The 60,948-nt window shown below is 40.2% G+C and overlaps 2 protein-coding genes across 7 annotated transcripts in view; both read left to right on the forward strand.

Moving 5' to 3' along the window:
* LOC104034190 (carbonyl reductase [NADPH] 1) overlaps positions 1-3,313 on the forward strand; it is a 7,055-nt gene extending 3,742 nt beyond the window's left edge. The window contains exons 2-3 of the mRNA XM_009487113.2: positions 160-267; positions 2,074-3,313. Coding sequence (XP_009485388.1) covers positions 160-267; positions 2,074-2,510 — 545 coding nt within the window. The 3' untranslated portion in view covers positions 2,511-3,313. The remainder of the gene's footprint in view (positions 1-159; positions 268-2,073) is intronic.
* Positions 3,314-10,091: 6,778 nt separating this feature from the next.
* DOP1B (DOP1 leucine zipper like protein B) lies at positions 10,092-60,742 on the forward strand. 6 transcript variants are annotated; one of them, XM_075722629.1, is made up of 37 exons: positions 10,092-10,126; positions 13,014-13,188; positions 22,803-22,984; positions 23,073-23,243; positions 25,676-25,865; positions 26,724-26,822; positions 27,534-27,657; positions 28,386-28,486; positions 28,929-29,043; positions 30,195-30,315; positions 30,814-30,933; positions 31,522-31,627; positions 32,102-32,293; positions 33,165-33,858; positions 35,404-35,675; positions 36,501-36,653; positions 37,694-37,794; positions 38,479-38,669; positions 40,403-42,017; positions 42,654-42,765; positions 43,383-43,571; positions 44,217-44,342; positions 44,960-45,094; positions 45,767-45,822; positions 46,663-46,767; positions 46,854-46,920; positions 48,265-48,406; positions 48,801-48,883; positions 49,143-49,252; positions 55,226-55,372; positions 55,795-55,856; positions 56,786-56,914; positions 57,414-57,550; positions 57,892-57,947; positions 58,432-58,581; positions 59,066-59,195; positions 59,896-60,742. In XM_075722629.1, exons 2-37 carry the CDS (start codon positions 13,051-13,053, stop codon positions 60,151-60,153), a joined length of 6,879 nt encoding a protein of 2,292 aa, XP_075578744.1. In that variant the 5' UTR covers positions 10,092-10,126; positions 13,014-13,050; the 3' UTR covers positions 60,154-60,742. The 6 variants fall into 6 exon arrangements, 5 of the variants coding, with proteins under 5 accessions (XP_075578744.1, XP_075578752.1, XP_075578759.1 ...); XM_075722637.1 differs by having other exon boundaries at positions 35,407-35,675; XM_075722644.1 differs by lacking the exons at positions 45,767-45,822; positions 46,663-46,767; positions 46,854-46,920.
* The last annotated feature ends 206 nt before the right edge of the window (positions 60,743-60,948 follow it).

Raw genomic sequence — 60,948 nt, forward strand, 5'->3', positions numbered from 1 at the left:
TATGCCTGTTTCCTAACTGTCAAAAACCCCCAAGTTACTAAGCTAAACTTTTTGGGTTTGGTAGTTGAGTAACTTCCTTTCAAACAGTACTACAATTCTGATTTTTTTTTTAAATTTTTTTCTTTTTCCCCCTCCCTTGCTACATCCTCTCATGAAAAGTTCGTGACACAACTCCATTTGCAGTCCAAGCAGAGGTTACACTGAAGACAAACTTTTTTGGCACCAGGAATGTTTGCACAGAACTGTTGCCTCTTGTGAAGCCTTATGGTAAGTGTAACATAGCAAGTAGAGAAATAGTTTTATAGTATAGCCCCATTAAATGGGAAAATCCTGTCCTGTCTCAGAAGCACACTGCCCCATAGCAAGAGGAGTGCACCTTGCAGTACTGTAGGCAAGAGAACAGATGGCCTTTCATGACACCCAGAATGTCTCTGCTGTGTAATTTACATCGACTTTCAAGCTAGTCACATTCTTCTGTTATGGATTGAAGTGGAATTCTCATGGTGCCCTCAAGAAGACATGAAGAATTTACCCATGTTCTGTCCATGATATCTGCCTACATAAATTGTTATTGCTTGAAAAAGGACCTTTTGATGATAGAACTAGGATAAGGAAGTACCTAAAAACAGTGTTTCAGCTGAGTTTGATGTCACATGCCTGTTCTTGCTACTGCTGAAGAAACCTTCTCAGTAAGCTGTTGGTCTGTCTCTAAATCCCAGCCTTTGCTGTATTTGCAAGTTTCTAGTGATACAGTTATAAATGGCACTTGAAGATGTACTTTAAGTTACTGCGATTTGGTGATGTTAGGAGGAACTGGAAGAAAACACTTTACCAAAAATGGTAAATAGAATGGACCAGGATCAAAGAAGATAGATGCATCAATAATAAAGAGGTGTTAGCAATGTACAAATAATCTGTACTCATTGGATAACTGTCCTGCACAGAATGCTCCTGTTCTCGAAACCTGGGAGCACTGGAAGTGCCCTGGAATGCTACTGACATATTACGGATGATTTGAAAGGAGGGTATTTGGATCTAATACCCACATCAAATTTAAGGGTTTGTTTTTTAAATACAATTCTTTTCAAGACTGGTGATCATTAGATATTTTCATGGATATTTGAATAAGTGCTTGCTGCTATGAATGAAATGTTGTCCATACCAATGTTTAAATACATCTGGATTTCTAAGAGAAAAGAAGTCCAGTAGCTGAGAGAGAAGTTAGGAACTGTTAGTCCCTAGGGAGGAAGGAAAGGATAGAGTAAATTAATTTGGGGGCCTGGTAGGGGAGAGAGTAAATGGTGCCAAAATTGCAATTTAGTCCTCTTGTACTAAGGGTGAAGGACAAATGTGTTAACATAGTCATTAACTATGGATTAATTTCTGTGGCTTTTAAGATCTAAATTCTCATGTTCATACCCTAGTTCATCACGTGAATGGCTGTGAACAAGCAAGAAAGAGGGGAAACAGTGTAACATAATTTTGGGGAAGATGAGTGAATTACTGATTCAGTGACTCATTCCTCTGTACTGAAGTGTTGGGAGATAAATAGCTTACTGTAGTTTTGCATGCTGGGGTTTGTAAATCTTCAGGTATTCTGTAAACAAGTTGATGGTCTCACTCCATTAAGAACTAGATTGCTTTTGTTGAATTCTGTATTATTCTGGCTTTTGAGGTATGTTCTTACGGCACTTTACTCAAGCTGTTGCAGAAGTGAGAATGTTTTTGACCAGAACTTTGAGAATAAAGTCAGGCTGCCGTTACTGAGAAAGCTACTTGCTGCTATGAATATGCCTACAGATTGTAACAGACTATTTCCTGGAAGAACACCTGAAGTTCAACAGAGAGCTTTTGCAGGTTCACACCTTAAATTACCCTCGTAATGGAATTCACTAGAAACACTTGACATTGAGTTAACTGTGATCTTCCAGAAGCTCTGCAAAATAGCCCACACAAAATGTTTTACAGGTATTCACCTAAGCAGTGAATACATAAATGTAGAGCAAGCCCACTTCAGTGTCTGGGTTTGTTTAATGTGTGTAAAAGTAATCAGTCTTTATTCTCTTTTACCAGGTAGAGTAGTGAATGTCTCTAGTATGGTAAGTAGCTCAGCTCTGGGAGGCTGCAGCCGAGAACTACAGCAAAAGTTTCGCAGCGACACGATCACTGAGGATGAGTTAGTGGAACTCATGACCAAATTTGTGGAAGATACCAAGAAAAGTGTGCATGAGAAAGAGGGTTGGCCAAATACTGCCTATGGTGTATCCAAAATTGGTGTCACAGTCTTGTCCAGGATTCAAGCCCGGATGTTAAATGAGAAAAGAAAAGGTGACCACATCCTTCTCAATGCCTGCTGTCCTGGATGGGTGAGAACAGACATGGCAGGTCCTAAAGCCACTAAATCGCCAGATGAAGGGGCTGTGACCCCAGTTTATTTGGCCCTCTTGCCTTCTGATGCTGATGGTCCTCATGGCCAGTTTGTTAGTGAAAAAACTGTTCGACCCTGGTGAGCTTGTGTATGTGGACCCGTGCAAGTGGTAATATGGCTGTGGATTAGCCTGTGCCCTGGTAGGGCATTTACCCCGAGCATCTCATCCTGTCCACAGCAGCAGCAGGGTCCTTTATCATTACAATGAGGGTTAGAGTTAAGAGTAATCCTCTGGGATTAAGTCTACACTAGTATGCTTCCCAGCAGTCTTCACTAGCCTGCTCACAGCATTGACTGTGTAGCCCAGAATCTGATTTGTGAGCGTTCCAGCCCAGATGATACAGGCTAATTTGGTGTTGCCCTAATGTAGAGGTGCCTGACCTTGTTTACCTGAATTTACTCATAATTAAATCCTTGCCAGCCCTTCTCCCACTCCCCTGGCCAGATCTCTGATGTGCAGTTGGGATGAGGAAGCAGATGCCTTACACTTTCTCAGCATAATAGATTCTTCTAGGGACCATAGTTGCTTCTTGCAGGGTTTCTTAAAGGGGGAGGGGGTTGTTCAGAGGTCTACAGTCTGACCAGTTTGGGGGGAGGCTAAGACTGGAACAGAATCACTGCTGTATAGAGATTCCTTATTATCAGTACAAAATGGAATTAGGTAAAAATAAAAAGAGCAGTGACATACCATTAATAGAACTTAATCAGTTGGCTTTATTAATATGCCTGTCAATAAATGATGACTTAATGATTTGTATTCATCCAACTGGCTTATTCTGATACTAAAAATCTATAATGTTTGAAAATACACTTATATTTTCTGCAGCTAAGTTTGTAACTGGAATGTGTGATGTCTGGACTATATTAAGAGAAGAATAAACTGCAGAACTGACATAGCAAACTATTCCTTAGGTCTTCCAGTTCATTTATTGCACAGCCAGAAGTTCCCTTATTAAAAAGCTGGATTAAGTGCTCTCCATGTAAGGTTTACAGTTCATTTTCTCTACTACAATACTGTTACAGGGTAGGACTGAAATACATAATTATCACGGTAACCAAAACAAGTCCTCCAAGCAAAATCACAGGTAGAGGAAGTGGTGACATGGAGAGCACCGAATTTGTTTTCCCATTTAAAATGTTGGATATTGCATTTCAAACGCTTCATCTTGATAGGTTGCCATCGCACTTCAAGCTGTAGAGGTGGAGCCATTTGGCAGCAGAGGCAGCCTCCGGGTAGGGCAGGGCAGCTGGGGCAGCCCCCGGCTGTGGGGCAGCCCGCTGCAGGGGGCTGGAGCGAGGTGGGGTTTGGTCAGCCCCAGGCTGTGACCCTGCAGCTCCTTCTCCACCGTGTCCTGCCAGCCAGCCCAGCAGCTGTGGTGGGGGCTCCAGGGCCCTGCCCCGTCTTCCATGGGGCAAGGTGCACAGGGTGCTGTGCTCTGCAGGGGAGGCTGCTGCCCTCTTCCTCTTGCTGTGGGAAGCTGAAGGAGCTGGAAACAATTGCCTATAAACCTGTCATTAGTAATGACAAACCAGCAGTGGACATGTTAATTCTTAATCAGGAGTCAGCAAGACAATGCCAAAGTGGCTTAGCCAACTGGGCTTTACATTGGCTTCCCCAATACAGTTTGTGTTCAGGGAAGCCTTGGATCAAAAGACCTTGGACATAAATAATACGTGTGGTTTTGGTAATCACTTATCAGCACAGAACAAAGGTGTGATTATTAGTTGGTCTTTTAAGGATACAGTAGCTATTGTTTTTATGAAGAGAGAAGTTATTGCCAAATGCGTCATGCCCCAGAGCTCATTGAAGAGCAGGATGAGCGCTGCCCTGAAAGTTCTCATGTTAATCTATTCTCAGTGAAGGAAAAAAATCAGAGACCTTTAGTTTAAGGGCAACAGATCAGTTACCAAATCCCTATATTAGTTTTTAATGCATTTTATGTACTACTGACTGACTGCCTACAGTACGATAGCTCCAAAAGCCATCCAGTTGCTGTATTAACTTAGGACTATCATTCTGATGTGCAACAGAAAGAACCACTGGTTGTTTATGTTCTTCTGGTTGTGCTAACAGTATCTCAGCAAAATAAAACATGGCTGTTCTGATTTAGTAATAATTTGTGCACAGCTTTAAGAGATGTAATCCAGCAGTGGAGAATCATACCTAGTTCTTCGTACGTGAAATGCTTCTTGAGTCATTAACTTTCAAAAGTTGTGTGCCCTTCCGGTTGGCATGAACAAACTCTCCAAACAAACCTTGACCCAGCTTTCATCTGGTTTGTGCAAAGACCAGACTGTAGTAGATCCGCATACCGTAGCTGGATAGTATCCATTGTTAAATACGAATTAGTTTCTAAGTATCCTGTATGCTCTATAAAGCTCCTTCTTAAGTCTAACTCAGGATCTGGGTTTGGTTTTTACATTCAAGCCAAACAAATTATAAGTTTGAAAGTTTTACAACACATGTTTCAAACTCTTACATTAAACCCTTTCACAGTGCTTGTTTGTTGTTAAACATACCCTATTTCAGGGTAAGGAAGCAAAGTGGAAGATGATGGCAAAATAGTCATCTTCGGAAATGTCATTTCTTGTGGTGAAATGGATTATGATACGGACAGTTTCTTCTGGTATGAAGAGAAAGAACAGAGGACAGATCTTTCCACAACCTTTGCAGCTGTGGCACGGTGCTCGAGGACGGAAAATCAGCTGTGTGGATACAACCTCAGCTGTAGGAGGTAGAAACAAGAGGCAGAAAATACTGGCTGTTCACAGGACCAGTCAGAGTCGGGAAGGAGCTGAGGCAGGAGAAGCACATCCCCCGGTGACGCTGGTGGGGGGGCTGTGTCCTGGGAACAGAGCTGGGACCCCACGGGGCAGGCTGCCGGGGAGGGCTGTTTGCTGAGAGCAGAGGCAGAGGACAGGCTGTACAGCGTGTGTGGCAGGCTGGGTCTTTGGACAGGGCTTGCATTGTTCAACCAAAATGTCTTTAAATGTCTTTTTTTTTTTTTTTTTTTTTTTTTTTTTTTTTTTAAGGTGCCTCCCTGCTTCTCTCCCATGTCCATTGTGTCTGAGGTATTTTGTTGCTTTCAGATTCTGGCAGGCTCGCTGAGTGGTTATTGTGTAAAGTTCAAGGGTTAGGAAAGGGATGAAATAATAATGACCTGTTGTACTGTATAAAACTTTTACGCGTGATTTACTGTTTTTCTTTTTACAGCATGTCACTACCATTTTTACTTTGCAATTTATTAGCCAAAGAAAATGCCTGGCAATGCAGTAGCTGTGGTGACATGGGACAATACAGGAACTGGATCTGCAATTGTGAGAGCTCAGTGGCGGCAGTTTCTTGGGGATGCCACAGCTTGTGCAGGATGCAGTCAGGCAGCGGTGGCAAAACTTTGGGAGCGGAAGCTGTACCTCCTGCCACGACAGCTGGGTATCAACAGTGTGCAAGGCCTCTGGGGCTTTCTGAAGGAGAAGCTACAGACATCCCAGTGTGCTGGTTAACAGTGCAGCCATCACGTTCAAAGGCTGTAGTAGGCCGGCGTTCGGCAGAGCTTTGCTTTGGAAAGCCTGTGATCTGAAGGTATGAGGGCAATCAGTAAGGAGACTGGTCTGCTCGAAACCTTTTTGAATCTAAAGGGAATTACAACCAGGTCATTTCTATCTGGATCCCCTGCAATGCTGATAACTATAGTGTGGGCCAGGCTTTTGTAGCCATTATGGCTCCAATGCTGTGTAGCACAGCGTGTTTGGTTTTCAAAGCTGCACCTTAGACATGCCTAGAGAGCTTGAGGTCAGTTTACCTAAAATGATGAAGAGAATATACCTAGCTTAACATGTTGTTTCCTTAAATTTTCCATTTAAGTGTTTTCCTATATAAATAATGAAGATGGCAAGAACTCTTCTTGAGAATTCATGTATGTCCACAGATAATTTTAATTGAACCCATCTCTTACAGTAGTATAACCCAACATGTAGGCAGTGTCCTGACTTTGAATGCTGTGGCGTTCCTCTCAGCCTAAAAATGTGTCAAGAAAATTTAGATTATATATGCGCCCAGTATTACTTAAATCAGAATATAATTCAAACTCCAGTCTCATGTTGGTATAGGGATGTTTTTAGCTTTTTAATCTCAAATCATGAAAAAAGAGAAGGAACAATAATGATGTTTTACAATGGATATTCTTCAGTTTTTGGTTTTGTTCTGTGAAGACTTCATTTTGGAGCTGACAATAAAGGAAACCGCCAGCTGGACAAAGTTCTGGTCTTGGAGGCCAGTTTTCGTCATCTATAGATCTCTTCACAAGGTTAGCTATTCATGTTGTTCATCTGAATGAACAATACTCAACTTCACATTTCCCAGTTTGGGTTGTTGTCTTGTCTTTGGACCCTGCTCACTGATATAGAGTTGTGGTTGCTCAGCACTCTTAAAATCCTACCCTGTCTCACTTCAGGTACATACCCACATACTCAGACACCCTGATCTGATGGGTATTGTCTGTTTGTTTGATTGGAGTTATACAGTATTTAGAGGACATATGGCATGGCAGCAGTGGCTCCAGTGGTGTTTTATTTGTGAATGTATTGGTTTAGACTCTGCTAAGGAGATAAAATACTGAAAGCAAGTAACTTGTTAAACTTCCCTCAGTAAATAATAGAAATGCTATATAGTTTCATGGTAGGAATTTCATATTTTAAATTGCAAGGGATATTTCTAAAAAAAAAAATTCAACAAAAAAAATCTGACAGGTGATATACAATTGGAGTAGACTTTTCCAGTACGAACCAAACAGATTGATGTCAACGTCATGTGGAAGTTAATGTGAATGTTCATTAGATTGAAGTGCAGCCTGGCTGTCTCCAGAAGTGATTACATCAGTAAATCTATTACTTGATCTGATCCCAAGGGCCAGGATTTAGCACAGGCAGCACTGCCATGGTGTATATAACAAACTGATTTATAGCCTTTCCTGAAAAGAAGTCTTGAATAGTTAGTACGATAGGCATGCTTTGAGTTAGCATAACCTCCGATACAAAAAAACAGCATTCGGAGTTATTTTTCAAATGATTTGTAAGCACAAGAGCAGAGGGAGTGGATTGGTCTGGAGGGTGGTTGGTTTTGGTGCGTGTTCTGATCAAAGCTTCCCAGCAGGCTGAGCACTTCCGTGGCCTCTCCAGGTGCCTGCCAGCAGCTGACTGGATACGGCAGCTGTTCCCTCAGCAGGAGCCCAGGAAGATCTCTCTCCTCTGTCTGACAGCCTGGTTCTTTGAAATTCCAGAAGACCTCTGTCTTGTGGTAGAACTGGTAAATGGGTTCAAAAGTTAGGTGGAAATCAGAATGAAATGAATACAGTTAAGCACCCACATACAACTGGTGCAGTCAAAGGACACAGATTTGCGAGAAAAAGAACTTCTAAAGAGATGGCAAACCCTCAGAAACTGATTTTAAAATATCCTAAGTAACATGCTGTATTTTAGGACATAAATGTCATGTGTTAAGGACATCATCAAAAAGACAAGTTCTTTGCTCAGTTGGGCAGGTATTCAGAAGCACTGACCTTCATTTCCAAGTACCTTAGTTCTTGGAACTTAGTTCTTGCAGCTACGCTGCCTTAGAAAAAGATGAAAGTTACAAAACCTAAAATTTAGAAATTTAAACTTAAATTGGTGGCATTGCAGTTTAGAAAGATAAGCCATGTTGATGCCCACAGTACTGAATATATCTACTGTCATGTATACCTAAGGAAAAATGTCTATTCAAACGATCAAGCCAGTTTATTGTATTAGGAGGAAGCCCGATCTGAATTTAGAACCTGATTGACTGTGTGCTCTAAGACCACCCCATTTCTGAAGATTTGTCTTTTAAAATGATGACAGATCTGTAATAAAGCTGTAAGTCACTGCAAAACATTTTAATATTTTGTCACACAAATTTCCCATGCACGTTACACATTTCTCTGACATTACCCAGCCTCTCAGGCATCCACACTGACCTCGGTGCCGCGGGCGGATGCTGACTTCCCAAATGGATGGAATGTGCAAGAGCCACGTGGGCTGTGTGAAGGCTTGTGAACAACTGCTAAGATTTTATAGTGAGACAGCACGTCCTGAAGCTAGCCAGCAGTGCTTTTTGGGACCCAGTCCAGCTTTTGGAGATATACACAACTGGGGAGTGAAAGCACATGTGGAAGCCTTCCTGCCTTCCCATCTTGCTTCCATCCTTCCAGCACGTGCATACAGCAGTCTCATAGCTGCCAGTAACCATAGCTTGGATTTGCTAGAAGAACAACATGCCAAATTACATTATTAAAATCTAGCTAGGAAGGGGAAAGGCAGGTGGCCTCAAGAAAATAAAAGAGTATATGAATGTAAAACTTACTGGATATCATTGCTGAAACAGTATCCATCATAATCTTAAAAGCCACGGTTTCTATTCTCTCATCTTGAATAACTGAACAGGTTATTTCCTTGACTTTTTCAGCTACTTGGAGCTACCAGGATTATGTTCTGCCTGCGTGTAAAAAAAAAAAAAAAAAAAAAAAAAAATGCTGAGGTTAAATAATATGTTTCCACAGTATGTAAATCCTTGTCTGGAAAGATCATGTATTTTACCTTCCATGGGTATTTTGCTAGTTTCTTTTTTTTTTGCCATAAGAGTCCTAAAAACCTAGCGCATTAATCATCTTTGAAGCCTTTTGTAAAGAACAGAAGGGTGCTTATGTTGGACTTGAGCCTTTTATAAATGTAGCAGCTGAATCCCCGCGAAAGCCGTGTCTACACAATTTGCCAAAAGTGCTTCGTGCCTAAAACCAGCTGGAAGAGAAGCAAAACTGTTACGCGGGCCTTTCTTTACTGGCTCCAGCGTAATGGAGGTGCCGAAACCTGCTTCCCCTGGAGAGGCAGGTAGCAGCCCTCCTTGCCCAGCTCCGCGCAGGGACGCGCGTACTCGCGGGGCGGGAGGTGCGACGCCCCCGCCCGGGGGGGGGGAGGGGAGGGGGACGGACACGACACACACGACACGCCAGCTTGCGGCTCCGCGCAGCCGCCGCCTTGTTTCCAGACCAGCCGAGGCTGGTGCACCGAGCAAAGGCAGCGGCCCGGGCGTGAGCCGGCGGCAGCGGGCCGCCCCGAGGCTTCCCCCGCAGCCCCGCGGGCTGCCGGCGGGGAGCGGCCACGGGCGTCCGGGGCGCGGCGGGGGGAACGCGGAGCCGCCCGGACCTCTCCCCGCCCCACGCCGCCAGGGGGCGCTCGGCGCCCAGGCCCGGCCGCCGGGGTGTACCATTTCCCCGCGGGGAGGGGGGGACACAGGCACCCACGGATGACGCCGCTCTGGGCTGTATCGCTCACCGACACCGGCAGCCTCCCCTCGCGGCTGGGGTGCGGGTAAAGACGAGCGCGGCCGCCGCTGGGCGGGGACACGCGGGGCTCTCCTGCACCCGTCTGGGCGCTTCCCCCCCCCCCCCCCGCGCTGTGTTCAGTGGCATCGCTCCAGCTGCCGACTGCGGCGCGGCTCTGGCGGAGCGGGAGGGGCTTGGGGTTTGTTTTATGGTTTTGGGGTTGGTTGGTTGGGTGGTTTTTTTTTTTTTTTTTTCGTTCTCCCTCCTGTTGCCATAGAGACTGCGGGGTGCCGCCTCCCCGTCCCGCGCCGGGCTGGGACACGTCGCCGCCGCCGCCGGAGGTCTGCGGGGCCCTTCTCAGGTACGGGGGGCGGCGCGGAGGAGGGTGCCGCCGCGGCCGGGCGTGTGTTTGGGGAGGGGGCGGCGGGGAAGGCGCGGGCACCTGGGGGTGACGGGCTGGTGGCCCGGCCGAGGGGGCCGTGCAGCTCGCCGGCGGCGGGGGAGCCCGCCCTGTCACCGCCGCCGCAGCCGGCACGGCCTCGGCGGTCCCTGCCTGGCAGGTGAGGCTGCAGGGAAGGAGCCTCGCCGCGGGGCTGCCCGCCCGCGGGGGAGGGTGTCCGGGGGAGGGGTCCCCACGTCCCCGCAGGGCGTGGGGCTGCCCCCCCCCGCCCCCCCCGGCGGCCTGCCAAGCCGCAGCCGGGCTCTGGGGCCGTCAGCAGCCGGCGGCGGGGCGCGGGTTGCCCGCAGAGGCCCCGCGGCCCGGGGAGGGAGGCAGCGCCTCGTCCCTCGGGACGGCAGGCAGCCTCCTTCACCTGTCCTAAGACATTGCTGGGAGCTGATGAGAGACTATTAACGTCCCCATTTGGGAAGGAAGTTTGTGAGCCGGGATTTGGAAGGCGTGCCTGTAGGTCACTGGCAAGTGGCTTTTGGTTTGGTTTGGGTTTGGTTTGTTTTTTGTTTGGGTTTTGTTTTTTTTTTTTTTTTTAATCTTCCTGCCTTCATATACAAGCACAAATACGATCTATTGGCCGTATTTAAACTACTGAATTTTTTCAAACCTTGCTGACATCAGGCAACATAGGTACGTGAACATGGATGCACGCTAAATCAAGTCCATTGCTGCTTTTCTGGGTGGGAATACACTGTTCACCTGTCTTTTCACCCCAAAATCCAAAGAAAGTGTCTTAAGAACTGAATAAGACAATTTTTCCCCCAGCTGAAGTTTGTTTGGGATTTTTTTTTTTCCTCAAATAGGTAAGTTCTATTTTACCCTCAGAATCTAACTAGCTTTTACTTGAATAGACCAGGTTTTAATGCTGTGACGATGCTTTAGGACATGGCTTTCATAGAATATTTAGAACCTCTTTAAGTGCTGTTGATTTGATTGATTCCTGTTCTCTAAGTGGATTCATGCAGGTATATTGCATTTGCAAACCAAGAAATTTGATGTGTTCTGTCAGCAAAACGGCTGCCCGATTCTAAATGATCCAGACAAATCTCTTACTTAGGAAAGTGGCAGCACTCTTGACTTGGCAGAGAGCTGCTAGAATACTTCCTAGCTCATGCTTTGTTCTGAGGAGTATGAGTACAATCCAGTAGTCCGATGATTAAGGTACTTACATGAGATGAGGGAAATAGGGTTCAATTTCTTGCCCTGCCAGTGGCAGGGGCAGCGTCTGTATCAGATTACTCGTAATTTTTGCTGACAGTATATTGAAATTTTGCCACTTTGTTAGGTTTTATGGGAGGGTTGACTTCTTTTTTTTTTTTTTTAAATCCTTGTTGGAGCAAGGATAGCTGTATCCAGATGAATGTTATATCCTGCAAGGCAGTGGGTTTTTTTACTCTCTCTGCTGTAAGAAGCACTGCACACATCCTGGTGAAAACAGAAAATTAAACCTTTACTGTAGCAAAACAAACAATCAAAACCAACCACCAACCAGCCAAACATGGCCCTGATGACACTGTGTGATAATACTTTTTTTTTTTCTTCTTTTTTTTTCATAGAGATGGATGTAGGTTGGATGACATAGAGTGGTTGTATTGGCAATGGCTGAATCCTACTATCAGGGGAGTGCAAAGGTGGTTTAAACCTGCCTTTAGAATCCTTTCTCATTTTTGGGTGCATCCAGCATTTTTCTGTTTCTGAGAGTTTGCTACCAAAAATCTTATATTGTTACAGTTATTTTTGTTTATTAAAGTTAATGGATGATACACAATTGTTGATTTTTTTTTTCTTTTTTTAATGCTGTGAGAGACGACTTGCTTTAAAAGAATATGAAGGACTACTTAGGTTTATTTTTGTGTTCTAACAGTAGGAAACTGAATGCAGATGCCTTTCAGAAACATTATAAAATGTTTTGTTATAGGATTGTGCTTTCTCTTCTGTACCAGTGATGTAGCATGGATTGACCTAAACCTGGCGTTCCTAAACCTAAGCACCTCTCTATAAGAATATTTTTGTATTAGCTAACAGGAGAACTAGTGTCATAGCTAGCAGAGGAGTGAAGAAGGTGTGATTTTTCAGTACATAAAATCCAACCACGCTTGTTTCCCTTTGTTCTAAAACAGCTGTGTTTTGTTTTTTTTAAACCAAATGTGTTGCAGAGTATGAGAAAAACAGGTCTGGATAACTTATTTTTCCTCCATAAAAATATATGGATACTTTTTGGTGAAATAAAGGAAGATTAGAATGCGTGCCTTGATGCTTTGGCACAACACCTTAGTCTTGTACTTCAGCATCTACTGCTGACAAGTTGAGACGTAGAGTTCTGAGAGCTCCTTCTGCTGTGGGCTGAGAGGCCCTTTAATGGGATTCCTCTGGAAAGTTGTATTTTGACATGAAATGTTTCACATTCCATTGCTACAGGTAACGTTTCAAAACACTGCACAGATGATAAGTTATGAAAACTATTTACTTCTCCCTAACTCCTTGTCAGCGCTTTGACTGTTTATAGTGAGACTCTATATTCCTTTCCTTCATTATTGTGTGAGAGATCCACGTGCATGGAAGGAAAAAACATGTTTCATAAACAGGAAAATGTGACTGCAAAACTTCTGAAACAGGCAGTGGGGAGATGGGAGTCATGCCTATTAAATTATTTTTAACTTTGCGTTGAAACTTGATCAGATGACCTGTTTATTTTGATCTGCCAGTGCTTCTACATATTTATTGTTATCTTACAGTACTTTAGGTTTGCCAGAACTTAAATATGGGTTATCTTTTTGTAACTGTGTGCATGTTTTAGTTTACCAGGAAATTTCACCTTGCTATGAGAACTGAAGATGGATCCAGAAGAGCAGGAGTTACTTGGTGATTACAGATACAGAAATTATTCTTCAGCGATTGAGAAAGCTTTGAGAAACTTTGAATCATCAAGTGAATGGGCAGATCTTATATCTTCCCTTGGCAAACTCAATAAGGTACAGTGTCACAGGAATATTTTTTCATTTGTTTATTATCTTTGTATTGTTACTAACTTTCCTGTAACTTACAGTACTTAGCAAAATTGAAAATTCACTCAAGAAAAATATTAGTTCACAAAGGAAGGGTAATGGAAGCAGCTAAGTCAGTATCTTTTATATAAATGTGAGAAATTCTGGTAAAACCAACAGATGTTTCCTTCAAATGGTGTTTGTTTCCTTTATACAGCTAAATCAATTTAGGTTTTGCATCAAAGACGACCTCAAGATGCTGGTTACTCACTCTAGAGCAGCTAAAAAAGTCTTTATATAGAACAAAAGGTCACAAGTTTTAGTATATTCTGAGTCAAAGTTTATATTTAAAGATCACATTTACTTGACCATGCCCTTCCCTTGTGTTTGGGGAAGTAATTGATTTGCTGCCAGTGGTGTCTTTTGTATGACCATGGAAAATATGGCTGAATATAGGAAGAAAGAAAAAGACTTTTACAGGAAAACACCTAGGAAGTGTGTCCTCTCCTCCTGCCCAAGAAACAAGGTGTATGTTGTTTGTGACCCATTTGGTCTCTTAACATAAAGCTCTTGCTGAGTCTACATAGGGCAAGAGTAGTTACTGTCGTTAAGGAAGTAGGGGTGAGAGGAGGCAACTCCTGCAGAATTCATAAGGAAACATCTGTTGTTACCCGATAGATGCCTCATTTGCCTTTGCTGTCATTGCTAAACCTTAATTCTACAGTTTTCAAAGAGGAGGGGAATCCATAGAATTATAGAATCATAGAATATCTCAAGTTGGAAGGGACCCATAAGAATCATCAAGTCCTACTCCCTGCTCCTCACAGGGCTACCTAAAACTAAACCATATGACTAAGAGCGTCATCCAGATGCTCCTTGAACTCTGACAGGCCATGACCACTTCCCTGGGGACCCTGTAGCAGTGACTGACCACCCTCTCAATGAAGAACCTTTTCCTAATGTCCAATCCGATGCAGCTTCATTCCATTTCCTCGTGTCCTATCGCTGGTCACAAGAGAGAGGAGATCCGCACCTCCCCTTCCGCTGGCCCCCTTGAGGAAGTTGTAGACTGCAATGAGGTCACCCCTCAACCAAGCTGAACAAAGCAAGCTGCTGTCCAGCTGTATGTATAACCAGGATTACCCTGTCCTGAGTGGAGAATCCAGCACTTGTTCTTGTTAAATTTCATACAAATGGCGATTTCTCAGCTCTCTAGTCTATCCAGATCTCACTGTAAGGCTTCTCTACCCTCAAAGGAGTCCGCAACTCCTAGTTTAGTATCATCGGCAAGCTTACTTAATGTATACTCGATTACTGCATCCAGATCATTTATAAAAGCATTAAAGAGCACTGGCCCTAAAATTGAGCCCTGGGGAACCCCACTGGTGACTGGCCACCAGCCTGATGTAACCCCATTTGCTATAGCCCTTTGACCCCAACCCACCAGCCAGTTGCTCAGCCAATGTATTATGGACTTGTCTAGCTGTGTGCTGGACAGTTTATCCAGAAAGATTCTGTGAGAGACAGCATCAAAAGCTTTGCTAAAATCTAAAAAGCCCACATCTACTGGCTTCCCTTGGTCAATAGATGAGTGACCTTGTCATAAAAGGAAATTAAGTTGGTTAAGCAGGACTTTCCCCTTGTGAACCTGTGCTGGCTATGACCACTGACTGCATTGTCTTTCAAGTGTTTTTCAATAACTCCCAGAATATCCTTCTCCATAAGGTGCTGAAGTGAGACTGACAGGCCTGTAATTACCAGGGTCTTCCTTCTTACCCTTCTGGAAAATTGGGACAACATTTGCCAAAATGAGTTTTTTTAAGGGCAGCCATGTTCTTCCCTCTTCAGAGGGGAGAACATGAATATTGCTCTGGCAATAAGAGTTACACATTTCTGCCTTCACTGTTTTATCATGATTCCTACTGAGTCAGTAAGGAGAGCTAGAGGCCTTCAGAATGCGTCTCTCAAAAGGGAAAATAAGAAATAATTAGAGTGAGACATTTCTTACCTGTGGCAAGAGGTAGGCTTTGATCTTTTATCTTGACCTAGATGAATACACTGAACTGATCAACACCTATCTGAAACTCTTATTGAGGTACAGAATTGCCAAAATACATTAGCAGCATAGTAGAAAATAAGCAAATAAGCATTTAGCTGTTACATTAGTCCATCTGCTGTGGTATTTTATGGACTTAATCATTTCAGGAGCTTAAGAATAGGTAGAGCAAATCATCCCCAGCGTTCATCTGCTTCTGTCTGTTATCTGAAAATAAGGATGATATGTCAGGGGAATGTGCTGCCGCAAGGAAGATTGTGAAATAAGATGTCAGTAGCTATTCTCTTAACTCCTATGATTACCTGGTCTCTTACATCCTAAAACATAAATACTGTTGTTGAATTCTGTTAGCACTGGGGGAGTGGGAGGGGGAGGTGTTTTGAACATAAAAGCCTAATTTCTTCTACAGTCAGTTCTGAGGGTGAATGAATGAGCAGGGAGAGAATGGGTAGGAGGGAGGAGATCAACAGTATCTCAAAAATGTTTTCAAACACTGCACATGGTCATATTCAGGAACCTGTGTGTCAGTAACTGGTGTGCAGTGATGCCTATTATTAAGCAAAATTGAAAATGCTGAGAAAGGGAGAGACAAAAGAGGCTAAGTCGAGGAGTTTCAGAAGTACTTTTCATGCTTCTAGAGTAGCATGGAAGATGTCTCTTAAGCACATGTTTCTTAAGGGTCTTTGTATTGTTGACTTTAATTGTGAGTATTTTTGCTTATATAGGTGTAATATTTTCTGAGGCTTTTTCTCCTGTAGGCAGGCTTCAACAATACTTTGCACTATTGAGTCCCACAAGATAACACACACAGAGTCTCTTATTTCTACAGAAGCTCAGTGGCATTACCCTTTTAATACAAGGTCTAGAGGAAGCGGCACAGGCTCTTGCTACTTAAAGATGAGTGAAAAAGAATGGAGGGAGATGATCCAGATTGCTTTTGGCCTTGGCTGAAACGAGTGATCTTGGAGCTGTTGCTGCTGTTACTCCTGGTGAAGAGAGACAACTCTGCTACTTCTTTCTATTGCTACTTAGCTACCAAGGCTAAACTGAAGGTTGTTTTTCACAGTTTCTCTGTTGCTTCTATGGTTCTAACTGATGTTTCACAGTGACTTGTAGAACGCGGGAAGCAACAGAGACACTTTAATCTGAATGGTCAGCCAAATGGGTCAGTTTGTAGATCTAGAAAGATTATTTTTTGTCACTTAAAGGAGATGAGCATTATCTAACTTTACACGACTTCACTGTGGACAGCTTCACCTTCAACCACTTTTAGACAGGGAGAGGAATAAAGGAAGGAAATAAAGGAAAATTTTTTTATTATTATTGTTTTGTGACTCATCTCTTGCTATTTAAAGTAGGTCAGATGAATGCTGTCCTAGAATTGCATGTGTTCCTCACTGGTCTTGTAGGGAGCCTGAGGTGAGTTACTGCAGTTTTGCCCATGTCTTTTAGCTGACCTAGGCTTCTAAGGTGAAGTAAAACAAATCTCCCCTGCAGTGTTCTGAACAGAACTGCAAGTACCAAGTGTGAGCATGAGTGAAGGATGGAGAGTTGGCAGAATTTGTGCTACACCCCAAGTTTGTAAGGGAAAGATTTTAGGGGTTTTAATTTGCATAGCGTGGGTGTTATGCATCATCATGGTGAAGGAGAAACAGTGGAAAGTAGTGTTTATACTTACAGAAAAATATAAATGGACAGATGCAGACAGGTGGATTAAACAGGTAGTAAATATGGATGTTAATGTTTTAAAGAGGGTCTTCAGCTTTGCCCTGAAACTTACTGATATTCCAGTTGTAAATCTCTCTCTCTGTGTGCTTTGCTTCTGTTCAAGCTCTGCTTACTATAAACCATTTAGTAGTTGCAGCCTAGGCTGCTCCATGCTTCAAGAAGTAGAATTATTCTCCCCTCAGTACGGTTCTTGGATACAGCTTTGAAACATGTTTTTATTGGTTTTGCAAATCTGCATATGTTCACTGTTTGGAAAGCACTGGTTTGTAACTAAGGTTTTCAGATGTTCAGTACAGATTGCTGCATCCAGAATACAGTAACCCTTCTCAATTGTCTTAGTGCTAAAATGTGATTGCACTATTGCAGATTTTGCTAACTTGTTCCAATGTTGTAAAAGGGTACAACTCTGAGAAATCACTTTGATAGAAAAAATGCTGGGGGGAAGGGATGTTGTCTTTTTAAACCTAGAAACAGGTGGTGGTTCAGCATATGTGGGTTTATCAGTGAAATAGGTGCTTTTAGCATTGTTTTCATATCCAAAATGCTTGTCACTGTCTATTCAGGGTATAAACAGCTGCGTGTATTATATAAAATACATATAAAAGTATTCATGTGGGGGAAACTTCAGGCAATTAAGAGGCTAAAAATATTATGAAGTTAGGAAAATCCAAGTGCATAGTTTGCATCAGGGTTTTTAATCCAGATTATAGGCTTATATTTTCCAGAAATTTTAACTCTGGGTGCAGGCAAATAGTAGATAAGTGACACAGTTTGCAAAATGAAGAACTGAGCAGTAGTAAATATTGGATTCCACAGCCTACTTTTGTACGGAAACTGTAATAAGAGGTTTTTAAAAAAAGTCTCTGAAATTTACTGATTCACAGAAGAGCACAAAATCTGGCTAGGTTTTTGGCAAGTGAATGTTTAAGCACCCCTGTTTGTTCATTTAATCTATATATATTAAAAAACAACAACAACAACAAAGCCAACCAACCTACAAAAAACCACAACCTGCATGTGTCTGACAAGAAAAATGGACAGGATTTTGTCATGACTGTTGGCAGAAATACCTCGTTCAACAGTTTTTCAACAGTTTTTGGATATCAGTGGTATGGAACTTGCACATAAGCTTCACTAGTGACTGTTGCCACTGAGCCTGGCTGGCAGGCCAGTGTCTGTTTTCTGAGCAAGATGTTCATTTATAGTTATTGTTCACCATGAAAATAAAATATTATAACATTTGAAAAATCAGTTGTTCTACAGGGATTTGTTTTATGCTTACAGCATGGTTGACTTGCTCAGTAATGATAGCAATATTTGCTCTAAAAGAGCACTTTCAAACTGCTTTTTATCCTTGGACATAACACAAGTGTGTAAATGCACAGATTATATAAATTCTTACTAATTTTTAGTCTATAGTCTGCAATTTCAAAGTATTTTTTTTTTAAATTTGACTTTCAGTAGAAAATAAGTATGTTACTTTTTATTTCTGTAGGTTTTTCTTACTTCAAAAACCTCAAGGTGAATATGATCTCAGCCAAACACTGGATCTATTTGGAGGGGAAGGGGAAAGAGCACAAAAATCATTGCAGCTGCACAACTGTTGTTTGTTTCAATAGTAACACAATGTTACAGTATGTCTGTTCTTGAAGGGAGAGAAGGATTCTTCTGAAATACAGATTTAATGAGCATAGCCATTAAGTAGACCAGTTGCTTCACGTGAGGACTGTGCCACGGCTTTATAACAACTGTTGACTGAATTACAAACACAAGCACCACTTGCCTTCTGTTGAAGGCAAGCCTTATGTCTTTGAGAAGGGAAGCTTTGCCTCCTAATTGCTTTATGGAACTTCACCACACCCAATGCACAAATGCAATGTGCAGGACTAGGGATATTTTATAAGTCTTTTTTCCCCCGTTTTAAAATATAATTCCAGCTCCTAATTTACAGTTTCCTCACAACCATCTTTGAACTTCATGCTGCTATTTTTATGGAAGTTGGAGCTCTGTGTAGAATTTTTTTTTACTTGGAAAATCAATCAGTGGAAAATGGAATCACAGGCTCTCCTTCTCCCCCTCTCCTCCTTGTCTAAAACAAGAATTATAGTATCTCCTAGTTGAAGATAATCTTATAAATTGATGTACATGCTGCCTTTTTCTGGAATTCTAGTTATGTAAATAAAAATACTTACTTGATTTGCTTGGGTTTTTTATGCCTAGGCAAATTGATCTAACTGATCTCTAGTGGTGCTATAAAGCAGTGCAGAATGACTTAAACCAGTAACTGTGGAAATGCAAATATTCCTCTGTGTATGTGTGTCTGTATTTGTTTTGTTTTAAGGCACATGTATACACTGCTGCAAAGAATAGTCTACCCTTTCTACCCTTTATAGCCCATAGTCAAAGAAACTCCAAGCATGCTTGTGCATTAGGAAATGTTTAGTGTGTATAATGTATTCTCTAGTCTGTCATAAAGAAAAAGAACCTGTAAAAAGCTGAAAACTGGACAAGCACATGGACACAAGTCATTACTTGCATGCCTCATTTTTTCCTGACTTACTGATTAAGGTCTTTATTTTAAAAGCCAGTGGTAGGTCAAATACTTCCTGGTTTTCTAGGATTGTTGTTTTCTCACTGATCAGTGAAAACCAAATCCTGGGATGATATATTAAGCATGGAGTGCTTGCTGGCAGTTCAGGCTTCTCAAGCCAACCCTGACTAGCAGTTCCACTGACGTTTAGCCCTTCTGCCACCATAACTGCTCATGCGGAAAGCAGCTGGAGACAAGGAGGAAAAGTAGATCATGGGTGAGCTTCAGCCCATATTTAAATAAAGATGGTCAAATTAAGGTCACAAGAATCAAAAGAATGGGTGAATAATAGATCATGGAATCATTTAGGTTGGCAAAGACCTTTAAGATCATCCAGTCCAACCATTAACCTAATATTACCAAGACGTGGAAACCTGTGAGCAGAATTGTCCATCTGCGATCATTAGTGTTGGATTCTGAATGTGAAAGCAATGGTTTGGGATGGGATCTTCATCTGCATACAGTGCCAATGATACCAGGCTTGCTAACACAACATTTAACTACTTGTAACATCTGAAATTATAAAGAAATTATAAATTTCAGCAGTTCTAGATCTTACAGGCAACTGATTCTTTTCTTCAGTTGTGGGAGCTCAAGATATTTAAAAATCAAGCTTGTTAGCTTGGCCTGTCGGCTCGCAGAAACTAACTAGCATTTGGAAATATGTATATTATCACGTCACTCTTATTTCAATGAACAGTTTTAGATCTGTGTGCTAATTAACCCTTTTAAAATTCTTTGAGCCCTGCAATTCTGGGGAATCTGTTAAGAATCTGAACCTTTCAGCAAAGTAGCAGCCAGCCCACCTCTCTGCTGGAATGGCTTTTGGTGCAACCACAGTCTTCTAATATATTGCAGTGTGGTTTAAAATCCCGTGCATCTGCTGGAAGATCAGAGACACCTGTTAACCAGGAACACCCACTCTTGAGAAAAATTGTAGTTTGTGTCCAACTGTGTATTTCTTCAACCCAAGTCAGGAAAAAAGATGATGTACTTTTGAGAAGGGGGTTTCATCTCAGAATCATTCTGATGCGATGGGCAGAAACTCTCCTCAGCTTACATATGAGGATCACAATAAAAGTCTTCAAGTCTTGCTTCCTGTACATACATGTCTTCTGATTCTTTAGGTGAAGCAGTATAGTACATGAATGTAGTCTTGTTCTAAGTTGGTCTCACCTGCTGGGATTTGGACATAGGAAGGTTTCAGAGTTACCCAGGAGCAATACTGAGTTATCCCTGAATATCCACTATTCAACTCCTGACATACCTGGAGTATTTTTTCCTCTCTGACTAAATGTTTTGATGCTTGGGGAAGGAGAGTTCTTACTTGCTGGTGGAGATTTACTTCACATCCTTAGGAAATGAAATAAGCCAAACAAGACATTTTTTATGAGATGGCATTATTTCTGTAATGGATCAGATTCTCTGTGTAATAAACAGTGAATGTTTTCATTTTCTGCCTAGTTGATATTTAAATTTTAACTGATAGAATATTAAGACAGTATTCGTTCAATCTTCAGATTGAGAGGAAAAATATTTACCATTGGCTTATTTTTTGGTAATTACCTTCTTATATATATATATACAGAGGGTGTGGGCAAATATATAGCAACCAATATAAACAGAATGTTTCAAAGTCCAGCTTTCAAGCAGTCTTCAAAGTTGTTACAAGTATTAAGGATTTCAATCTTTAACATTGAAATAATATTACTCGTGTAATATATGAGTAAAACTCTCAAATATAAAAGATACAAAAAAATATAAAAGATAACTCCACAAATATAACCTGGCTTAGTTTCATATGTGAAATATTGCTGTATTCTTGTATTCTAGTTTTCAGTACCTATTAAAATGCAGATCTCGTGCTCATAGTGGAGGAGAGAAGGAAGGAAATGAATTGGCTCTAAATGGCATCTGTACTGTATGCATTTCAGAATGATGTGACATTTCTATTTCCTGCTGTTACAAACTCTCAGCCTTTTTCTTCTTAAGTAAATTTATTTACTAGAAGCTCTTTACTAACAGCTGGCCTCTCAGTTTAGGCAGGGCAGCAAATGGGAGAAATAAATGTAATAGTAGTCTCACAGATTCTAGCTTCTCATGCCCACCAACTGCAAAGTCTGAAATGGTAAGTTGCACACACCTTTGAAAGATGATAGGTTTTATCTCTTCCTCTTACTGCTGATGAGAGTATTCAGCATCCAAGTGAATGCCACGATCATTGCTGAACTGTTTTAGTTTTTTTCTTGGAAATGAGCAAGGAAGGGTTAGTTCGCTTGTCTGCTGCTTTTTCAAAACCTTTTTTCAGGCAGGATAGAAGAACCTCAAGTTTAAAACAATTATGTAGGTTAAGACCATGATTTAACCTTTGGGAGAGTCAAGAATTTGCTTAATTCTGTAAACATCCCAAATGTCAGTCTGCAGTGAAACATCTGTTTGTGTTAGCAGACAGTGATCAAAGGCTAAAGTGCCATTTACTTGCAACTTTTTTTAATTGTCTCTGAATTGAAGAGACATACTTCAATACTACTTTCATACCTGCTTAAAGACATGCATGGTTCAAGGAAAAGAGTAATCTTTCCAAAGAAGGGTGCTACAGTTTGTTTTTTCAAGAGACCTGACCTGTCTGCAATACTTAGATAACTCTTTCCTGTCCTGAAGATTTATACGTCAGTACAGTGGGTATAGTTAATAATGCTTACTGAATGTAACCACACAGAATTACAAATAACTTCTAAGATGTAATTGTCCCATTTAATCATGTCTGCTTTGGCTGGAAGGTTTTTTGCTTATATTTCAGCTACACATGAAATGAAAATTTACGAGGAAAGATTATTTATTTAATTATTTATTTATTTTATTTATTTATTTAGTTATTTAATTCTTACTTTATTCCCTGTCATTAAAGCTGAGATGCTCTTCTTGTAAATTCCCTACTTCCTCTGGAGTTACAATAAGGGTACCCTGTCCCTGTCCTGTCCTTTGACTTCCTTTTCCACCCTCTAAGCAAAGTAAGACCAGACTTTTCTAGATTGTTCATGATTGATTCCATATGAAGTCAATTGCAGAATTCTGCTGTTTCAGTGTAACAAAATGCATTTATGAGAGAAAACCCTTGAATGCCTTTAGTTCTTCTCAATGTGCTAGTAGGAGACCTTTGACATGCAGTCATCATATACGTCTTCTTTTACGTTATTGCTGTTTATTCTCATCTCCTTTCTTCCACAGGCTCTTCAGAGTAACCTGAAGTATTCTCTATTACCAAGACGACTGATCATCAGTAAAAGATTATCTCAGTGTTTGCATCCAGCACTACCTAGTGGAGTGCATTTAAAGGCACTAGAAACCTATGAAATAATCTTTAAAATTATTGGGACAAAATGGCTTGCCAAGGATTTATTCTTGTACAGGTAAACTTTTCTTTAAAAGCATATGCATTTCACAGTCTATTTTAATTAACTACTTTTTTCTTACTTTTTTTTTTTTTTTTTTTTAAAGCTCTGGTTTGTTTCCTCTGCTGGCAAATGCAGCAATGTCAGTGAGGCCTGTTCTCCTTGGTTTGTACGAGAAATACTTTCTCCCTCTCCAAAAGTCCCTCCTGCCTGGTCTTCAAGCCTTTGTAATTGGACTGCTGCCTGGACTGGAAGAAGGTTCAGAAATTTATGACAGGTAAGAACTAATATTAGTTTAAATGCAATATACAGTATTTTGCTTTCCTAGGGAATTCTCAGTAAATTTCTGTCAGCTCTATATAGAAGGCTTGATAAAAGAGCTTCTAAGGGTGGAAGAATGGTTAGTCCCTGAAAGATGCAATGAATAGTGCTAAAGTAGAAAAAACCCTTTCACCTTCTATTTTCACCTCAGGAGAAGAGGAGAGAAGAGGAAAAGGAGCGTTAAAAATAAATGTGCTGAGAGAAAGGAATAAAAACTGTTTCTTAAAGCTCCTCTGAACTTCTAAATAATTAACCTCAGTCCCCAAACCACTGCTCTGTCGATAAATTCTATTTAAATATTGTAACACGAGAGAGCAGCTGAATTCTTTCCAGTCTCTCTATACCAGATACTTACCCTCTGGTTCTGAAAACACAAACAAGAAGCAACTCATAAAATCTACTGTGGAAAAAAGTATCTCTCTTACTTTTGCGTGCCCCTGCCAGTAATGACAGTGGCATTCAGTACGATAAAGTCAGGATCAGGAAGTGTGCTGAGAAGAGCAGCTCAGCAGCCATTTGTGTAGTGGTTTTACTTCATTTACCAGAACTGTTTTGTAAGATCTTATAAGAACTCAACCACTGTAGGTTTCGTCCAAATGTTTCTTTTCTTAAAGAGTCACTAAACATTGCATTGGTAATGTAATTCCTTCTGCATTACCAGTCTGGATGTGTTGGCTGTTCTTTTTCAATCTTAAATAGCTGTGTGTACACTTAAAAAAAGGGTTAGATATGCCAGGCTGCGTAGATTACAGTTGATAACTAACACACCTCTACATCTAATAACTCTTTTTAAAAACAAGTATTAAATTAAAGACTCATATCAATTGCTGGAGCAGCTAAGAGTAGATTGCATGTGTTCCCAACTTGGTGAGTAGCATTCAGTTGCCAATTCCAGAACATCAGGTCTATCAACAAGTATGTACCTCTTATCTGCTGTAGAAACATGAATTTCAGTATGTGCTTTTTGACAGGCAGGCTTAGGAGTGATGGTGTATATTTTTCTCTTTCCTACAGCACTAGTTGCTGGGGACTTGGGGGAGAAAGGGGATCCCTATAAACTAAATCTCCTGTCTATCTGAAGCCTTTTTAGGGAGACTGAACTCATTTTGAAACTGACTAAATTTGAAGTAGTGAGTTAATGGCAACTGCAGATTAACTTCCAAGGGCTGACTTCTGGTTTTATACCTTTTTTCCCTATTCTTGATGGCATGGTTTCCCTCTTTGCCTTGAACAAACAGGATCACAGACAGGAACTGACCATATATTTCACTGTGAAAGATTTATGCTAGAATTAATTTAATGTTGTTTTGTGAAGTATAAAAATTACATGAGAAAGTCTTCCTTTAGTTTGCTTATCATAATGATTCTGGTGCAAGAGAGATAGACCAAGATATCTTGTCTGAAGATGTGTTAGATTAATTTTAAATTCAGCTTCATGAGAGTCTCTCCACTGAACATTTTCCGAATCTTCAACATTGAGGACTAACACTAACACATCCCCTGTTGTTCCTGAACATGGCAGAAGTACTAGCTCAGGTCGTGCTTCACCCTAGAAACTATTTCCTTCTTAACCACAAACATACGCATGAGTTTGCACACACACACACCATGGAAAAGAAAAAATGGCTTGAGGGCTACTTCATAAAGAAATGGAAAAGAATATCAGATTGGGGTGGAGGGGGGTGTGTCCCTTTTCTATGCTGGACTTCTTCCTCTTTTCTCATTTCTACATTCCTCATGTGAGGTTTTATTTCCTACATTATAGGAAAATACCGGATTACTGACAGAGTTGCCAAAGCAGAGAACATGCCTTCAAGTCATAAGACTTCCAATGTGATTGCCTTTAAACTAATTTCAGTGTACTGGTCCTGTGTGCAATAACTGACAGCATGTCATTTTATCTCATGGTTTCTTTCGTTCAGTGACTTACATATTGAGCCCATTGATTTGTAAGTACAAATACGTAGGATATCGTCCAATTCCCAGATTGATAAAATTGGCTGTCAGAGTCTAGCGTCAGCTTAAATTATTTCCAATTCAGCGTTGCACACCCCTCACCGTAAATATTTTGCAATCAGAGCTACTGCAGTAATTTGGTCAGAGCTTAACATTTGCAGGTAATTACTGGAGAAGTTTCCAAAGTATGCACAGAAACTTTGTTTTGGTGAGTGTGCACAGTGACAAAGGATTGAGTGTTTTTTGATTGTTTTCATACAATCGGATGCTGGCCATCTTCATGTGAAAAGGGCAATACTGGTAATACAAAGATGAAGAAATTAAATATATAATGTCAACTACAATACTAATTCTGTGTATAATTGCCTTTTTATGGTATAAAACTGAACTAACAAAAATCTATTTTCTCACATCAAATACATTTCCATACAGAACAGATGCTCTGCTTGTGAAGCTCTCCTTATTGATGGGCCAAGAAATGTTCTATGGAGCACTCTGGGGCAGTGTCCTGGTCAGCCCATCCATCAGGCTGCCTGCTTCTCTTTTTGTTGTCAGTCATATCAACAGAGAGCTGTCTGGAAAACAACAGAAGTACATGCTCGGCACCGATTATAAGCTCACGGTAAGTTCATTACACTCCTCATAGAGTGGTCTTATCTACCATAATACCTGCATACTAGCAGATTGTGCCTTCTATGTATTCAATTAGAATTACATACTCTTAAAAATATTTTAGAGAGAGAGAAAGAGAGGCTGATGGAATTGCTTAATACAGTTATTTCATGGGAGCATGTTACCTGAAATGTAGTAGAGGATCTCCCATACCAATTTTGGTTAGCCTGCAGAATGCAAGTCTTCTGAAGCTTCTGCAGTTTTTGTTATCACTACTGCATAAAGCCTTAAAAAACCGACAGTTTCATATCAGAAGATAAACCTGACATCTTTTCTCTGCTTGTTCTGAATTTGCATTTAAGTTGAAGACCAGCTTTTCTATAATACAGTATATACAATGTTTAATGTGGATTTCTCAAAGTGCTTGTAGTCCTGGAATATGATTCTGAAATTTAGTATCTTTTTATTTTTTCAGTAAAATGGAAATCTTCAGTAGGTAGTAATTTATGTTAAACTTGAGTGATGGAATAACTGTAATGCTACTTAGAGTACTTTAATATCTGCATTTTGTGAGGTTTCACATTCTGTCTGGTAGCTGGTGGTGTCACGCTGTGATGTTCTGTATTGTTACAAACCCAAGTATTTCGTAAGTATTAATGATTCTTTTAACAGTATTCCACAAAACTTTTTTTTTAAACTTATTTTCGGGCAGGAGTTAAATGGCTGAATAATTATCCTCTTATTTAAAAAGATATTGTTCACATGTAACCAAGTTTGCTTTCTTCCCTTCTTGTGATTATTAACAGTAATTGTAGTTTAAATGTTATCATGAAGTAAAAGACCATCGTGCTTTCTTTTCCTTTTACAGATAAAGTCTTTGTGTGTATCAGTATTGGATTCAAATGTTCTTGTGCAAAGAAACACCCTAGAAGTGATTCTCTTCTTCTTCCCATTTTATACAGCTTTGGTAAGAGAACTGACTATTTTGGGATTGTCACATGTGCACTTTGTGCAGGAAGGTGTCTTCTGTGAAACCAATCCAGCTCCTACCTCTGTTATTGCCAAATGTCTGAATTTTGTACCTTCAAAATCAAAGAACAGATTTTGCAGTTTCTTGTTCCCCCATCAATTTTAATAGTAGAGGAGACTGCTGCTTCTCAGACTCCTTACAGCTTCAAATGAAGATGTGCTTTCACAGTGAATATTGCGTGATATTTGGAACATGCTTGAAGTATTCAGGCCTGAGAAACTGCATATGGGAAAAAATATCAAGCTCCTTTTTCAAGTAGGATTTCAGCATTTGGAATTGTCTTGCTAAACTAAGATACTTCTGTTAAAGACTAGGAAAGAAAATATTACTTAAAATATCATTTCCCAACTTAACTAGTAGTATAGTCAGTATTTTGAAAGCAGCAAGTAATTTTAAGTCTTAAGGCATAACATAATGAAGTATTTAGTATTTTTAGCTTAACTGTGCCTCTGTACCTTAAATACGAAAATGATCACAACTGTGTCAGATTCCCTTTCCTGAGATTTTTAGTATACAAAATATTTTGTTGCCTTTTTTTTTTCCCCAAAACATTACTGTTACCAGTTAAAAAAAAAAAACAAACTCATTATCAGTTTGACTTGTTTCACTGTTCATAAACAGCTAAAGTATCTTTGTTTTTTATCCCAGGACTGCAACGAAAGCACTATTCTATTGCGCAGGTCTGATTTAGTCTGTATTCTGTCAGCAGCTATGCAGACATTGTTGAGGAGAGACATGTCACTCAATAGAAGATTATACGCATGGTTGCTAGGTACTGTACAACATACAGTGATATTCAATATTCTGACTACCTAAGAGAAAAAAAAAAAAAACAATGCTTAAAGATGTAATACACTTTTTCAGCAGTTAATGAATGATGATAAAAAAAAGTGTTGTTTAGTTGCCATTTATTAAGTACCTGTTTAATGAAATTAAGCATTGATTTGGCAAACAGGTCTTCTCTTCAGAGGTGAATTCATTTCACTGTCCTGAATCACAGGGTATCTGATGAGTTATTTCTGGTCCCATCCACAGTTCATTCTGAAGTGGTTCAGTGGACTGGAAGGAGTGGGGGGCTATTTTTAACCTTGCTCTTCTGGAAGCAGTAGTCTATTAATTCCCATGTGGGCCTAATTGTCAAGGAGGGGCTATAGGATAGCTATAGCTTCTCCCCATCTACCTCCTTTTAACAGCATAAGAGGAGGCTAAAAGTGACAGGGCAAGAGCTGCAGCTACATAGTTGCGTGAGGCTGCCCTTGCTGACCCCATGTCTGGATCTGGCTTTGGTTTTGATTTATTTTCAGGATAGCACATCTGGATGCCTCAAACTGTGTTATGTGGGCTGTTCTTGGGCAGTATGTGAGCCAGTTTCAAGCTAAGTCTTAAAATGACAAAGGTTAAAAATGCAGTGTAATGTCAATATTTGTATAAATGACGTGTGTGTAGTGCTCTGTACTGTAGTGTTTCTCTGTACTCCTGATGCTTCTCTTTATCTTGTAGGCTCTGATATTAAAGGTGGTACTTTTGCTCCAGACTCAACAGCTTCTGAAGACCATGCTATTTATTTCTTTGGAAAATATTCTAAAGATCTTTTGGTTGAGGTTGGTGTTCATTGTATACGGATGTATTTACAATCCTTTTAAATGTTAGCGCAGACTGCGTCTAGAATCGTTCACTGTGCCACTTGGTTTGTCCTTCGCTTTCTGTCCCTAAAGATAGCATCCTTTTGGTGGTTGTATTTTTATCTATCTGAATGCCTGCTGTGCTGTATTTATCCCAATATTGTATGTGCTTACAATACAAATAGAATCTAATGAAACCAAAGGGTAGCATCTTTGATGAACTACCTGAATTATTTAAAAACAATCTGTACTCTTGAGCACAGATGATGAGAAGATGTCATTGATTTGCCTACCCTGCACGGAAAATTGAAGTTCAGTTGTAGTCGGTACTAAACAAAATCAAATTCGGAAACACTTCAGGTCTTAATAAAATGGCAATCTCTCTTCTACGTATAACATTTTGATGTTTTCTTTTTACTAGAGTTTGACTGAAATTTTACATCAGAAACTCCCGGAGTCTGATACAGAGGAACAGCATCAAGCTTATTTGAAACCCTTCCGCATCCTAATCAGTCTCCTTGACAAACCTGAAATAGGTAATATTGCTTGTCACTTCTGTTACGACTGCCAACAACTCTTACAACTTCATGTTCATCGCCTTTGACAGTAGGACTCTGGACAACACCCTGCACGATTCTTCCTTTTTCTGAATATGTGTGCATTGTGTATTAGTGTGCAGGGGGCTGTGTTCCTTGCCTTGGATCTGGTTCAGAGCAGTGCTCTGGAGCAAGCACCCTCTCCAGGTTATTTCCGGCTCTTCTGCAGAGCACTCCACAAAATGTAACTTCCTGAGCCTTAAGCCAATATGACTTTCACTTCCATTTGAAATGGATTTAGCAATGCAACACTTTTTTTTTTAAAGGGAGCAAACTAAAACATAACAAGAATCTCTGACCTTTTCTGCTATTCTTAGTCACTTTAACTTTTTTTTTTTTGCTTTTTAGAAGCATTCATTGGAATGCTTTATACACTGCTTTTTTTTAACGGTTCCATGTTTAGGATATTGTACTCATTATTTGTTCACTGCCTCTATAGACAATTTCAGATAAAACAAAGAAGTGCTGACCTTTGAAAACTGGGTGCAGTTGTCAGCACACACCTAACTTATACTTTCTTCTTAAAACTGTTTATAAATATGCATTTTTTTATATATATAGTTAGTCCTTTGAACTCTTCAATTTGCTGATTTGTCCAGCTTCTGTCCCTCAAAATTTAATCAAGGCTACTGTGTTAAATGTGTATTGGGAAATCTTCTTGTTTTCCTTATGGATACAGACATGGTGATTACTTTTGGCACGTGAATAGCAGGTTATGGTTATGATTATGCCCACTTGTAAATGCTTGCAGTGTAGGTGCCTTACGAAGTGACTTAAGTGTAATGTAGAACCAGTGCTATGGCTTTCCAAGTATTACTTTAAAAAGTTCCCAAAACCAACAACAGGTGGTTTGTAACTAGAATTTAAAAAAAAAAAAAAAACAACAAAAAAAACCTACGTACTTAATTGTATTTTAACTGGCAAATTTGACATTTTAAAAAGCCTTGTAAGCATTTTCTTCCTACTTGGGTGATCACTTGGTTTTTTTTTTTAGTCTAGCTACCCCTAATTTAAGTCTATACAAGTCTGTAACTGAGCCGCCTAGCAATCACTTTGGTGCAACTAATGGATTCTTTTTTCTTCAATTATAGGGCCACAGGTTCTTGGGGATCTGTTCCTTGAAGTTATTCGAGCCTTTTATTCCTACTGCAAAGATGCACTTGGTTCTGATCTCAAACTTAGCTACAATCAAAGTGGCAACATACTTGCAAGGTATAACTACAAGTTTTCAACTATGAACCGAAACTGTATCATTTATAGTAAGCTAACTTATTACAATCTACCCAAGTTAAGGAAGGTTAGGTTTTTAACAAAGTGACCTGCAGTATAGAAGATGAGGTTTTTCTATGACTTCCTTTTTCCCCACACTCGCTTTATTTCTCTTTAATTAGCAGAGAATAAAATGAATTGCACGTGTATATGATTGGTGTTGATTAAATCCAGTTATATTGGCTGAGAATCAGTCTGGTGACAGAACTCTTATTGATTTTCAAAGTTGAAGGCTCAATTTCTTTCATCTGGGAGAAAGATGCTCAAACTCTAGCTATTCCAGAATGACTTAGTCCTTGAATTAAAATAATCAATGTCTTTTAGCTTGCAGAGAAAGGGGAAAATATTTTAGAATGCATCAGCTCATACTGTGACGTGCATGCTCTTAGAATCTTCACTGACATCTGTTTCTTTTTTTTCCTTTGTTTCCCTTTCACACAGTGCAATCAAAGAGAACAAAAATGCTTCAGAAATTGTCAAAACAGTCAATTTGTTGATCACATCCTTAAGCACAGATTTTCTTTGGGATTACATGACCAGATGTTTTGAAGATTGTTTCAGGTGACTATGTTGTCAAACAATAGTGCTCCTCTTAAAAATACCACTTAAGAGTTCTCTGTGTAAGATAATATTTACTGAAGCACTTAAATTCTGGAAGGGACATAACACATGTTAGAATCAGACAGATATGCAAGTTGCATCCTAAAATAGTTCAAGAATGCAAACAGGTAAACAATTAGATGGCAACTAGCAAGCTGAGAGGCAAAGAAATTACTTTCAAAATGACAGCTGAAGGAGGAAAAGGTTTGGGAGGGGAGGTGGAGAGGACTTCCTTGGAAGAAGTGGGTTTTGAATAAAGATCTCTATCTTTTTATCTCTTTCTAAATATAAGAGAGAAGATTATACTTTAAGTAGTAAGATCGTGTATAGAGATTCAATCTGAAAATTAGAAGCACTTTAGCATCCCACATGCTACAGTTTAGGTGGTTTTGACAGAATGTTTTATCCTGCTGTGTTAGAAGTCCCATCTTACTTTGCTTCAGAAAGTCTAGCTGTTCAGTATTTTGTGCTGGTTTTGATGAAACTTTTTTATTGTAACAAGAATTTGACAGGAAAAAAGCTTACAAAATAATGTTTTTCTCAATCCAGAAACAAATCCACACAGATGAGATATCCTCTTGAAAATATTAGTGCTCCTCCTACAGTTTCAGAGCTCTGCACGCTATTGGTGTTTCTTCTTGATGTGATTCCTTTGGTAAGGCAACATGGAGTTAACTGCTTCAAAGTCTTAAGAAACTTAAAATCAAGTAATTCATATTGTGATTACCTATAATGAAAATAGGCAAATTGACATACATGTGCATATTCATGATGTGTCCTCCAAAGTACAGTTTCACATGCTGACACATATACAGCTACCTGTGCTATTGCCTAGCAAAATGAAAATTGTTTGCATTTTGAAATATGGTGATTCTATCAAAGGAATGAATGCTTCTTGGGTAAATAACTTCCTGGGACTTTTTGGTCTGTTAGCTGGCTGACTATCGTAAGATTTTTAGGGTATGATTCAGTATTCATCATGTAGAATGAAGAAAGAAGGAATAGCACTGAAGCAAGTTTGTACAGCTTAACCATTCATGAACTGACTTTATCAATCATTGATCAGTGTTGCTAGACAGCTGAAAAATAATATGTGATAACTATTTTAAACAATGCTTATTTATTTTAGGAACTCTACTCTGAAGTGCAGACTCAGTATCTTCCACAGATGCTCAGTTATATGGTGCAGTCTCTCCTGGAAAATATGGAAGTATTAGGTTTACCAGAACTCACTCATGCCCTAAAGACCTGTTTTAAGGTGCTTAGCAAAGTGCAAATGCCCCCTTCCTATCTGGACATTGAGACAGGAAGTGGACATGGGGTAGGTGTTTTTCAACTACTCATAGATGTTTAAAATTGTTAGTGACATAACTTATTTTAAAATGCTAATTCTCCGAACTTAAACCTACATAATAACTGCAGCGATAAAGATTTTTGAAACTTACCTCCTTTCACCCCTTCCAGAGCTACCTGATGCCTTGTTATTCTTACTGGGTATTCAGTTCTGACTTCTTTGAATTATTTGTGACAGTGAAGGAGTATAGTCATGTCTGAAATGGCGGCTATAATCCTACCTCTTGAGAAGAATGTGATCTTAATGGTTTTGAAAGGGCACTCAGGATCATGCAGTTGCTAAAGATTCAAGCTGCCAAATCAAGCCCAGCTTTACAGCTGGTTAAGTCTGCAAGGCTTTCAATTAATATTTTAGATTAACACAATGTGGTATTATTTGTGTGTAGGAGACCATGATAGGGAATAAGGAGTAGATGGCATAAAGCAGTCACACAAGCACAGCCTGCCAAAGTTTTGCAGTAGAACAAATATATGCATTTGACTAGAAATAATCCAACGTAAGTAATGCCATTCTAGTCGTGAAGGACTAGATGTTTCCTAACTAAATGTTAAGGAAACATTTCCATTTGCGAAGTAATCTGTAGCTATGGATCTGTTGGTGTTTGATGAGTCAAGGTGTGAGGATTATACAAACATTTGTTAGGTTTTAAATGCAATTGAATTGAACTGCTGACAAATAAGTATGTCTCATAATTTCATAAAAGTAATCTGTATCTGAAAATTGCAAATACTAGGGGTTTTTTTCTGTCATTGCTGTTCCCCAGTGCCTGCCACAGTTCTACATAGTTTAAAATGATCTACTCAGTGCCACATTAACCACATTAACATTTCTCTTTTAGAGCCCAGTGAAAAAGGAAAATGTGGACATAACCTTGGAGACTAAGTCTGTGCTGCAGGAGGAGGATGAGACTCCATTCCCTCCCCTGAAGTCAGAAGACAGTGGCATTGGTCTAAGCGCTTCCTCCCCAGAGCTCTCTCAGCACTTGGGGGTGCCAGCTGTGACCCTTGAGAGAGATGGTGTCTGGAAGAAAGGGGGGAGCATTCAGAAGACTTTGTATTGCATCCAAGAGCTGGTTGCCAAGTTTTCCAGTAAATACATTTTTGGGGTGCAATTTCAAGAAACAAGTAACGAAAGCATCTCAGCAACGAATCTGAGTGGAAAAGAGAAAAAAGAGAATGGCTACAGATTACCTGAAAGTGCTAGCAAGAAAAAGAGCCCATGGGATGCAAAGCAAATCACTGTACCTCAGTTTAAACAAATGCTTTCAGACTTGTTCTCAGTTCGAGGGTTGCCATTCAAGAACAAGGGTTCTAATCCTCTTCCTTCTGACCGCCACTCTGGTAATAAAAAGGAAAAGGAGGAAGAAGAGTGGGACTTAGAACAAGTGATGCTTGTCTTGGGACCCCTTAGAGGTGACTGCAAGGAAGCTTTCGCTGCAGCTTGTCACCTTTTGTTGGATTGTACCACATTCCCAGTCTATCTTTCAGAGGAGGAGACGGAACAGTTGTATATCTCTCTCTTTCAGGTTCCTGGTAAGAAAAGATTCCTTTACTGGGCAACTTGAGCATTTGAGGATGCAGATAGCAGTGTAAATTGCAAGACATGTGACCAGGGCTGGTAATAATGCCTTTTGACAGGGCTGAAGGCAAGTAGCATGTGAATTAAAGACTTACCCGCATCAGCATATGTTTTGTGTCTTGCAGCTGAGTGACAATTTTTACCAAGCTTTTTAAATTCACATTCTTTTGAAAGCTTTCACTACAAAACTTGTAGCTGAAGGGATGAAAAGACCTTCTGGCCTGTAGACCCTTGTGGCATGGTTCAGGATTTTCAGGAAATCTGCCCCTCACCCATCTGTCTCCCCTGTGTCCCCCCCACCCATCCCCCCCTCCGACACCCTCCCTCCCACCCAAAAAAGGATGTCTTAGAGGAAGATGGGTGTAGATGGAAAACTGGAACCCTGAACCATAACAGAAGGAAAAACAGGTCTTTCCCTAACCCTCAGAATTCAAAGGAGTCTGATGTAAGCTAACATGTAAGAATAATCTTGTGTAATTGGAGGGCCTGTTTGTTCTAGGAATTAAAGTTCATCAGCCTTAGCAGAAGCAGTTACTGCCCTGAAGGCTAGTTCACAAGGTAGGTTTGTAGTGAATGGAGAGGTGGGAAACTGGAAAACTGGGTTCTCTTCCTCACGTCACTACAAATTTCTGCTGTCTTCCTTAGCAAAGTGATGATATGCCCATCATCTACATGGGTGAGCTGTCTGCTTGACATGGACACTTTTGTATACTTGCAGTGTCTTCCATGTGGTCAGCAGTGTAGCTGAACTTAGAAGGCTTGCTTTCATAATTGTGTTCCTTTGGAATATCGTCCTAGGATTATAGAAGTTTATTTTCAAAATTCTTTTCAACTGCACACCCTGGAGAATACAGTAAGGTTTAAAGCCAAAAGGACAGAACCTCTGATAATGAAGGTCTGGGTTGAATGAGATACAGAAGTTGTCTGATGCAGAGAAGGAAGAGTGGTCATTTTGTTGTGGTAGTAAGGCAGTTAAAACATTTGGCTTTGGAGCCAGAGGTGTGAACTCATACTTGAGACTGTCTCCAATCAAACCTTCATAAAATTTTGTCTGGTTATTCACTTAGGTAGGCAAAGATGACTTGATGTTAGTCATATCAGTTCCTTGTGTGCTTCATGGTTTCTGAAATGATATGCCTCAATGCTACCTGAAAGAGCATGCTTGCATCAGCAGACTGATGTTGTTTTTGACAATGACAGCTGGAAAACAGCAGCTGCAAAAACTAATTGTGAATAAACATAAACTGGAAAGCAGAAATCCACTAGTTACTGGGGTACTGAGGTCCTGCAAGAGCTTTCTGCTGAAAGAATTAGGGAAAAGAATATAACTTACTTTGAAGCAAGTCCCTTCTGAAGTAAGGGACTTGATGATAGCATGACAGTTGGATTTGGGCAGTCATTTTTGTCCCTTGGTCCTGTGAGTTTGACTGAAGAAGTCTTGAAAATATGACCATAACCTTGAGATTATTCAAAAACTTTTTTCTCACTTATCTTCTGAGGAGGTTGTGATGCCAGCTTCCCTCTGTGGCTGAAGTCCTTAATGACAATATGCTGTTGTGTGAATGACTGCTATGTTCAGAATGTGTCCATCTTCACGCTGCTGGAGGTGATCAACCACTCCCAGTCACTGGCACTTGTGATAGAAGACAGAATGAAGCGGTATAAAGTGTCTGGTCACAACCCCTTCCTTGGAAAGCTACAGATGGTCACCCTTCCTCCCATTGCTCCTGGCGTTCTAAAGATCATCTCAGAGAAAACAGATTTCTACCAGGTGTCAATTTTCTTCTTCTTTTTTACTGCCCAACTGCTCAACTGAACCTCTAAGGATGGGGTGGGAAAGCAAATGTTATTTGCATGGATGTTTGGGGGCAGCATGTTTGTGTTACAATGACACACTGCCGTTTTTTGTTTCCACAATCATTTGAAAGCAGTTGCATCCTTCTTCATGTGCTTCCCAACAGGATGGTCAAACATGGCAGGTTATTTTCAAATTGCTAGTTGGTTTTGTGCCCAAATTCTTGGGGTAGGTATAGTTGATTTCTGACTTGAAGGATTTGGTTTCATTAGCTTGAAAGCTACACTTTAGAGAACTTTGATACCACTCTAAGTCTTCAGGTAAGAGAAAATGTTAGTGGGTGAATAATAATGAAAACTTTCTGTCCTCCTTGTTTTCAGTATATATATTTCAAAGATGCTTTCCTTCTCCTGACCATTTATTGATATTAGTGTTGGTATGAGGGTTGGTTCCAAGATCTTTTTCTTAATTACCGTGTTTCCAATTACTGTGCCTGACACATGTACAATCTGTACAGTTTTGACCAAGAAAACAGAAGCAGAAAAGCTTTTCTTAACTTCTGGTGCACGTACATTTGAATTACCTGTCCTACTAGGGTAGGCAAGTTACATTCCTTTAGGTCTGAGTGTATGACCTAAATTCTTGCTGTATGTTAAATTAAGATGATTTGGAAATCCCTTTTGGTAATAGAGGGCATTTATGCAATGGAAAGCTTTTAAGTCAGGGAAGAAATGGCACTTAATATTATTATTCATATTATTACTACTATTACTACTGTTAATTGATGTTATTTTTCCCTAGAGAGTAGCCTGTGTGCTCTGGAATCAGCTGAACAAAGAGACACGGGAGCATCATATTGCCTGTGTGGAACTGTTCTACAGGCTGCACTGCTTGGCACCATCAGCAAATATCTGTGAAGACATTATCTGCCACGCACTTTTGGATCGTGATAAAGTAAGTCCTGTATTCACTGAAGCCCCTTCATTACTATATAGTTGTTTCAGTGCTTCCCAGACTGCCTCCAGTTCCCTTCCACCCCATGTCTTTATTCCCATGGTCCCTCTGTCTTCCAGCAGTCTGATAGACTCTGTCCATGCCTTTACAATTCCCTGGTATTTATTCATCATGGGACTACTGCTAAACTTAATCTCTGGATACAAGCTCTATCAGTCAATGCTGGAGCTTTTTTAGTTTAAGCCCAAATCATGTAGTATCTAAAAACTTACAGTTTTTGACAGTATTTCCAAACTGACACAGCTCCACCAATAAGTCTAAAATCATTTTATTTTGTGTTAATTCTGTAAACTTCATATTCCAACAAAAGACTTTATTACCTTGTAAGTGTATGTCAACATAATGTTGGCCTTGTGTCCACCTTAGTATTTAGTTCTCATAATAAGTAAGCTGTATTTTAAGTGAGCCAGTTATTAATTATTTTACTTGCCTAGTTTAATGACAGAACACTTCTTTAATAACTTAGAGTATATTTGTGAGAAGTGCCTTGCACAATAAAACTTAAAACAGACACCTTCAGTCTTCGGTATTGTTTTCATATCTTTGCACTTGCAAATTTGAAACTTAAAAGTTTAGGAATCTTTTAAAAGCTTTCAAACAAAATTACCAATAATAACCACCACCTAATATACCAACGTCTTCCCATTTGTTATCCAACTTTTAAACCTCCCTAACACCAAACCAAGACTAAAATGTTTATACATAAGAGTCCCGAAATACATTTTTGGTGTATTGGCACAACTTTTTTTTTTTTTTTCCCTGCAAACACCGTGGCTATTAAGTTTTGGTTGTGCATTCATGGACACATGGCATTTTGGTTTAGTCTGTTCCAAATAGAGAATTGCTCTCAAACTACCTGAGAAGGACTAACAGTCATCTACATGATAACTGTTTTTCTGCTAGAGGTTTAAAAATCATTAAAACTTTACTCTGAGATAAATGCTCAAAAAAATATGTATCTGTCTTCTTTCCTTGTAAAGGGGACAAGGCTGGAAGCACTGTTCAGATTCTCTGTCATGTGGCATCTGACCAGAGAGATCCAAGGCAGCAGAGTGACTTCTCACAATCGGTCCTTTGATAGGTATTTCCCATTTCCGCTGGCTTACACTTACCTCTATATATTTAATTATATCATGCTTTGTTCTGTTCTTTTTTTCTGAGGTGGAAGAAAGTTCTCTGTAGAGAGAACAAAAAATGAGCAAAAGGAAGATCTTCAACTTTCTTGCACTACTACCTTTGCAAAGCAGTCTGTGCATGGTGCACTTTCTTGTGTGAAGGAATTTTCTGTAAAAACAGAAAGAGCTTCATATATGAAGAGTAGCTTGCAGACAAGTTTCTGCATAGCAGATATTTTTTATCTTGGAGTGGGTTAGATTTTTTCCCAAAGAAAATAGAACCAGCTACTTGTGGGAAAAAAAATAATTAAAGTTATTTCAGTTTTACTTCCTGTTTATGAGATCATAACCCTTGTATAAAATGAGACAAAAGCATTAAGAGTCTTTCTAAATAAATATGTGAAAGAACTTCAAAATATGCTGTTCTTCTAGAGTGTGAGTATATGTGTGGCCTTGCTTCTACAAACGCATATGTACTTGACCCCAACTCAGGAAAATGTGCATGGTCAAGCTATTGTTAGCAGACATGAACCATTGGCTGGTGCTTACTTGAACATGCACTGTGTCTGTTCCCTGCCACTATTTTGTTGTTTGCATTAACTTTTTTAGGGATTTCAATTGTACTTCTTCATTCTGATTTCTCCACTCAGGTCTCTGTTTGTCGTACTGGACAGTCTCAATTGTTCAGATGGTGCAATTGGTGCTGCAGCACAGGGCTGGCTGATCCGTGCTCTTTCACTTAATGATGTTGCACGGATTCTTGAACCAGTCCTGCTGCTGCTGCTTCATCCAAAGACACAGCGCACGTCCATCCACTACATCAAACAGAAAAATTCAGCAGGTAAAACTGTTCTTGGACTGAAACTGTAAGTGCTAACATAGCATTGCATACTCCTGAACACCTACTGAAGGTAGTCTCTGAAGTGCGATGGCATCCTATTACCCTGCATTGTCTTGTATCAGTTCTACAGATTCCTCCTCATCCAAGTACCTCTAGTGATGCCTAAAACAGAGTTCAGGAGTAAGTCATGCTAGTTGAAGGCCTAGTGATCATTTCTATTATGGTGGCTGCACCTACACTGTTGGTTTGGATTGCTCCCTGCTTTGCTCTGGGATCTTGTCCCACACTTCTCATTGCCATTCCCAGATGATCCACACTGCATGTGTGTTCACTGTTCACAGGATCCCTTCTTGAGCAAAACTAGGTCTGCAACCAAATGAAATCCAGGAGCAGTTTGGTGACTATGTCAGTCCAGGAACTGTTCCAGTAGGCAGGATGGACAGGCAAATCTCACTCTCTCCACCCAGTCTTACCCCAGCACACCATGCACCCTCATACCAGGTTTCTTTATTCAGAATATTTTTTGTTAATGATACCCTCAGCATTATGTTAAAATAATCAGACAGGCTGTGAGGAACATCATGCTGTTTAGGGCACACCACACAAAAAAACCCACCTAATTCTGCTAGTTTCTGAAAAATAAAATGTCTTTGTCCAAAGAAGATCCGTCTTGATTCAAGAGGAGAGCTGAGCCCTTGTGGCATATGTCTTGAGGTATCCCAGAGCTAGGATATAGAAGCAAGGAGAGGTGTTTGGAATTGAAGATGACCTCCAGCCACCCAAATTTAGGAATGTGGCAGGGTGTCTTTACCTTGACAGGCTAAATTTGACAGCTGGAAGATGTCCATTTTAAGACCTGTAATGACAACCATTGTGAACCACATAGGATCTATGTGTCAAATGTGGAACAGACAAGTGTGACAGAGACTTGTAGGGAGCAGCTGAGGAAGACTGAGACAGGTATGGAGCCAGGGTTTGCTCCAAGTGCGGAGTCCTGTGAAGGCTGGCAGTCTGTTCAGGTTTGGGATTGCTGGGAGCAGTATGGATATGACACACTCTGCACCATTTGGCCCAAGTAGCCAAGGTTGTTTCCTGGAGCAGAGCAGGAATACAGTGGAGAAGTGTCCGGCAGTTTCATGTAAAGAAACTTCTGTGTCACCTGTCTGTCTTATTACTATTAACCTAGCTGTTGGCTTGCATAATTGTTTTTCTGTCTTGATTGGCCAATAGTTAGATGGCAGACATTTATAGCATCCAAAGAGACCTGTTTATTAGATGCTATACAAACACAGAGCTAATATGTTCCTTCCTTGTTCCACAGCATGTTATCAAGGAAAACATTAGCTCTTAAAAAAAAAAAAAAAAAAAAAAAATTTCCTCTGTTGCTGTCTTCCTCATTTCCCTCCTGATCTCAAAAAACATTTTATGCTCAGGAAGCATGAAAAAAAAATGTCACATCTAGGGAGTCATAGTGTAAGAGCATGTACTTTATGTTTTGATCCTATTCTCTTGCACTTACAGTAGGTTAAGACGGCTCTACTACTTTAAAAAAAAGATAATTCATGCCTAACCCAGTTTTTCTTAGCTCCACTTGTTAAAATTAATAGTAGAATAGAGAAGAGTAGCTTTTTAACCTTTTTTTTCTTACAAGGATTTATTCACTGTAAAGCATGTTGTGTGAGATACATGATTATATGCTCTGTTTGAAAAAAAAACCACAACTTTTTTTTCAGAAGATATACGTGATTGGCTTTCCAACAAAAAGGCCTCTTTGAAAGAGTCTGGCATCTCTGAGAGCAATTCTGAGGAAAACCTTCCATTGAGCCAGTTTACTACTGTGGATAGAGAAGCAATTTGGGCAGAAGTGGAAAAAGATCCAGAGAGGCTGGAGTTAAAAACTGAACAGTCTGAAAATGATGGCTCTTGTAATCCAGTAACTTCACATGAAGCAGATGGTGACCAAGATAACAGTGAGCACACAGAATCAGCAGACACCAGCACAGGCCATGACACTGAAAATACATCCTCTTTTTCTCCTTCTCTGGAGCTGCAAGAAATGAGCAATGAGGACAATGACAGTGCTGCAACCGACGGCAAAGAGACCACAAACCACGTGAGTTCTCTCAACATGTGCCTTCCTGAAAGCTCTAAATCCAGTGCAGTGCTAAACCTTGTGCGTGCTGACTCTGAGAGGACTCAAGCATCAGAGTCTCTGTCAAGTGATGAAGAGGTGGACTTGGAACTCCAGGAAATTACCCATTCTAGGTTGCTCAAGCAGCAGAAGGAAAAACAGGAGATGATTGAGGCTTTGTTCAAACACATGCTGCTATATTTGCAGCCTTATGATTCTAAGAGGGTATTGTATGCTTTTTCTGTTCTGGAGGCAGTACTTAAAACAAACCCTAAAGAATTTATTGAAGCTGTAGCTAGTACAAGCATGGATACCAGCTCCACAGCACATTTGAATCTTATTTACAATCTCTTAGCTCGCCATCAGGAAGCTCTTGTAGGGCAGAGTTTTTATGGCAAGCTTCAGACTCAGTCCCCAACCATGTGTCCCCATTCTCTTCTAATAGAATTGCTCACTTACCTCTGTCTCAGTTTTCTGCGCTCATATTATCCATGCTACTTGAAGGTCACACACAGAGATGTGCTTGGCAACAGAGATGTTCAGGTAAAAAGTGTGGAAGTCCTGATTAGAATGATGACACAGCTAACTACCATGGCAAAGGCAGCAGAGAATAAGAGTGTAGAGTTCATACGGAATTTGCTAGGAAGATGCAAAATTCAGGAGTTTGTTCTTCTTTCTTTGTCTGCATCTATGTATACAAGTCAGAAACGGTACGAACTGCTTATGGCAGATGGAGTTAATAATGTACCTGAAGAAGAACTCTTTGAAGAGAGCCTAATCAATTTTGGGCATGATCAAATATGGAGCGAACACCCACTCCAGATTGAGTTGCTGAAGCTCTTGCAGGTATTGATTGTCTTGGAGCACCATCTTGGACAGACTCACGAGGAGCAGGACAATCAGCCAGACCTCTCTAAGGAATGGCAGCAGGCTCTTAATTTCCAGCAGGCTATTGGTGCAATGCAATATGTCTATCCGCACCCAATAACTTCACAGGGATTATTTGTCTCTGCTGTGGTTAGAGGTTTGCAACCAGAGTATGGCTATGGGATGCATCCCACTTGGGTAGGCTTAGTCACATGTTCCCTGCCCTATTTTGGGAAGTCTTTAGGTTGGACTGTGGCACCATTTGTTGTACAGATATGTAAAAACCTGGATGAGCTTGTCAAACAGTATGAAAATGAAGCTGTGAAGACATCTGCAAAAACATCTGCAAGGTAAGAAGAGTCTGCAGTGTTGGATTTGTTATGCTGAATTTTAAGTTCCTCTTCCTAGAGTGTAGTGCGTAGTAATTTACTAGTTTAGTATTGTGGCTCCCAGAGTTTGATCCTCAAACCCTGCTGCACATGCAGGCATCTGTCCCTTGAGCCCAGGTGTGGTGGAGGCAATATTGTTGCAGCAGGGCTCACTGCGGTTGCAAGAAAGACCAGCAGCTGTGGTTTCCCTCTGCCTGCCATCCAAATAAAAAGAAGTTCCCAGTTTTGAAAAAAAAATGAGGATTTTGGAGGACTAATTGGGGAGGGACATCCTGGAGAAGAAAAAAAACAGTGATACTGTTCAGAACAGGCAGTAAATTAAAGGACTAGGGAAAAATAATTAGACATGAAAGATTTATGGTCAGGTGTGGAATAGTATTCTAAAAGATGTAGACAAGGAAACAGGGTTGTCCAAGCATAGTTTGTGAATCCTTTGGTTTGCTATTCCTGTCTGGTCATTCCAGTATTCTTTTAACCATTCAATAGAAACAGATTTTTAATCTGTTTTCTAATCAAGGAAATACCACTTGGCCTGTTAACCTTCCTTCTCCCTTCCTCCCCCCCCCCCCCCCCCTTTTTTTTTTTCCCCCTACAAAGCTTAACTTCTAAAAGAGAAAATGTTACACCTGATTATCCACTAACCCTTTTGGAAGGTCTGACGGCCATCGGTCACTTCTGCCTTCTGGATCACCCTACCCAAACTAAAAAGGTAAGTGCTTAATGCCTACCACTCACTTGATGCCTCAGCACCAGTTTGTCCAAGTATGCATCCCTTTTTCATTCAGAGGTGAATATAAGTAGTGAAGCGGCACTTGTACAAGAAGATAAGCTTAGAGAAACCTCATAGCACACCAAAAGAAGTGAACTAAGTAAAAGTGTAAGGGAGGGGGACTGAACTTAATTTTTTTATTTGAAGACAGGAAAGTTAATTTTAAGCAGATGTTCATGATGGTCTTGGTCACGCAAATATTAGTCCTGTGGAGCTTGTCTACAGTTGCTCTGTCATTAAAAAAGTCTTCTATTTTCTTTTGAGTTCATAACATGCTGATGTGTTCTCTACAATTTTTGTTCCTATAACATTTGTCAGAAGAGGATATTATCCTACCAATTTTCTAGACAAATCAGTTCTCTCTCTGCCAAAATAATGAATAGCAAATTCAGTAGACTTTAATAGCAGCAGTGTATTTCAGAAATAGAATGGTTGAATTCTTTTTAAAGTTGTCATTACAAAAGTTCACTATAATTCTCCTAATTATAGAATAAGAGCAGTCACTCTCTGGTGCATAATATAATGTATTTTAATATTCATATTTTTGTTTTTTCTAGTCGTCATGTTTAGCTGAACCTGCCAACTTGAGAAACGCTAGGAATGCCATTTTGGAAGAATTGCCTCGCATTATTAATACCATGTCCCTCCTTTGGAGCGTTATAAAGAAGGAAGACTCTCAAAAAAGACCAACTGACTTCTTTGGAACAACTAAAGGCTCTTCTTCAGTCTACTTTAAAGCAACCAAAGTAGGAGTTCTTTTAAACTGCTGTGTATCTCATCATCCTTATCATCCCCTCCCTTACCAGTGCATTTTACACAGAGTTCATAGGAATAGTTTTGGCATTCCCAGAATGATATTGGGCCATAAAGAATTTTTGAAGAACTCTCATGAGCTACAGACTTGCACAGTACCTACCTACAAAAGTAGATTTTTCCCTGTTCTTTTTGCCCATCTGCACCCTTACCTGATCTGTTTAATGTTCTACTTTTTTTGTGAGCTTCAGACGCCTCTGAATTGTCTGCACCTCCCGCAGGCAGTAGAACATGTACCTGAAGGAGTAAAAATACTAGGCTTTTCCCTTCTTCTGTGGATATTGGTGAATGATAGTAGTGAAAAATACCTGTAAGAGAAGAGAGAATATAACACAAGAAGTTATTTTTTCTATTTTTGCAATCTGTTTTCCAACAAATGTGTCTTCCATTTGTAAGAAGGATACACTAACTCATAAATAAATTAGCAAAACTAGTCTGACTGCCACGTATATAAAGAGATTCTTTTGTTGTTGTGTATTTTCTGAACATCTTGGGAAAAGGAAGAATGTTTTACAGACTATAAGATAGCCTTTGACTTGCAAAGTTTAGCATTGACTGTTATTTTTCCCCCTCTGTAGACATTAAGAACTAAAATACTGGACTTCATGAATCCATTGACAGCACATCTTGGAATCCAGTTGATGGCAGCAATTGCAGCAGTATGGAATAGCAAGAAACCTCATAGGAATCAAAGTAAAATCAAGGTGAAACTAAAGAAAAGCACCCTTAGTTTTCCAACGTAAAGGCAAATGTTACATTTATATGATCAGTTCTAAACTCTGGGCTTGTTTATAGATTCTTTGGGTTTTTTTACATGTGACAACATCAAGCCACTGAAAAATCTGAAACGCTCTTATTTATATGTAATTCCACAAAGCATCAGGACTACAATTAAACCTAAATAAATAATAAAATAAAAAGGACAGCGTGGCAGTTTGTCTGATAGTAATAGCCATTTTTTATTCAATACTGGATTGTAATCTTAGGATTGCAACTTTCCAATTATGCTTTGAAGATCTTGGATCAGCTCCATTTCCAGAGAAATGTTAGAGTTGTAGTATTCTCTGGAACTAAGCATTTATTCTGAGCAGAACACCTCTTTCTTTTCTGCTTTCATTTGAGCATAATGAAGCTGTTTTCATGAAGGTGTTGGGAGAAGATCTGTGTGTGACACATTGTTGCATGCTTGATCTAACTTGTCGAACTTATGTTTTGTATAAGTATTGATATTTGAATAATCGCACAAAAAGCTATTTTTCAACTTCATGGTTTGCCTGGTACAGTGATCTGAGGGGTGTCTCTTCTGTTTTGGTTTTTTCAGATTCTTCCAGTGGCTAGTGCATCTCAGCTTATTCTTGTGGACTTAATATGTGCACTTAACACATTGAAAATTGACACTATATTATATCTAGTCAAAGAGGTAGTCAAGAAACCATCACAAATCAAGGGCGAAGAGGTAACCATGAAGATAATACCATTTTCTTAATATATTCTATTCTAGATCTATTCCAATGTGTCTTCTAAATATTGTTAGAAGGAAAGTTTGAGGGTTTTTTTTTAAATGTGTGATCTCTTTTGCTCCTGAATAAGTTACCATTTTAGAATATGGGTTTCTGTGTTTTGATCCATCAATGTAAGTAGGTTCTTCAGAATATCTTGCTAGAGAAGTTGCTGGTAAGGAAAAGGTGTGGGGTCCTCCAGTACTGAAGATGATGACAGTTTTCAGAAAGCTGCTGCAGATATACAACTCAGTGATGCATATCTGTCTCTCTACCCTTACCTGAACAGTTAGAAGTACTTCACATTGAGTCTGCTATCTTCCAACTTGCTTTCAAGGAAACTATTTTTGCTACCCTGCACGTCATTCTAGGAGCTCCTATAGCTCTGAATAAACTATAGCAGATATTCCAAAGTAATGTGACTGCTTCTGAACTAGAGTCCTCTATTAAAGCTCTGAATTCCCTCTTACTGCTGTATAGATCATTTTATCATAATTGGTCACCTGTTGGAGTACAAGTGGCTTCTAAGAAGGGTGTGTTAACCATTGAACACAAGTATTCAACAGCTTGGACCTTCTTTTTTTTTTTTTCTGATGGTAAATAATTGCAGTTTTGCTTTTATTTTTCAGAAATCTTCTCTTGTAGATATTCCAGTGCTGCAGTTCAGTTATGCTTTCATTCAAAGGTAATTCAGTCATTATAAAAGAGAATTTTCCATTTGACTCTAGTTAGGATAACAGACAGCATCACTATTTTTGCTTTACTTTGATCTTCGTGTCACAATGTCACAGAACACCTTTATGTAGGAAATGGTTATTGCCACTTCATTGTTAAGTAACAGATAGGCACAGAATAACTGGGCTATGACATTATGTTCCATTGATCGGTTGATAATGCCAGTCTGAAAGCCTTATTTCCTACTAATAGAGCAACATACTTCAGGCATCTGATTTGCAAGATACTTGTATAATTTCTTATGGTCTTTCTCCTTATCTGTTCTGTGTTGCCAGATGATTGGTAGAGATGATAGAGAACTTCTACATTCAATAAAACTGCTATGGCTGCAGTCTGTGCTGGACATGTAGTAGGTCAGGCAGTTGACTGGAAATATTCCTTTGATCAAAACCCTTCTTCACATACTTGGCTTTTCTCATATGGAAGCCTTGGGATGTATCAGACTGTACAATATACTGTATGCAATAAGCTATGTAGATAACGTAAGCTGGCATGCAGTGGAGTGGTTAGCTAAACTTTATTCCTTTTCCTTCCCCTGAAGACCCAGCCCTCTTACAGTGCTGGCTGGCATACTGCATGTGCTGCTAACGTTTACTGCTGTATGCATATTGCCTGTGCTGCAGGATATTTATACCATGTTGTTGGATCAGTTAGGAAGGGGCAGGATATAAAGGGCTGATCCTGATGGAAGCTTATAGGCCACCAAGTTACACATGTATGTTGGTTTTTGGCTTTTTTCCTTAACTCTAACTTCAGGCTTGGGTGTGTTTTGGTATTGCTTTTTTGGCAGACTGCCTGTCTCAGCCTTGCAGGAGAACTTCCAGTCCTTATTAGGACTTCTCAAAGAGTCTGTGCAGTTGAACTTGGCTCCTCCTGGACACTTTCTTCTTCTCAGGTACTGCATAAGAGAGAAGAAAGTTTATAGATGCATTGAGTAGACCTGTCCAATTGCTAACTCGGAGTGAATTGATTTTCCCACAGTACTCTGAATGACTTTGTGACTAGGACACCTACTCTAGAAAACAAAAAAGACCAAAAAGACTTGCAGGTACAGTGTATACATGTATATCTTTTAGTTCATAAATCTGGCACTGTACATCTAAGTAAAAGTGGAGATGGCCCGATCTGAATTCACCTATGCTTTTAGAATGTGTGAAGGTGCACCCACACGTTGTTGCTTAGGCCTGGTAAATATGGGAGACTCAAATATGAGAGACATGATGCACAGAATGTCTCTGACAAAATTTTGTCAAAAATGCATGAAATCACAGTGGTAACGATGGACTTTTCAAAGCTATTTTCCTTGGGTAATTTTATGATTTTTCTCAGAATTTAAATCGTAACACAAGCATGATGTCATGAGTTCATATCATATGTGTAAGTATTGAAATCTCAAAACTATCTAGGAAAATTAGTAGCGTAATTATCCTTGAAGCTCACAGCTGTGTTTGGCAATGTAAATGATTGTCAGCTCACCTTTTATGTAAAGAAGGGGTGGAGTAAAGCAGGATTCTCTTCCTATACTGATTGTGATTTCACCAGAACAATTTAAGCACTACCCACATAGGTGGTTTTGGCTCTGAGCCAACATAATGCTACCTATGAGGTGAGACAGTGTTTTGGTTACTTTAGTGTGCCAACAGAGAAATTAAGTCTCCACTTCTGCTTCAGAGACTGGCCAGCAAAATGATGATGATGATAAAAAGACAGTTTTGCTGTCTTACCATCTTATAGCCTCTTCACAAGTGACCTCTGCTTTGGATACTGGGGATTTGGTTTCCTTAGAGTGACCAGCTTCTCATTTCACTGGGAATTAAATATGCTGAAGTGTGACTATGCACATATTCTGATGCTATGTCTTGCTTACCTCTAATAGAAAGACTGAAATATGAACAGATGGATTGCCAAAAAACCCTGCCTCACTTAAGGGTCTGCCTCACTTAATGTTCTCCAAATATAAAAGGAATAAAAAGGAACAGTGTTCAAAACAATAAAGGCACTGGTATGCCATTTCTGAGGGCAATTCAATCTGAACAATTCAAATCATGTCTTTGAGAGATGACAGCTAATGTGTAGCATGGTAGGACTGATGCCAAATTGATACTATGTTAATGGTAATGGCTTGCATGGAAAATCATGACTGAAACCTCCATGATAAGCTAACTTAAAGTTTTTCCTGCTTCTCATTTTCTTGCCTGTTCTTATTTGAAGTGCGCAGTAGTTAGTTATCTTGAGAGCACAGACAGTTAAATCGGAGAAGTATTTACGTTTCTAAGAGATAAAAGTGCCTAGTCCTGATCCTTCTGACATGTTCCATATAAAGAGGACTTTGCTGGATTGGCCAAGTGGTGATAGCTTTCATCTGATGCCACGTTGTCTGGTTATATTATAGGAGGTGACCCAAAAAATCTTGGAGGCTGTAGGGACTGTTGCTGGTTCTTCTCTGGAACAGACTAGCTGGCTGAGCCGGAATTTAGAAGTGAAAGCTCAGCCTCAGATTTTACCAGATGACTTCAACATTGAAGATGTGAAAGGTAATGTGGTTTTGTCTGACTTTCTGCTGCTTTTTCTCTTCTGCTTAAGTCAGTGAAGAGTACAAGGTGTTTGATAGTGTGTAGTTTGCATGAGAAGGGAGTAATACAGACAAAAAGGTAAACCCAAAAATATGCATTCTCCTCCAATAACAGCGTCAACCTAAGCGGGTTTAGTAAATACATAACACAGAGGAAAACGTACTGCAGGTGCATGCAATACATGCGACAGAACAGCAGGGGGAAAGAGGTACATCACTGTGGCAACATGCGCAGAAGCATTTGACTGTAATACCAATAGGCAAGTAACAGTTCTGTTTGGGAAGAAAATTAGCAAACAGCAAAATTTAAACATGTCTTGTCTGAAGGGAAAACTAAATTATTTTGCCTCTTTTAGATACATCAGTGGCACCATCTTCAATGGTTTCTGCCTCTGCTCCTTCGATATACAGTGTCCAAGCTCTTTCTCTCCTTGCAGAAGTAAGTAGGAACAGTTTTGTCGTTACTGCTCTCATCTGTGGGGTGGTTGTTTATTGATATTACTGAGCAGCGGAATACATTAGGTTTTCCTGGTAGATTAAATGGGAGCTTAAATCTTTATTTAATTATGTGCCATTTATTTAATTATTTATGTGCCATCCCATGTGCACACGCATTCTAGCCTGAAATATGGCATGCTTTCCCCTTTTGTCAGAAATACCAACTAAAGGTTTAAAGAGACATTCTTTTCATTTTTAAGGTTCTTGCTTCTCTTTTGGACATGGTTTACCGGAGCGATGAGAAGGAGAAAGCTGTGCCATTGATTTCACGTTTGCTTTATTATGTATTTCCTTATCTACGCAACCACAGGTAACTTCTCTCTCTGCACATGTGATTTTTCTTACATCTGATTTTTTTGACCACACTGTAAGACTATTGCTTTTTCTTCTTCTCAGGAGTGCTTAAGAGTCAAGGGGAATTGTAAGAGTTGGATACCTGAGATACAAAATCTCGTATAAATAATTGCCTAATTTAGTCACCAACTGTATAGGACAGAGAAGCATGTTCTCCCCTTCCCATACCATACAGTTGATCTTTTGCTCTAGGTAAAAAGTCTCATTATTCTCATTAACAAATGAAATTTTCCCCAAGGAAAGGCAATTTCCTTTACGAGCCTTAGCCCTGTCTGTAAAGCTCCCGTGCTCAGACACTGCTGTCCTGAATCACACCCCAGAAGAACTGCTCTCTCCACTCACTGTGGAAGACCTAGAGAGTGAGGCACAGTTAGTTAAAATAAACCTCAAGAAATACTTTTCACCACCTTCTTCCTGCTGTTCACACACACATGCCTCCCAACTGTAAGAGCACAGGTAATGAACAAAACTAATTGGTATTTGGGCCGGTAAGATTTTGTAACAATTATTTTGCAAAATTGCTCAGCTGTAGAGTCACTGAGCCTGTGAGCTGTTCTAAGTTCTCTGTGCCTTAGTTTTCTGGTGATCTTACAGCTTGAATGATGAGCTCTCCTCCACAGTAGGGTAATACAAAACTTCCCTTTTGGGAGGATTATCTTACATATCCAGTAAGTTTATGCTAATAATGCTAAATCCCTTCTCAGTGTAGACATCGAAGAGTAGTCTGTGAACCGTGCCATACCAAATGTTTGCAGCATTAGGGACATTGCCGTGTTTTTGCATTAAACTGTGGTTTTGTGCTTTTAGAGTGTTTTTTCCTGACCCTTCTTTTTCCTGTAATGGATGATCAGAATTCAGGATAATACTTGGTGGCTATGTTTACATTAGCAATTTGATTAGAGCAGTAGTGTAGTTTTGAAGTGAATCTCTTGATTTGCCTCCATTTATGAAAAGCTGGTTCAGTACTCCAAGCAGTTTTAGTGCATGAACTAAATTCCTTTTGGAGGAAACTAATAGAAGCTCCTCTACAGAAGTGACCCAACAGGTGTCTCTAACTCCTGACTGCACTGCCATGAGGAGATCTAGCATACCAGATGTGCCAGTAGAAGGCTGTCAAACTTGGGACATCCTGAAGCTGTTCTTGTGAGCCAAGTTATCTTGCTCTACTACTTGCTGTCCACTGTGGGCCCTCAGCTCTTCACTGCTGTCTTTCTGCTGCTCCTTCCTTATCCTTCTGTGTTTCTTCTGACATGTCACCCATTCCTACTTTACCTGTCCTGTTGCTTTTCTCCATTGTGGAACGCTATTGCTTTTATTGTCCTTTACTATCATTGCTTTTCAATTTCTGCCAGTCTGACACCTACCTTTTCTGCCTGTTGGGGAAGAAGGGCAACAAGGACACAATGCCACTGCTGAGTCTTTCCTGTGAAGTGGTCAAAAGTTTATTGGTAGTCTGGATGAAGACCAGAACAGCAATCGGAGATAAGGAACAGCACAGCAGACGTGCCCACTGCAGAAAGCTAGAAGAAATTTTCAAGTACCTGCTCACTGCCAAGCCTGCAGCCCATTTCAACTCAAGTCTGAGGGTGACCATGCAGTAGTATCTAGAGGGGTGCATGCTGTCCCTGAACCCTACAGGACAATCTGTGCAGGAGCACATCCATGGACTCTTTTCATCCACAGACTCCTTTCCACACCACAGCTGGCTTCAGGAGAGCTGTTGATTAAAACCCTGGTATGTGTACAGATTTTCCATGCTCATTTTAATGGTGACTTTGTGAGTGAATTAATTAATGCCTTCATTTTTGGTGGAAACCAAGGTATTTTGTTCAGAGCAGCAGCATAGCTGTATAGATCATTGCTCTGACCACAAGGGTTGCTTTGTCTTTAGAAGCAGTTGCCCTGGGACCATGAGATGTGAGATGAATCTTCCACATATCAGTCACCTGTGTCAGAAACTGTGGGTTCTGCCCATGGGCCTGCGTTGGGCCAGGCAGTGGGTCAGCTGTGTGCACAGCACCTGGGGATAACGCAGCCTCCTCTGGGCTTCTGCGATAAGAATGCATTTCCAGTGCCTTTCCTTCCTGCACTAGGCAGCTGCAGGCTGATAGTCTGGTGCTGGCAGCATTTATTCAGAGTGCGAAGCAGTCTCTAGCTGAGGAGCTGTGGAGTTTTATGGCAATGCTCAATTTGCTTTGCATACAAATAAGCCAAAAATATCACTGGCTGTCCCACCCTTGCCCAGGTACTGGCACTGGGAAGCAGTAGTGCAGCCTCACCTGCGAGGCTTTGACTCCACAGGGCACAAGGTGCAGTACTGCCCTTGTCTCTGGTTGTGGCAGACAGCCTGCTGTGAGCACTCAGTTGGGGCCATGCATCCCCATGGTTGTAGGGGTAAAAGGGACACTCTCACGTCTGCTGACATGTCGTTGCTGCTCAGAGAGCTCTGAACCCATGGCATGTCCTAACCTTATCCTGCAAACTTCTGTGTTGGGGCATTCTGGGTATTGATTGCAGGTAGAGGGACAGCCCATACTGTTGTGTGTGACCCTCAAGCACACAGGCCTAGGCCATTCCTCGATCTGGGCAGGCAGGAGCGTGGCATGGAGCACATTGAGAGCACATACTGACAGGAGGCCCTCTCTGTGCTCAAAAGCCATAACCTTGGCTCTTTGAAGAAAACTGGAGGCTAGGAGGAGGAAGGCAAGAAACTATCATGTACCTTTACAGCCATTTGGTGACTGGGTTTGCTCTTCTCTCCTCCACAGAGTCCTCTGAGGAGGGAGTTGCAGTGGATGTCCCTCCACCTTGTTCCCATGCCGCTGTGGGCAGGATGCAGTATGCACCCCATGGGGCTATCTTTGAGCACCCAAAGACCAAGACAGCACTGTAGAGGAAGGAAGATGACAGAGGCTGTAGTGGAAAGGCATCTGCAGGATGTTGAGCATGACTGACATGGCTCACGTGACACCAGGCTGGCAAAAGCGTGGGAGCAGGAGGCTCTGAAGAGGTGGGAGAAGGACAGCCCCAGCAGGAGGACCAGCCAACTATCTTCCCTGGTGGTGGTGGCTGCTGGGCACTTGCTGGAAGAAGCAGCTCTGCCTCCTGTCAACCCTCTCATGGCTGATACCTGGGCAGACAGCAGAGTGCCCATCCATGTATGCAAGTCAGGTTAGAAGGGTGAGGTGTGGTAAGAGGCATGGAGACTATAAAGCCCTCTCCTGTCCTCTCCGTTCCCACCAGCATGTGCTAGTTAGGCCTCATTGGCCAAATTCTGTTATTTTTGTCTCTGTATAGACCCTGTTGGCTCACAGGGGAACGTACATGGTTGTGTTTGTCCTCTCCCCTGATTCCAGATATGGTACAAGATATATTTCCCCCAGGAACTGAAACCTTTTGTTGTTTGAGCTTTGTGACAGCGGTTTCTGCTTAGCTGTAGGTCTTCCTCCCATCTGGGTTTTTTGCCTTTACTTAAAGCTCCCCTTTCTGTGTATCTTAGGTAATGGAAAGAGGCTGTGGGATGGGGCAGTAGAGCACTGGGCAGGTCACAGGACCCATCATGAAGTAGAGAGTACAATATCTCCCTATACTCTGCCTAGTTTTTCAGCCAAAAGCATAGGTGCAGGAGAGATGGATGATATCCTCTGTCAGGTTAACAGTATAACCATTTTCCCACAGGGACAGGAGGACAGAGAGGAGAAAGTTTCCTTGCTGTGTGGGTTTCCTTCTATCTTCCAGGGCCTTATCAGCTTGGTCCTGCTTCCTCAGCCTTCCTCATGCATTCCGCCCCCCACTTTCTCCCAGTGCTATTCACAGGTCTCTTAGAAAGCAAATACTCCTTTTTCTAGCAGCTCTCTGCTAAGTGGCAGGAAGCAACCCTCCCCTTCCCTGCTTGCTGCCAGTTCCATTTTTCTGAGTTGCAGCTACTCCTGCTGTATCAAGTTTCCCCTCCTCCTGGCTGCTAGCTTTTGGCTACTGCATTTTTCTGAGCAGACCAATCTATACCAAGGTGTGGGAGAGCATCAGCCACAGCTTGCGGGTGGGGGAGGGGAGTGGGGATTGTCTTGAGTGTTGTTTAGGTCATAGTCAAAACCTCTAGCCGGTATACAGTAAAGAGAAAAAAAATGGTATAGAGGGTCAGGGAAGATATAACCAGGTATGCCTAAAACGGATGATGGGTTGGGTGTCACGGGGAAGTGAGCATTAAAGCCAGCAAGCCTCAGGGTGCAGCAGGGTTTGAAGACATTTCCATGCTCCCTTTCAAGGGGGATGGGTTAAAAATGATGCAGAGAAATTTTGGGAAGCTGTTCTTTTCTATTCATTATATTTCTGCATTTTCCATTGTATCTATTACAATGTTTTCTGCCTACTTCACCCCTAACCAAGTCAGTCAAATTCTTGATGTATGGAGTGTATGTCACTCTTGTTGACTGGGGCATATACCGTCATGCACATGCACCCGGTGCCCTCACCATTTGCAGCAGATATGGAAAACCCTGCATACAGCCACCACTGAAACTGTTTCTGGGAATGCTGGCATCATGCTGCCATGCTTGGCCTGCTGCGAGCCAGCGGCTGCAAGCCAAACACTCATTTCGTCTCTGCCCCATGTGTGGAAACAGCACACTTAAATTGGCAGGGACACCACTGCTGTCAGGATGTCCTTGTGAACTGGTACAGGGGTTAAATGACGACTTCTGCAATGCAAATGGAGATCTGAACACCAGGAGTCAGCCAGCTTTTTTTTTCTTGCAAAGAAGATACTACCATGCCCTTCGGTCTGAGACTGATGGTTTAAAAGACATGGGCATCAGAGTCCTGTTGAAGTTGCTGAGATGCCTAGAAATGTCCCCTGATGGTTCTCCAGTGTCGGCCTGGCAAGACCAGCAGTCCTTGTGATCTGTGTAGCCATAACCATAACAAGATGGTCACTGGTTAAGAATGTAGAGCCCCCATCAGGCCCATGGGTGAGCTGTAAGATTTTCATGTCACTCTCACATGCTGCTCACCAGTTGGACTATAATCTCCAAGACTGTCTTCATGCCTCTGTCCTCCCCAGATTGGCAGGAGTTTGGCTGCAGGGCTCCATAAAAAGGCAGTAGCCTCCCCGCCCCCACCTTGAAAACACAGGGGCTGCTGAAGCCTTCTGTGAAGGTGTGGTGCCAGCTCACCACAGAAGACCTTGACAGCATCCCTTCTCAACCAAAAGTCTTGTTCCTGTCAGTCTGAGCACCACCTCCCCAACCTGAAACCTTTGTTCAGCCATGGGCAAAGCAGTTGCCATAGCAAGGATTCGTAGCAGGACGCTGTTTGGCATCTGTGTTCTCAGTGAAACTGAGGTGCCAAAGGACAAGCATCAGTTCACGCAGGGTCCCTCTGCCTTGCTCCTACCAGTTTCAACTTGAGCCCCATGCTCCTTCCCTACTGTGCTTTGCAGAGCATGGTGTCGAAATTTGGAGTGGGATGGTGCATAGGGCAGCACAAGGAGAAAAAGGCTTGTGTGTGAGATTTTTATACTGTTGATGATGACAGGAGAACTGACATACAAGTGTTATCTGGGTGACAGATGAAGCCTACTGTGGTACCTTCTAAAGGGGTCTGCTGACAAGGATGCAAAGCTTATTAGAAACCTTTTTTCGGGGAAGTTTTGAACCACACCTGTAGTGGAGATGGGCAGTACCGTGCTGTGGTACATCTAATCTGAAAATGTGTCCCCAAACCAGGTGCACTGGAAATGTGAGAAGCTTCTGCACAAACTGTTTTGATCTACTGATCTCCTGCTGCTCCGAATTATGAGCTAATGTAGACATAGCCTATTACTGAGAGAATTTGGTTAGAAGTTCTAGGGAATCCTGGAGTTTATTTTCTGGTTACATAATTTTAACTTTAAAAAATACATATATCTATCATTATTGTTCTCTTCCCCCAGTGCCTACAACATTCCTAGTTTTCGTGCTGGTGCTCAGTTGCTCAGCTCACTGAGTGGATACGCCTATACCAAGCGAGCCTGGAAGAAAGAAGTTGTCGAGTTGTATATGGATCCAGCTTTTTTCCAGATGGACACTTCATGCACTCAGTAAGACATGAGATTGTAGCACTCCAAGATTCTATTCTGAATTTGCAAAGAAAGGCTTCAAAGAAGAATGGCTAATACTGGCAAGAAAATTCTGTTTAGTACTTTCTTACAGAATGTAATAATGTTAAAAATGCATCTCAACAACTAATTCCACTACATGTATTATAAGCAGTGAAGTTTTCATTATACTGCAGACGAATAAACTTGTCTCATGCTGATAGTCCTCTTAGTGATTAGGGAACTGCATACTGTAGAGCTGGAGGACGTAGAATGCAGTATGGGTTAAAACAGATAAAAGTCTGCACATTGAACATCATTTGGAAACTGTTTCCTTGTATGAAATGTTTGACCAAAATCTTTTCTGAGGTGCACCTGTACCAAAGCTTTCTCTGGTTATCTAATTCCTTCTGTATCTTATTCAGTTGGAGATCCATTATTGATCATCTTCTAACACACGAGAAAACTATGTTTAAAGATTTGATGAGTAAGTATCAGCTACTGATAACTTATTTCTACATTAATTTGAAATCTATTTGCATTTGAGCTATTGAGTACATTTTAATATACTCATGTATCAATAAAATGCAGACAGTGCATCTGTATAATTGAGTATGTTGCCAGCTTAGCACAGCTTTTAGCTGTGAATAAAGTTAATTCTGTATTTTGGTCATGTCTAAAACACCCGTAAGTATTTTTGTTCTAGAAAGGCTAATGTTGGACTCCTGCATTCACATTTTGTGGTAATTTTAAGTTGCTGAATTGTGACCTTTTGCAGCTGTTCCCTGTTAGAACGCGTGGAGACTTTGGCTAACTTTGCAGGTGTCTGTATACTGGCATCAAGCTGTAGGAATGTGGTGCACCAGTAACAGCAAACCTTTGAGCAGTGTGCTTTGACCTCTAATTCAGGCTTGAGGAGAGTACAGAAGGAAGTGGGGGACGGGGTGGGATAGAACCCCTTAAATTTGTGTGGAGCTTCAAAAGAAAAAGCAGTTTTAGTCTCTTTTTCAGATCTTCTAAAAGAATATTGAAGGGTTACAGACTAATTCATAATTCATAATGCCCTTTTTTTTTTTTAAACTTATTTTTAAACTTATCTCCTTTTTTCTCAGTAAGTCTTAAAGCTCCGAGATCACTCATCTATGGATTTAGGAGACTGAAAAGATGGGAAGATTCTTGCACATAAAGGCAGAGACAGGGGTTTAAAATACTGGACAGCCTCATTGGAGCTGCAGTGCTTGTTTCATATAATTTTTCTGCTAGCGTGGGCAGATCTGGATCAACACCAATTTATTATTCCAATTCATAGACCTAAAGAGAGTTTTTCTTTTTAAAAGATTTCAGGACATATGAATTATTTTCAGCCCAAAACACAAGAAGTCTTTATATGGTAGATAATTCTTATCTCTGTTGTAGATATGCAGAGCAGCGCCTTAAAACTGTACCCAAGTTCTGAGCAGAAAGCAATGTTGTTAAAGCGGCAAGCTTTCGCTGTCTTTAGTGGAGAGATTGATCAGTATCATCTCTATCTTCCTTTAATACAAGGTAAGATTTGTAATTTCACCTGCCTTTTTTTTTTCAGCTGTAACACATACATAAATTGTGCAAGAAAGGATTTTCACCTATTTTCCAACAGGTACTTCCATTTTTTAAAAGTTTTTAACAAAATTCACAATGCTGTGAATCTCTGAATTCTAACAAACAAATAATCTTATTAAGAGGGAGACAGGAATCTGTGTTCCAAAGCCTTTGGTCTGGAAATATAACTGGAAACATGATTATTTTGTGGCAATCTTCCAGCCACGCTTGGGCTGTTGTTGTTCCCCTTAAATGTCAGTTTTGATAAAATTTTGTCCAAAATAAAACCACCATGTCTTCAGACTTTTTCTGAATCACAATGTTGTTATCAGAGTGCAAGGGACTCAACCCAAAACTTATGATAAAGCACAAATTTTGTTTTGCCACCTTCTACATTTTTTTTATTTCCCAGAACAACACATGTTCAGGAAAATACTACTTTTTTTTTTTTTAATGTTTATTTCAGAACGACTGACTGAGAACCTCCGTGTTGGGCAGACTTCCATAGTTGCCGCACAGATGTTTCTCTTCTTCAGAGTTCTTTTGTTAAGGATTTCTCCTCAGCATCTAACCTCGTTGTGGCCAATTATGGTAACTGAATTGGTAAGGCACAAGTAGTAATTTGAAACTAATTAGTGTGTGTGTTTTCCCATTTCACCTTTTTCTTTCTCCCAAATACACCCCCTGTTTGAAAAAGGAAATGTTTTCATAGTTTTACATTAGTCTGGTAATTTGGGAAAAGAATTAACATTGTCATTAGAAAATACCTTTTTGATTAATTATGTTGTTGTTGCTAATGTAATCTCTTGCAGGATTGGTTAATTTGTTCTTAGTAAGAGTAAACTAAGAGTCTGTGTTTCCTTATACTATGTGAAGCATATTTTTTTTGTGATTGAGTTCTATGAACACTTCAGTATCCCCACAAATAATTTCTTTCTTTAAAGATTCAGACATTTCTACAGCTGGAAGAAGATTTAACTGAGGAAGATGAACCAATGAAGTAAGAATTACCATTTGTCTGACAGAGAACTTGTGAAACCCAGTAATGATCATGCTTGTTCTGTATCTGCAAATTTTTATTTATTTATTTATTTAATCTTCTGGGATAGAGAGGAGACAGCAGGATTTTTTGTTATTGCACTTGTGTATTTCTGGTACTGATGAATCACAGTTTAGGGGATTTTTTCAGGAGCTAAAATAGTGGTATATTCAAAAAACATAAGTACCACTTATTAGTTGCATACAAAAATAGAAGAGATGCTGAGTCAGCATTTGAATATTTTAACATGTTGACCTTTTTCTGAATACTTTACTTTTTCTTTTAACAACCTTTTATATTATTCACAGTGCTCATACAGAATAACAATAGTTTTTGTTGCACACAGGTGCAACTGCTCGTTTGTGTAAGTGTGTACCTTTTTAAATGAAAATCATTTAGTGGATTTATGTTTTAATGGTACATTTCTTAATTGTAACTAACACAGGAGCAACAGCAAAATAAGCAAACAGAAAGTCTCAGGTGATGGCAGTGGATCTGACATACAGCAGAATGAGCTGTCCTTGTACTTATCAGCTTGTAAGTTTTTGGACACAGCACTTTCATTTCCACCTGACAGGATGCAGTTGTTTCAAATGTAAGTCCTCTAATTACTTACCTTTTCTCCAAGTTGTTACCATTCTTATCCTTTAAAGTAATTCCAGATCTCCTTTCTAGACTCAATTTTGCCATCAGTGCTCTTCACAAGTGCAAATGTTGATAGACAAATGTAATTTGGGTTATTTGGAAAAACAGTTTGGTCTTGTCAGTGTAGGATAATTTTACCATCCCCATTAGGAGGTTCTCTAACTTGGAAAAATTGGGAGAAGAGAAAGATGGAGACTGTTCTCTGTTCTTTGTTTTCCCTTTGCACACACTTGGGAATTTTTTGGAGCCAGTTGCATTTAAATACTGACATGACAGTAACGTCCTTGTTCATTAAGTTTGGCTCTGGTAATAGCATAAAATTATAGTTATGACAGCTCTTTCTGTAAACAAACCAGTGCTCTACTAAACTATGTATGATTCAAACAAGGGGTTTTTTCTGCCTGTCTTCTTATCAAGTAATCCATTTGTTTCAGGTATAAATGGGCATTTGTCCCAGAGGTGGACACAGAGTCATCTACTGTGACCTCTCATCTGGTAGAAAATCATCAGGAATGCAGACCACACATTATAAGAATCATGGATCTGCTGAAGATGAAATATGGGGTAAAGAAAGAATGCTTCACTTGAATCCTTTTCTTTTCTTTTCTTTTTTTTTTTTTTTTTTGTTTATCCATTAATTTACTTTTCTAAACAAGTGATAAGATTTTAAGTTAGGCAAGAGGTTTTTAGATATTCTAATAAAATTCATGAGGCTTTTAAAAAATGATCAGCCTGCTTTCACATAGGTATCTTGAAGATGTCAGATTGCTTTTGAGTGTGAGGGAACAATAGGCAGTTTTCCTATTGTTCCTTTAAATCTGCCCACAACCACCCAGTGAAAACAATTTGTCTCAGACAGGACCGGTGTTTAAAAAAAAGAGCATGCTGTACTTTGTCAAAAAAGGTTTACCATAACAGCCTTTTAAATTACCATTAAGGTTTTATATTAATACTTCCAGAAAAGGAAACAGGGCATCGTTATTTCTCAGAGATATATCTATTCTGTTGCTGTTTGATATCTGATTCTGAAGGCTAGTTCAAATTTGCAGTCTTCAGAACTTGTGAGATTTTCGTTTAATGGAACCTCGAATCCAAATACAGAAGTAACTCAGTATATCATCTATACAGTTTATACTGTGATACAGTTGTAGGCTTTGGATCTCTTCATATGAAAAAAGTGTATAGTACAAGGGTTTGGACAAGCCAGAACAACATTGTGTCTTAATGCAAAACCTTTAGTAAATCTCAGTTTGTTTGCTTACAGGAAACAAATAACACTGAGGGAATTTCCAAGAAGCACAAATTTCCTCTTTTGAACTTCCGCTCTGTATCTAGCATCACCCAGCTTATGCCCTTCTTCAAGACTCTGTGTTGCGCATTTACAGCAAAGGGGACTGAGTCCCAGAATTCCCATACTTCTGCATCTCTCTCTGTGGACTATGTTGGCAGTAATGGCGTAAAGATCTTGCAACAGCTTGAAGAGAGTGTTGAATGTGACTTCCTTGAAAACATGGAAAGTTAAGCTGCAGGTTGGACACTTGCCTCGTGGTGGATAAATAGCGAAAAAAAGGAAAACTTTACTGCAATTCTTCTCTTCTTTTTTCCCCCAGTTTTGAAACTAAATGTTGGGTTTTCTTCCTGCTGTTGTGGAGTGCTCTTCAATAATCCAGGCTTCTGAGTTGGTGTTAAAAAGCAGGATTCTTCGGTTCCGGGGGGGAGGGGATTGGGGAAGTACAGTTTAGTGGTAATTTATCACAGTTACTGTATTCTTTTACTTGTTTTCAATGTGAAGGATTAAAGATATTTTGTAAATAAAGGAAGAATATTTTTGACTTGGTGAAAGTAGCAACTGTACCATTTATCCAGTAACTTCTCAAGTAAGTATTTTAAACTGCTTTTGGAACTGTGTTCTGAAAGAAAATTTAAGAAAAAGCTAATATTGCATGTCAGTGTACAATCAGTTTGCAGATAAGCCATTTCCTGAGGTTAAAGCCTGCTTCTCCTTTCTTTAACTTGTCCTAAAACTTATCAGCTTCTAATCACCTAAATTTTAAACAGATATACTTTATAAGTCTTAGCATTGTGCAAATAACTGCAGACTTACCATGTTTGTAAATTCAAGTCTGTACTATAGTAGCATTCTTCAGGATTAGTGATTCCTAAATAAAAGACAAATACATGCATAAAAGACAAACCTATGCAGTAACATTTTGTAATTTACATTACTTGAGGGGGTTTTATTTTAATTAATTGACTAAAAATATTTTAATTACATTTTTTAAATTAGAAAACTCTGTTCTTTCAATGACTAAGGTCA

Source organism: Pelecanus crispus, chromosome 1, assembly GCF_030463565.1.
Source record: "Pelecanus crispus isolate bPelCri1 chromosome 1, bPelCri1.pri, whole genome shotgun sequence".
Lineage (NCBI taxonomy): Eukaryota > Metazoa > Chordata > Aves > Pelecaniformes > Pelecanidae > Pelecanus > Pelecanus crispus.

Excerpts from the sequence above, each read along its gene's own strand:
- DOP1B (XM_075722629.1), top strand. The coding sequence starts at position 13,051 with ATGGATCCAGAAGAGCAGGAGTTACTTGGTGATTACAGATACAGAAAT. Across the intron at positions 30,316-30,813 it reads AGTGGCAACATACTTGCAAG|TGCAATCAAAGAGAACAAAA; the intron begins GTATAACTACAA and ends CCTTTCACACAG. Across the intron at positions 35,676-36,500 it reads AGAAAACAGATTTCTACCAG|AGAGTAGCCTGTGTGCTCTG; the intron begins GTGTCAATTTTC and ends ATTTTTCCCTAG.